The sequence below is a fragment of the Carya illinoinensis genome, chromosome 11 (assembly GCF_018687715.1).
Source record: "Carya illinoinensis cultivar Pawnee chromosome 11, C.illinoinensisPawnee_v1, whole genome shotgun sequence".
Taxonomy (NCBI): Eukaryota; Viridiplantae; Streptophyta; class Magnoliopsida; order Fagales; family Juglandaceae; genus Carya; species Carya illinoinensis.
In genome coordinates, this window is record NC_056762.1 from 35285813 (window position 1) to 35349263 (window position 63451).

Sequence of the window (63451 nt, forward strand, 5' to 3'; positions counted from 1 at the left end):
GAAGTAAATACTTCTTTTGCCTTTTTGAATTTCCTATGCTGCTAACTATTGAATATTATCCTTTATTAGCTTATTAATCATTCACTGCATGCTTTTTTATTGAGGTCTGCACCCAGATTCTGGCCAAGAAAAGCTCTGGCCAGATTTGAGCTTATACTTAATAAAAAGGACTAGCCCATGTAACATTTGTTACTTATCAGAAGTCCCACTTGGTAAGGAACCAATTTAGGACTTAGCACTTAATGCATCTGTATCATGGCTTATTCACTTCTATCAGTCATTCTTCATCCACTCAACATTGGACATAGCGAGGCATTGTAATTGGCGTTGTAATTATTGTACAGCCCACTAAGTCCCATATTTGGTGGAAGAAGTATGATAGGTGAATGAGCATGATATAGGTGCATTGAGTGTCAAGTCGCACATTGGTTTCTTGACAAGGAATAGGTGCTATAATGATCCCAATGAGCTTCAACTGTTACTATGACTTGTTATTTTGGAGTATAAGCTTGGATGTGACTTGGGATTTCATTTGGTCGTTACATATGAAAGCTGACCTACTAACTCCATAAGAAGTTAGACGCTCAATGTGATATGAGGCCTGAGGACTTCGTTGGAGATTTGATTGAAGCAGGTCATAATGCTCCATTAAGTACCATGTTGAGCAGGAGAAATATGATAGTGGTGAATGAGTATGATTGGGGTGCATCATTACTTAGATAAAAAGGATGCATTAAATGCTATGTCCAACATTGATTCCTTTCCAAGTGTAAGCGGACTTTAAAATGATTCCAAGGAGTTCCAATTATAACTTGACCAATCCTTTCAGAGTGTAATACTAGACATGGGTTGAGCTTTTCTTGAGGCATTACTTAAATTCATGTAACTTTTTTGGATGAGACATGAGCATGGTGTACATATAATACTGGACGTTTACATTCTTTTATATTTGAAGAAGATTTTGACTCCTTTGCATGAGAAACAGCACATTTTTCTAATTAATAAAAGAAATAGGGAAAATAATTACCTAGTGGTCTTTTTGCAGATACCATATGTGGGTCTTAACTTTGCTGTGTATGAATCTTTGAAAGACTGGTTGATTACAAGTAGACCTTTTGGACTGGTTAAGGACTCTGAGCTGAGTGTGACAACAAGACTTGCATGTGGTGCTGCTGCTGGAACTGTTGGCCAGACGGTTGCTTACCCACTTGATGTCATTCGACGAAGAATGCAGATGGTGGGATGGAAAGATGCTGCGTCAGTCGTGACTGGTGATGGGAGGAACAAGGGTGCCCATGAATATACTGGCATGGTTGATGCATTCAGGAAAACAGTTCGGCACGAAGGATTTGGAGCCTTGTACAAGGGTTTGGTCCCCAATTCAGTGAAGGTAGTGTAATTTATCATTCCATGTTCTGCTTCATTTGTCCTATTAACCCATTTGTCACTAGCTACCGCCTTTGTTTTCTGTCGTCTTCTCTTTTTTTTTTTTTTTTTCTTTTTTCTTTTTTTTTTTTTGGAGGAGGTTTATATTATCTATTTTCCATTTTTCTGGATGAAATCCTTTCTGTTTTTAAATTTAATAGATATTGACTTGTTTTAGCTCTATTTTTTTTTCTTTCCATTTTCTGGTAAATGCAGAGTTAGTTTTGTATAGGAGATTATTGTATCAATTTATGTTTAGAATATGAATGGAATTATTCAATGTTGTTAACCTTTTGTATCACTGTTATTTTCTTTAGGTGGTCCCATCCATTGCAATTGCATTCGTTACATATGAGGTGGTTAAGGACATTCTTGGAGTTGAGATGAGGATATCCGACTGAGGCAAGAGGAACTTCTAGCTGTTTGTTCAACTATTGTGCTAATTTTGCAAGCAAGCGGAGATGATTATTAGGAGAAGGTATATTGCCTGGACTTATGTTTTTCCAGTTAGGAGGAATCTTAGAACTAGAAACCCACCTTTAGCATCATATCTATACTTCTTCCCATCTAGACCCATTTCTTTCTATCCAACCCAACCGTAGTTGTTAGCGTTCATATTTTTATGCCATGGCAATAAGTTTGGTGCGCTAGATGCATTCCTATGTCTTCCCAGAGAAGTCAAGTGATTTGCTACACAGTTGTATGGTAACTGTTTTACAAAATAGAATTGCTGCCGTAGGTTGTTTGGTTTTTACTTCCTTCCCTTATATATATATATATATTATATATGGTGTTATACTCACAATTACTGTGTAGTTGTATGTTCTCTCACTTGGTTATGTGAATTAGTGATTCTGTGTAATATAACGGATTTGCTTGTAATTTATGTTGCTCTATTTGTTGGGGGGGGGAGGGGAAGGCGCGCAATTGGTGTGACACATCAAGTAATACTTTCAAACACTGCTGACAATTCCATTGACCTAATTGAACATCACAACGGGGATTTTTCACTTCTTTGTTGCCTGTCAATGTGTTTCCTTTACTCTTATCTACAGTGTTCGATATGCTTGAAATCCGATTCTAGTGGGTTTCTGCCTTCATGCTTCTGTGGTTAACATGAAGCCAGATTCCCCGACCAATTTTGGAAGTCTGAACTGCAATTTGGGGCTTCAGATAAGGAAGGAGGGCTACATATACATTAATGCAATTTTAAACTCAGATATCTGAACAATTATGTAGGAACTAGTTGCAAGGAATCCTCGCCCCAAGAAAATTATATATAGAAAACTCTGATAATTCGGGTGTCTTAGCTATTATTTTGAAAGATCGTCGTTCCTGGGGAAGTCATCTAGGGTCACCTAAGCCCTTTCCCGGCGGTCATCTCCAAGCAGAAGACTCACAGTTTAAACGGCCTTTTATGAGAACAGGGGGTAATTGGTATGTAACTACAACCTTGAATTGATGAATAAGGAAAGCTAAGTTTGGCAACCAAATTTCGTATAAAATGCAGATATTTCAGAATTAAGCATCGCCTAAAATGTTTTAACAACCCAATTGCCTGCCTCCCAGGAATAAATAAAAAGGAAAGAAAATGAATCAATAGAAACAATAATGGGTGCAAAAACAAAAATGGACATACACATACATGTATAGAATAATCGGACAATTAGCTTGCCCTCTGTCCTCTGGCTCTGACAGTCACCTTTGGGAGCATTTCCTTGAGATGATCATACCGACTGCGGTGATAGTCGATACACACGCACAGCTGCCTTATGGCCTCCCTCTTCTCCTCCCCAAGACCCAACATTCCATCGTCCTTTTCTTTCATCAAGTTTTCTAACTCTGCGACCGTCTTCTCAAGCTGTTTTAATGCTTTGCTCATATTCTCTTTCTCTATTTCTTCCCTGCTTGCCTTGACCTCTAACTTCTCAACCCTCTCTCTCAATGACGATTCCTTGTCTTTCTCATCTTGTAGCTGCTCTACTAGATGGTGTAGCTCCTTCTTTAGTTGCTCTTTCTCCTTGTTAGTCTCCATGACCCAGTTCTTCGCAATTTGAAGCTCATTTGATATTTCCAAGATGCAATTTTCATATTTTTTGAAGTCTTCTTCAAATTTTAGGATCACCGTTTCCAGTCCTGTCAAGGTACTGTTCACACGGTCGGAGATGTCTGCTATCATCCTTCGATGAGCTTCATTGTTGCTAGTAATTATTCCAGTCAATATATGTATTCTTTCTTCAAGTGCTCTCTGTTCTTGCTGGAACTTCAATTCTGTAATTCTGAAAGCTTCTTCCTTTTCAGTTAGTAACTGTTCGGTGACCCGGAGCTTCTGGTTTGACAGGCGGAGCTTAACTTCAATTGTACGGACATTATCAACTAAAGAACTGTGTTCATCTTCTTTTAATTCTAGATCTCTTCTTAGTTCTTCAGCCACTTCTTCCAATTCAGCTACCATCTGATCTTTGGATTCAATGATCTTATGGAATTTCTCTGCTGTTTCCTGAATCCTCTTCTCTGCAACTCCAAGATTTAACTTGCATTCCTGAAGCTGACCTTCGAGCTTTTCATATTCCTCATTTAGTTTGTGGTATGCATCCTCCTGTTCTCTCAGCATTCTCTGATGAATGGTGATCTTGCTCGTTAACTCAACTTTTTGATTCTCCATTTGGGCCAGACTTTCTGAAAGTTCCTGTTTCTCTCTTTCAAACTGCAACTCTATCTCATTTTTCTGGGTTTTGAAGGATTCCAACTCCTGTTGTAGATTGCTAATCTTTGCCTCAAAGTTCATTATTTGAGCAGTAGTTTCATTCTCTCCACTTTTAAGTTTTTCGTGCAGAGCAGATAACTCGAACCCTCTATCTGCCACTGTTTTCTCCAGTTCAAAAATCTTGTCACGAAGCCCCCGCTTCTCCTCTGTCCATTGAATGTTGTCGAGTTCTTTAGCGCCAAGCTGCTCTTCAAGTTCACTTTTCTGACTGCGGATAATGTCCACCACAGATTCAAGATTCTTTACTTGCACTGCTAAACTTTCTCTCTCTTGTAAAACACTATGTTGGGCCAGGGTCTTGCTTGCTATCTCCTCCTTCAGATTTTCTACATAAATCAGATATTCTGAATTTTCATTAGTTTTTTTCTCAAGTTGTACTTCTAACTCGATTTTCTCGCTATGTAGTGTCTCCAGTTTCTGCTGCAATTCATTGGCCTCATCCATTAAGCCCTTGACTTGAGATGATGCTTCATCACTTGTAAATACAATCTGTTCTTCCAATTTACCTTTCTGAGAGCGTAAAGAATCCAAGTCCACCAGCAGATTATTCATCTCTGCCGTCAATTCAGTTATTCTAGACAGAGATTCACTCTTGTTCTCCTCAATTTCCCTCTTGAGAGCAGATATCTCATCTTCTCTGTCCTTTGACATGATTTCAAATTCTGTAACTCGGGCTTGTAGTTCTATATGTTGTTCTCCCAGTTCTCTTGCTTCAGCTGCTTTACTCTCTAACTGCATTTCCATCTCTCTTTTCTGGCTTTGCAACAATTCCAGTTCTAGTTCCAGGCCTTTAACATGACCCTCCAATCCCTTAATTCGATCTGATGATTCGTTCTCATGCACCCCATGCCTCTCAATGAGAATTGAAAATTCTCTTTCCCTCTCGCCTAAATTCTCCTTTAACCGACTTGATTCGGCTGTGAGTTCCTGTATTAGGTTCCGTGCCTGCTGAACCTCATTTGAAATATCTGAGACTTTCATAGTCAGAGATTTATTATCTTCCTCAGTGGCTTTCAGAGCATGACTTAAATCGGAAACTGTCTGTTCAGCAGATACCAGCTGCTGCTTTATATTGCCAAAATCAGTTTCTTTAATTTCAATCTGCACTTCCATATCGCTTTTCTGGGATCGCAATGACTCCAGCTCTTGTTCCAGGTCTTTTACTTGTCCCTCTAGCCCATTTACTCGAGTTGATGAGTCCTTCTCATGTGCCTCCAGCATATACTTGAGATTTGAAAGCTCCTTTTCCCTCTCACCCAATTTCTCCTTAAACTGACTTGATTCAGCTGTGAGTTCTTGTATCGTGTTCTGTGCCTGCTGAATCTCATTCGCGATTTTCAAGCTGAGAGATTTGTTCTCTTCCTTGGAAGTTTCCAGGTTGTGGCTTAAATCTGAGATTTTCATAGTCAGAGATTTATTATCTTCCTCGGTGGCTTTCAGAGCATGGCTTAAATCTGAAACTGTCTGTTCAGCAGATACCAGCTGCTGCTTTATATTGCCAAAATCAGTTTCTTTATTTTCAATCTGCACTTCCATGTCACTTTTCTGGGATCGCAATGACTCCAGCTCTTGTTCCAGGTCTTTTACTTGTGCCTCTAGCCCATTTACTTGAGTTGATGAGTCCTTCTCATGTGCCTCCTGCATATACTTGAGATTTGAAAGTTCCTTTTCCCTCTCACCCAATTTCTCCTTAAACTGACTTGATTCAGCTGTGAGTTCTCGTATCGTGTTCTGTGCCTGCTGAATCTCATTCGCGATTTTCAAGCTGAGAGATTTGTTCTCTTCCTTGGAAGTTTCCAGGTTGTGGCTTAAATCTGAGATTTTCATAGTCAGAGATTTATTATCTTCCTCGGTGGCTTTCAGAGCATGGCTTAAATCTGAAACTGTCTGTTCAGCAGATACCAGCTGCTGCTTTATATTGCCAAAATCAGTTTCTTTATTTTCAATCTGCACTTCCATGTCACTTTTCTGGGATCGCAATGACTCCAGCTCTTGTTCCAGGTCTTTTACTTGTGCCTCTAGCCCATTTACTTGAGTTGATGAGTCCTTCTCATGTACCTCCTGCATATACTTGAGATTTGAAAGTTCCTTTTCCCTCTCACCCAATTTCTCCTTAAACTGACTTGATTCAGCTGTGAGTTCTTGTATCGTATTCTGTGCCTGCTGAATCTCATTCGAGATTTCTGAGATTTTCAAGCTGAAAGATTTGTTCTCTTCCTTGAAAGTTCCCAGGTTGTGGCTTAAATCTGAGACTTTCATAGTCAGAGATTTATTATCTTCCTCGGTGGCTTTCAGAGCATGGCTTAAATCTGAAACTGTCTGTTCGGCAGATACTAGCTGCTGCTTTATATTGCCAAAATCAGTTTCTTTAATTTCAATCTGCACTTCCATATCGCTTTTCTGGGATCGCAATGACTCCAGCTCTTGTTCCAGGTCTTTTACTTGTGCCTCTAGCCCATTTACTAGGGTAGATGAGTCCTTCTCATGTGCCTCCTGCATATACTTGAGATTTGAAAGTTCCTTTTCCCTCTCACCCAATTTCTCCTTAAACTGACTTGATTCAGCTGTGAGTTCTTGTATCGTGTTCTGTGCTTGCTGAATCTCATTCGAGATTTCTGAGATTTTTAAGCTGAGAGATTTGTTCTCTTTCTTGGAAGTTTCCAGGTTGTGGCTTAAATCAGACACATGCTGCTCTGCAGATTTCCGCTGCTCTTTCATATTGGAAACTTCCAATCTGACAGCTTCTACCTCTTGCTCCAGGTTTACTTTTTCATCTTTCAGCTGATCAAGCATTGTTTTTAAGCCTTCTGTAATCTTCTCTCCCTCCTCAATCCTTTTTATGGCAGTCTCTTTCTCCATGATCAAGCTATCTCTCTCTCTATTCAATTCTGCTTGTACCTTACCAGCAGCCTCCAGTTCTTTTCTCAATTCACTATTCTCAGTCATAAGTTTTGACTTTTCAAAGTCCAAACTTTCACTGTCAGTCTTCATATCTGCAATGGTTTTGTCAGCTTCTTGTATCTTACTCAAAGCAGTGAGATAATCCAAATTTAGAGCTTCCTTTTCTTCATTCTTAGCTGTTAACTTCCTCTCCATATCAGCAGCTTCTCGATGTGCTGTTTCAAGTTCTTGCTTGATGCTATCACTAGCTTTCTGAATTTCAATTCCCACTTGTCCATTCTTACCGCCCTTGTCCTTTGAAGAATACCCCAAGTCCGAGTCTGAGCTAGATGAAGAACCATTCTCTTTTCCTTGTTTTCCATGAATTTTGTTCCTTAGCTCTCCTGTTAGATGATCATACTGTGCATAGAGTGACTGGTACTGTTTGTGGAAATCATCAATTAGTTGAGCAACTACTTCATTTTTGGAGCTTTCTGGGGTACCATCTCCTTCTTCAGGATCTTGGTCTTTAATAAGCTTCAGGATCTTTTTCACATTGTCCTCAATTTCTGCAAAACTCAGGGAACTTCTCAATGTTCTATTTGATCATCAATCAAAGGTTTATATATAAGGGACAGGCCACAGCTTAAGATACAAAAGCAAAACATGTAAATCCAGCCAGTTGCTGCCATAAATTTGATAGTGTACTCCATAATACCATTTCACAAGCTCAAATCTATGAATTAATGTTTTCTTGATATAGACAATCACCTATTTTAGCCTCTTTCAGTTTTTCATCATTCTCTGAATCAATGTGACTCCCAACTAAGGACTCTATAGAAGCTCTGAAGCGATGCTTTGTCATCTCTTCTTTAGAATTTCAAATCTACTTATCAAGTAGTCCTCAAGATGAGTTGGACTCTGTCTTGATTTACGCAGCTCAAAATCTGAGAAAACAGAAGAAATCTGGCTTGTAAAGCATAACGATTTCAACATACTAAGATATTATAGATGCTGAGCTTGAATAAATAGTCATAAGATGAAGTTCAGGTTCTGAGCAAGATGGACCACAATAGATACGCATAAAAATATCAAACAATAAATTTCCAATGTTGTTATCATACTCTGGCATTGCATTCAATAGGCATGATTGGTCCTATCATTCGGACAACAATGTATCCCATCCACAGTTCGCACAATACTCATTCAGTGCTAAACCACTGAAAAAATATTCTCTTAAGTTCTTGCTTGAACTTAAGGAATTTTTTATATGTCTATTTCTCTTCTATTTGAGGTTTTCCAAGCCTTAAGTTTGCACAAGAACTTGAGGGTACCGTAGTACTAAATTGTTGTTAGAATTTTAAATTTGAGAAACAAAGTATGACGGGTCATTCCTTCACTTATGAGTTGTAAAAAGGGTCGATCTTTATTGTAAGCGCAAATGCTTAATTGATTGCACGATTTGAATCTCCATGCAATTAGGACATAATAACTAATTGAAAAATAGGGTCTTTCCTAAAATTCTCATATAATCTCATTTCATCTCATCCCATCTTATTTTCAAATATAATTCAATTACAAAATTTTCAAACTAATCATTACAACTTTTTCAAACTTTTGAATAAAAAATAAAAAATAAAAAACAATTCCAACTTTTTCAAATCTTCAAACAAAAATAATATTATAAAACTATATTCTTACAATATTTTAATTTTATAATATTTTTTATTTAACTTTCTCTGTCTTTTCTCAAAACTCAATAAATACTCAATTGAAATTATCTCACCACTAATCACAAATTATCTTATTAATATTTACAAAATTCTCCTTTCGTGTCACTCTCCAAACCAGCCTATGTCCTAGAATCCACTCAACGTGTCTATTGATCTACCTTTTAAGCCCATAAATATTAAAAAATTCCAATCCGGTGAAACTGATATCAGCTGCTGAAATTAAATGATCATTAGTACAATGGGTCCTCGAATCTATAGGTGGTACCGGGGAAACCATAGCCGTTAAACTATAAAATTTAATTCTTCTTCATTGATAATTGCGCTAAAGGCTGATGCTTTTTTACACCAACACACCTATCTATATAGAACAAAAGAGAGAGTGAAAATAAGAGAGGATCAATTAATTTATGAAACCTGAAGTAGCATTGCGATTTCCGAATCAAAACTATGCAAAACACCCATATTCAAAATCTTGTTTGTTTTCAACAAAAAAAAAATAGATTAATTAATTAACGAACCATTTTCCAAACTTTTTATCGGCATTAACCGTGTTTAAACATCGCATGTCATTAAAAGGGAGACGATATTAATGATCTGGCGGCAGCTCAGCAAATTCCAGAGGAATCCCCAGGAAAGCCAAATTTGGATTCAGATGAAAAGACAGCCACTCTTTGAGAAAGCGTGCTGTGCTTTTTGTTAGCATTCTTCCCGTTCACATTTTGGATAATAACTAATTATTGCTGATCTAAAACCACTAAACATCCAAACCCAACAAGATTGGTTAGGGCAAAAATATCTGACTTTAGGAAAAATGGTAACGATAGTTACAAGTCCTAAATCGTGCATTCTTTTAAAAAAAGTGGGGTCCTATTAAAAAGAAAAAACCATCCCTACTGAGCAAAGCAAGAAATAATTTTAAATTTATAACAGTAGGTTACTAAATTCCTAAATTTGTTCATTATTGTAGCCCCCCAAATTCTATTTATATTAATATTTTATTAATCCTCAAAAAACCATTTTATTAAATCCTCAATAAATTTTTATGAACACAAATAAACTAAATTGTGATTAAAGGAACAAGTCCACTTATTTATACGCTATTATATGACCATTTGAAAAAGTTCAAGAATTTCAAGATTTTGGCCATTTAAAAAAAAAAAAAGACAAACTGTTTGAGTTAATATAAAAAAAAAAAAAAATCAGATTTTGTTACAATTAAAATTGGACAAAAATATTATGTACAAGTTTATGTATTTTTTCTAAAACCTTGGAAAAATAGGTTTTTTAATAATATTATTATTACAAAATTAAAATTTCGAAAATATTACGTTTTGCAAAAGATAAATGTTTAAAGTTTTTCTATAATTTTCGTTAGACATGAATGGTTAAAAAGCAAATAAATGAGTAGTTAAAAAATGTGAAAATAAATCAATTAAAAAATAATACAAAAATTATTTTAATAGAATAAAAAAAATAGATAAGAAAATGTAGGAAGTTTTGAAAACAAGAGTAGTTAAAAGTAAAAAGAAAAATAATTCTTGAATAAAATTTGACAAAAACCTTTAGAGAGCCCTATGGCCAATATGAGTACTCTTGACGGAAAACGGCAGCAGTTTCCTATTATCGACCACGCCGTAATAAGTTAATAACAGTAACCGATTCATCATGTCTACAAGTAACCACGCAAAGTCAGATATTACTCACCCAACTACAGTTCTTTCACTTTCCCTTTCGCTCTTCCTCTTCCAGCTTCTTATTCCGGCAACTCAAATCTTCATCCGAGCTGAAAAGATCAAGAAACAGGTAGGCAAATAAATCAATTAATCAAAAGCAAACTATGTAAGTTAAGTAGGAAACAATAATTAATACCTCTCAATATTTTGAGTTAATTCAGTAAATTGTTTTGAGTTTCGGAATTAAAAACAATTTATTAAGATTTAAATTCAAATGAACCGAAAGATGAAAGAGATTCGGGACTTTTAGAAAAAATCACGATCTTAAGACAGTTCGTTAATATCGATCAGGATTAAACTCGTATCCGATGCGAGACTATATCACAACAAGGACTCAAAAAAATGCGAGCTCAAAGACGAACCAAACACTCAAGAAAAAACGCCAAGTCATGCATATTCAAGCATTGAATACCGTACGCGAACTTGATCCAAGCAAATTTACAATCCAGAGAAGAAAGAAAGCGAACGGAAAACCAGGGAGGGGACTTAAAACTGAGAATCCGGAAATTTCATCGGAATTCAAGTAGTAAACTTTGAATTAAGAACAGGGAAAAAAGGAAGAAGAGAGAGAGACGCAGATTAAATCAAAGAATGAAAGATTACCAGACAGTCTGAGAGGAAATCCTCAAACCGACGATCGAACTCAGGGGAAACGAGAAACAAGAAGGAAGCTCTCCAGTGAGAGAGAGAGAGAGAGAGAGAGATACGTATAATAATTTTTTATTTTTTAAAAATTGTTTTTGAGTTGTCTGGTTTGGATTTGAGCGCACAAACAGGCCGCTACAGCATTTGTAGCTTCAAATTTCAGAAGCTGGAATCTTTGGAGCTTCCTTTTATATATTTGCCCTTCAGTTCTAATTCTATTACATCAGTGCCATCAGTACTTCAACTAATAACCGACCCATGGTTTATGTTTGGTTTGGACTTTGGTTGGTTGGACATAAGCATGATCAAAATTAAAAATTAAATAAAATATTATTAAAATATAATTTTTATTTTAAAATTTAAAAATATTGAATTAATTATTATATTTTATATAAAAATTTTAAAAAATTATAATAATTAAATAAAAAGAAATAAAATAAGATGAAATAATTTATAACAAAACCTCTTAAGATTTAACGTTATTATTAATTACATTTTTACCTTCTCATAAATTCTGGGATTTTAATTGTTTTTACTAGAAAAATACTTTTCTTTATTTTGAAATAAACAACGTAACAATTACTATGATTAAAAATCTTTAGTCTATAAAAAAATCTTAGGCAATTAAATTTATAAATTAATATAACACATTCAACTATAACAGAAATTTGATGTCCCGTGGTGTACGTCAATTAACACCATTTTTTTATATTAATAACTTAATAAATCGTGGAAGAAAAACATGGGATAGGTTGTTATTTAAAAAAAAATGATAAATACACGTCACTTTTCACAATATATAACATAACTATGTTTTAAAATGAAAGGTATGTTAGTAAGATATTTTATAAAAATAACATCACTTTATAAAAATATTTTTATTTTAAAATATGTATTATGTTATGAAATATGTTGTAAAATATATTATATGGATATCATCTCTCTATTTTAAAGCTTTCACGACCCATTTTATGTGGTGGCATAAAATCTGATTCTACTACCTTCTGTTGTTCGTCGTGTCCAAAATGGGAGTTTTAAATTGCCTGCAAGTAGTGCAAAAATAAGATAAGATAGAAAATTTTATGTCTCATCATAATTACTAAACCTGCCCTAAGAGACCACGGTTGTGCAAGGCCGGCATGACTGGAGGCGATTAAAGAGCAAGATTACGTTAAATGCACTTAATGAATTCAAATGTAAACGTCCACCATCGTATCCATAAAATAAATAGATATCGGGAATCCAAAAGAACGTAATCAACATGAAAACTTAAATAAACTGTATCAAAATTGAGATTTGAATATAAAGACAAATTTGAACTAGATATCCGTGTCGAATAGATGCCATTAACGATTGTGTCGTGTAAGAGAGAGTTACATACTTACGGAAAAGTCTTACCATATCGGAGTTTCTCTTAAGTTAAAGAAACAACACAATCCATTAACTTAGGTATAAGAAGCATCCTCCATTGGATGACCCTGAATCATCTTAGGTTGAGGGTTGCTAGGGTGCACCGCAGGTATACTGAAAATTGCATTAACAACTTAGTGTGTGTAGAGTTAAAAATATATGACTCGCAATTTTCATTTCTCACAGTTGTGATTTATTAAATTTAATTGTAAACTTAGTAGTCTTATATAAAAGTTAAGTCGACGAGAAATAACGAGTTTAAAAATAGTAATTGTAGCTCTGATCCGACAATTACAAAAATCATTTTAACTCTAAAGTCGGATTATAAGTATAGACCAAGAAATCTTTTATTAGTAGATTGCTAAGGAAGTTGAGAGTTAAGCAGTATTGTGGGTATGAAAAACACTCTTTTGTCAACCAAAAAAAAAGAAGAAGACCTCTTTCAATCGATCGATGCAATTATTAATTTGAAACCGTGTGTTCCCGATAATTGCGATATTTTAATGAAATTGTATGATTCTATTGTGTTGAATATTATAAAATGGAAAAAAATGTTATAAAATGGAAAATGACAGTACAACTAGAAGGGATATTTGGCATCTATGCCAATGGTAGTAAAGGCTTAACAGTCAAGTACGAATTCAATTATGAGCCTTACGGATACACATTAAAGGTGATTGGTAACAACTCTTGACTTTTTTTTTTCTTCAAATTAGAATACTTGCATTACTTAACCACATATAGAAAAGAAACAGAATAAACTTGAAAGCATAAAAAGCAACATCTGGTTTAAAAGGGTGGATCCTTGCCACTATAGAACTCCAGAAGACATTGTGAAATCTTGATCTGGATATATTTTCAAACACTTGATTTGTAGATACCCATTACGCAATAGAATGCACGCATCAATTCTACGACCGATGTATTTTAATTGCTTTCTAGCTATCGAATTTGTCAAGCAGTACTCTTGCATCATTTGTCATGGCTTCAATAATCCAGTCTGTATTTTTTGCATAGTTGTTCAAGGCTGAAATTACTACCAGAGAGTCCCCTTCAATGATAATATTCTTCCAATATTTTTTCTGATGCCATTATGATACCTATAAGGGCTGCTAGGGCCTCACCACAGTTCAGATTACAGCTTCTAGTAAATTGGGTTCTGTATCCTACAAGGTTACCTAGATGATCTTGACAGACTACTGAGGCTGTACTTCCAGATTGACGCACAACAACATCAAAAGAAATAGAAATATGGTCTATAGATGGGGGACTCCAATGAAGGTAACAACTCTGACTTACTAAGAAGGAAATCACTCCCATTAATATGTAGAGCTTTCGAGATATAAAAATTGGTTATCCTTGTTACTTTACACCGTTATAAATAGTGCTCAAAGGTAATACATTTTCATTCATTCATATACTTATTTGAGACTATTTCTCTAATTTAAACATCGGAATTCCAATGGGCACCTAGTACTGTCCTCTTATTTTATTATAGGTATCCGTACAGTTGGTGGTGTAAAACACATCCTTAACAGTGACTATCAAATACGTCCATTCATATATATATTTTTTTAATTTTTAAAATTTCTTTTAATAGTTAAGGAAGTGACTATTAGTGAATTTATATATATATTATTATTTTTTAATAGTTAAGGATGTTTAAAAAATGATTAAAAAAAAAACTCATTTGTACTAATGTGTACATTTGGTTATCACATTTAGTTGTCACTCTAATATTGTCAATTATAAAATATATTATAAAAGAGTTAGAAACGTATTATTATATAAATTTATATATCTCAAAAGTTTGATGGAATTAAATGCACATTACGTTTGCACGATTTCTAAGAGCATTCTTAATGGATTATACATATATAAAATTGTTATTTGATGAATGTAAGATGAATTTGGATCTTGACTATTCCATTTATTTAAGTCTTTACATTGAAATAATTATTTTTACATTATATAACAATAAAATAATATAAAATAAATTTAACTTTGGTTATTCACATTAAATCTCTACATGGACCACATTGAATTATCTATTTATTTATTATATAGTAATGAGTAATTAATGATTTAAAAAATATTAAAATTTTTAATTATTAATTTATTTTATTTTATCATATTTTACTATTTAATTTAAAGAAACTCATGTGAATATTGTGGAAGTAGATAGAGAGAAGAGAGAGAGTTATAAAAAAAAATAATAAAATAAATATTTGATGTATGAACAATACTTATCAAATTTAGTTTTAAATTTGGATTTATTGTAGCTAAAAAAGCTACTATAGTTAGGATTTTACTAATCTAATGTGATGATTTTTTTATATCTTATTAGCTATTTGAAGATAATTTTTGATGTTTAGATATTCTAACGAGAATGCTCTAAATTCTCTCATAGTCAAAAAAGTAAATCTCAAAAAGGTCAACGTAAATAAAAAAGGAGAAGTTGGTTGTACCATTTTATTAATTAATTTGATGACTAAATGATATTGGACCAATTCACTTGCTTTGTTGGGGAAAATGTTACCCCAAACACGGAGGCCATGGACGGTGGCCGCCCCCCAAAAGTTTTGGAAACTTCCTCTACTTCTTCGTCCATGGCCTCCGTCCCCAAAATTCTAAATACACACCTCCTTTGTTAACACGACACTTCTAGCCCAAAAATATATTAGAATTATCTCCCCCCCCCCCCCCCCCAAAAAAAAAACCCTTAAAATGCTCACCTGCAATTTTTTTTTTTTTAAATTACCCATAAAATTTATAAAGAAACTCGTGTTTTTTTTTTCCCTCAAAATTAAGTGAAAAAAAAAACCCTTAAAATGCTCACCTCCAATTTTTTTTTTTTAAATTACCCATAAAATTTATTAAGAAACTCGTGTTTTTTTTCCCTCAAAATTAAGTGAAATAAAATTTTTTTTTGAAATTTTGCTAAAAAAAATATTTTAGACATAAAAAAATTATATAAAAGTAAACTTATAAATTAATTTAACTTGATGTAATATGTCAAATTATAAAATTATTTTTATTATAAAATATATTTAATAAATCTCATGACACCTTATTAATTTATAAATTTATTTTTATATATATAACAGTTCTCTTCACTAAAGCCCGGTTTAGATGGGGGCTGAACGGTTTATTTGATCCCGTTGTCTAAAACGGCCTAAATGGTTTTCATCTCATCTCTACGTTTCCAACAATAGTAATTTTTATTTTTCCTTTCCATTTTGTCTCGTCTTTGTTTTTGTCTTCTAGTGTAGGGTCTTTGTTTATAGATTTTTTAATAATAAATAATTATTACTTTTCAATGCACAGTACACTATATTCGGACGTTTTGTTTATAAAATTTTTAGTTAATAATAAATATTACTTTCTATTAATATATTTATAAAATAAGTTTTAATTATTAATAAAATCCACTCATTTATCAAATTTTAAAAATAAAAATTATCTCATCTCATCTTATTATTTAAATACACATTATTTTACAAACTATCTTATTTCATTTTAACTAAAAAATTTTACTACTATTCATCTCATGTCAAATTTTTGAGGAAGTTATTTTTTTCCAAAAAAAAAAAAAAATACCACTTTTTGTGATTCCAAAAAGTTTTATAAAAATCAAATATATATATATATATTGTGAAAATATTTCCTATATCTTTCTTTTATAGTCTTTCAATATTTCTTTTTCACTTTTTTATAAACTTTTTTATAACCATCAATTTGAAAGTGAATTGAATGACAAAGTCATATTGAAGTTGGTAAATCATTATTCCGAATTCATGATGTTTCACTACAATTGACGCACGCTAGCATTAACATGGATGCAATCTTTGTGCTCATTTATAACTTCACTTTTTTATAATTTGTGATAGGAAATGAAAGGTGGTTCAAGTACATGGAGAAGAGATGGAGGTCATGACCCACATTCACTTCTGGTTGGTTTTTCAGGAATCAGGATGGACATGACCCACTTAGGATTTTCCTAATCACTCTCTCCCGATTGATGCCTAATCGTTTTCTATACGATATGGGGACCAAAACATGCACCCTCCCTAGCTCCGATATTGGACTTAATTCGACATTCAATTACAGAAGCTAAAAATATCACAAGTTTGTTTTAGGAAAAAAGCATATATGTCTTGCTTTCAAAATGATCTAAGCATCTGATATTTAATGTCACGAAATAGAAGTTCATTCGTTTAGCTGGATATTTATAATTGAGTTTTGCTACATACAAGCACAGTCGTGCACTAATCTGTATACCAACACTAATTTATTCATATTTAAAATTTAAATTAACACTGTTTTTAATAAAATTTACTTTTTAATTAATCACATCATATTAATGCACAGATTAGTGTACAATTATATTTGTAATTATATTTTTCCTTTATAATTTATAAATAAATAGATAAATAATTTGATTTTGACATCAGGGACCAAGATCGAAATATAAGGGTCCATCAATGTATTTAATTATTTCCTTTGTCTTATGTGAGACGTACACGAGGTTTGAGATGCCAGATTCGTGTTATTTACAATATTTATTTTATTTTTCTTAGATATAAGATTAATAAATGATAAAATATGATGTAATTAATAGACTTAAGAATATTATCTACAGAAAAAAGAGAGTTTATTAGCCCACTATTACCCATTGTTTCATTAGTGTTGCAATATTTAAGCTTTGCTGCTTTATGTTGGAATATTAATTTGTCTTTGGTTTTTCAGTCATTTTGATGATTTTGTGAACTAATTTACTGATTTTTTTCCACATGAGTACTACTACATCCATGCATAAAGGTATTACACAAAAATAATTATATAATTGACATGATTTTATATGATGTATTATATTTACTTTATAATAAAAGTAACTTTATAATCTGATGAATTATATCAGGTCATGTCAGTTTATAAAATTATTTTTATATAATATATTTGTAGTTAGAATATTTTCCTAAATCATTAGTTTTGTTGCCCAACTTTATTTTTTCATGTACTTTAATTTTTTATATTTTTTTAGCAAGTTAGGAATTATTTTAAAAGCATAATGAAAGTTTACAGAGTTTGAGAGTTCTAATTAAGATAATAATATTGTAATAAGAGAAAAGATATTTATAATTGTAAATTATGTAATCGTCGCATAATCACTTTAAAAAATAAATAAAAAATAAAATTTACATGAAAAAATTAATTTTTTAAATAATAAACCTTACTATTTTTTAAAACTATTATACACTTGAAAAGTTGTACGTAGAATTATTAAAAATTTATAAAAATTATATATATTTTTTTGTTTAGATAATCATGAAATATGATAAAAAAAAATTAAAAATTAAAAATTTATTTATATTTAAAAATAAAACTATAAGAAATTTTAAAAATTTGCCATGTCGCGTTTATACCAACGTCCGAACCAGCGTGTCAATTTTTCGTCGAGTTGGGGGAGCAAAAGAGCGTGAGATGTGTGTAAGTAACAATTAGAATGTCCGGATGAAGGCACGTGAGGCAACGCATTTGTCAGATCTCTTGTCTCGAGGGTATATCCGCTTTTGTCGTACTAGTTTTTCACTGTTACAATTGTCGTACCATAGGATATATCCAATAATTAAAAAAATTAAATAAAAATAATATTTTTATTATAAAATAAATTTAATAAACGAGATAAAACTACATTAATTTATAAGATTGTTTCGTATAACTTTTTTTTTTTTTTATAAATATAGCAGTACTTATAATATAATTAAAAAATAATTATCTTAAAATAAAAAGTTCTATATTATATTATCATATATTTTTAATATTCTATTACATTAATGTGATATAATTTATTTACTTTGAACTAAAATGTTATATATTTATCATTTTTAATAAAATTTTTTATTATCCTGTAAATCGTATTGACGCATCTTCCTTTCTAAAGAAATTCAAATTCGGAGAAAATGAATAATTTCTCGTAATTCATATGATAATGAAGATGATCCCTATAAATACGTCGCACATGTGATGAATAATTAGGGTTAGTACTGGTAGCTAGCCACAAGAACTCCATCTTCCTAACATTCAAACGAATATGATATGGGAACCAAAACGTGCACCCTTCATACCTCCAATATTGGACATATATATATATATATATATATAGCAATTACAGAAGCTAAAATATCACAAGTTTTGTTTTAGGGAGGAGCATTAATATATGTCTGGCTTTTAAAATGATCCCAGCTTGTGATCATATATTGTCATGAAATATAAGTTCATGTAGCTGGATATTTATAATTTATAAATAAATAAATAATATGATTTTTTTTTTTTTGTTTTGAAAACAAACATCAAGTAACTTGTATTCATTCATCATCAGTAATTACATTTTTGTCCTTCAGTACATAAGACTGTATACCTTCAGGACCCTCTTCAATCCATATTCTTTCCTCATTTACAGTAAAAGACATTTTTGCAAGAAAATGTGCTACACAGTTACTTTCTCTATATGAATGTATAACCTTCCAACTGTCCCTATTTCTCAACACCCCTTTAATATCTTCAACTAATTGACCATGCCATTCCCAATTAGAATCAGGATCATTAACTGCTCTTATTACGTTTAAAGCATCCCCTTTAAATATCACCTTTGTCATATTCAATTCTGCACATAGTTGCATAGCACGCCACAATGCCTGCACCTCAGCCACTAGAGGATCACTCACATGCCTCTTCTGTGAGCATAGTGACACCAGCACATCCCCTTTCTCATCCCTCATTACTACACCAATCCCCATCCTACCCTCTTTTAGCTTAACTGCAGCATCCTAGTTCACTTTAACTTGATCTTCTATAGGAGCTTTCCATCTACACAAACCCCTCCTTGTACTAACTTCATTACTCTTGCTTCCCTGCTGTTGGGCTTGTTGAAACTGAAGCAGGTTTTCTGTAGCTTGTTTGAAGATCAACTTAGGCTTTTCAAATTTGTTTTCAAAAACAAAACTGTTTCGCCTTAACCAAACTCTTCTTAAAACCACTGCCATCAACTCCAGATCCTCTCTACTTAGTTTTGTACACCAGTCTGTCCATAGCTCTTGCATCTCCCTTTCATTTGAGCTCCACTTCTGTACAGGACTTGAATTTTCTGCCCAAACATCCATAGCTCCACCACAGCTCCATAAAGCATGTGAAATAGTTTCCTTATGAAATTTACAAACTGGACAGTAATAGTCTTTAACTATCTTTCTGCAAAACAGGTTCAGCTTTGTAGGCAAACAGTTGTTTAAAGCTTTCCATATAAACATTTTAACTACACCAGGCACATTCATCTTCCACAATAACTTCCACATTTCTGTATTTTTGTTACATACCTCCCCTTTTTCCTTGTTTTTTCTACAGACTTCAAGATGATATGCACTTTTAACATTGAATTTTCCATTCTTTGTGTAAGCCCAAATTTGTTTATCTGGTAGCCCCGAAGTGCTTATGGGTAAACTGCAAACTAATTCAGCCTCTTCTTCATTCAGTATACCTTTTACCACTTCTTCCTTCCATGTCTTTGTGCTCTCATCAATTAAATTTGCAACCTTTGCATCTGCATCGGTTAGTGTTCTAGGTGATTGTACCTGTAGAGTGGACAGTTTTGGTAACCATTTATCCCCCCATATGTTGATATGCCTTCCATTCCCAACTCTCCACACCAAACCTTCTCTTAATAGTCCCAAAGATCCCCATATGCTCCTCCACATGACAGAAGGTCTATTCCCCAAAATTGAGTCCATTAGCTTTGAATGCCTGAAGTACTTATCTTTTAAAACCATAGCAGCCATAGATTAAGGTTTTGTCAAGATTCTCCAACACTGCTTAGCTAGTAAGGCAGTATTAAAACTTTCGATTTCTCTAAATCCCAATCCCCCACCCATCTTTGCTATCCCCATATTTGCCCAACTCTTCCAATGGATTTTATTCTCCTCATTTTTGAAACCCCACCAGAATTTTGCCATCTAAGCTGCAATCTCTTTACACAACTTCTTTGGGAGCTTAAAAACTGACATGTAGTAGGTTGGTATAGCCTGTATGACAGCCTTCAATAACACCTCCTTACCCGAAGGTGATAAGAACTGATTTTTCCAATTGCTGATCTTCTTCCACACTCTATCCTTTATCACTCTAAAGGAGTTGTATTTAGATCTACCAACCATAATTGGCAAACCTAAATATTTTTCACAACTATTCAGCTGCCTAGCTCCAATGTCCCTCATAATTCCTTCCTTAACATTTTCTTGTGCTCTTTGACTGAAGAAGATTGTAGTTTTGTGCTTGTTCAGACTCTGCCCCGAGGCCTCTTCATACAACTCTAGAATGCTCCTTATCTTCTTCCATTCCTTCCAGTTGGCCTTCCCAAAGATGATGCAATCATCGGCAAAAAGCAAGTGAGTGACCCTTATTCCTCCTCGTGCCACAGCCACACCTCTTAATTCTGATCTCCTCTCTGCCTTATTTAACATTGCACTTAGACCTTCTGAACACAAAAGAAAAAGATAAGGAGATAATGGGTCTCCTTGTCTTAAACCTCTGGTAGGCAGAATAGTCTCACCTGGTTTTCCATTTACTAATGCAGCATATGATACTGAGGATATACACTGCATAATTAAACCAATCCACCTGCTACCAAAACCAAGCTTTTTCATGACTGCCTCAAGATAGGACCATTCTACCCTGTCATAAGCCTTAGAAATGTCCAGTTTTAGAGCCATACTACCCCCCTTACTCCTCTGCCTTGTTTGCATTGAATGAAGTACTTCATAAGCTGCTATAGTATTATCTGATATTAGCCTCCCTGAAATGAATGCACTCTGGCTTCTTGAAATGATAGCATTTATTACTCTTTTCAGTCTATTAGTAAGAGTTTTTGCTATAAATTTATACACAACATTGCATAAACTTATTGTATTGGCATAAAATAATATGATTTTGATAGCACGGACCACAACATATATGTAAGGGTCCATCGATATATCTAATTATTTCCTTTATCTTACGTGAGATGTGGATGAGATTTGAGATATGAGATATACACCGAAAGGTGTATGATAAGAGGAACTACACCCACGCCACTACAAAAAGTGAAAAAAATCCAAATGCAGTATACATACAATCCATAACGTGGGAATAAAAAGAGGAAAGTAACATATTAGACAAAAGTACCCTTGGACTTGAGGATTATTACGCAAAAGCCATTAAATCAGTATGTCAATTTCTCGTTGAGTTGGGGGGCAAAAGAGCTTGAGATGTTTGCGAGTAAAACTTATAGAAAATGTTCATCTCCAAAAACAATATATATATAGAGTAATGCTATATACAGTCATTTTTGCACACTCCCTGCACACTCCACTGATATGATTGGTTGGATTAATTTTTTTTTAATATACAACCAATCATATCACTGGAGTGCACAAAGGAGTCCGCAAAAATGACTGCACATAAAATTTTCCATATATATATATATAGAATATGTCAGTGTGAAGACACATGAGGCACCTCCCGCGCTTGTCCGATCTTTTGTCTTGATTGGTTGGAAAATTAGATCACGTAGTAAGTGTGGAGGGTATATTAGTAATGCTAGTAATAAGTTTTAAATAGAAAAATTTTATATAGGTCTTTTTATAAAAAGAATACTCCAATATCTACAAAGAAATTATATAAAAATAATCTCACAAATTGATGTGGTTTCATCTAATTCTTTAGGTCTACTTTATAATAAAAGTAATTTTACAATCTGACGAACTACAATAAACCACGTCAGTTTGTAAAATTATTTTTGTGTAATCCTTTTATTGTTAGAGTATTTCTCTTATAAAAAAAGTGAATCCTATTAATAAAGATTTTTTTTTAATTTTATTTTTTTACATTTTTGCTATAGTGTCTAATTTTTTTATAAAGAGACCGTGACAACAAGTCTTTCACTGTTCAATTTTTTAAAGATATAAAGCAATGCAATACAATCCTCCCATAACATAAGTCTGAAAATTAATTACATTAACATAAAATGCTATATATTATATATTTTTATTTTTATCATTCTACTTCATTAATATGATCTTTAATTTATTATTTAAAAAAATTAATCTAATGATCACCTAACAAGAACAATATTGCTACGTCAAACCAATTAATATGATGTACAACTATAACTATGATATATGGTATAACTCTTTTAAAATAGGCATAGTTCATAATTACAATTGGAAATTATTAAAAAAAAAATTAAAAATTTTATTTTTAAAGTCTTGCAATTTGAATTGATAGTTCATGCAACGCGTCGAGTCGTATAATGAGATGAATTAAAATGATTTTTGTCCTCCTAAGGACCATCTAAGCATCACTCTTTTCTTTTTGCAGATTTCACTTTCTTGCAAATGTCATTGAAACAAGACATCGAGCAAAAGAGGCCAAGCCCCCACTTATTTTTAGCGGCCACTACAATTAAAGTCACTTTCTGACCAAAAGGATATACGATTTAGAAGTAATCTACGCATCTAGCTCTTCAATGACCCTGTGGTCCACATATGAAAATTTGACAACTCTTAACTGAAAATACGAGGGAAAAGAATATTTTTCAATGTTTAAATTACCATTGTCTCCTTTAAAAAAAAAATTGCTATTGTCCTTCTTGCTATGGTAGTTTAGGGTGACTTCATAATAATATTGAAAATAGAAGATTTAAAGTATTGTTGATGGATTATTTATATCTAAAATAAAGTTTACTTTTTAACTATTATACAGAAAATTCACTTGCAACGAATTAGCCAATACTAAATTTTGTAGCTTTTAGCTACAATATTTATAAAGAGAATATCAAATTTGATATTTACTATATAAAGAGTAAATTTTTATTTTATTAGTTTTTTCTAACTCATTTCTGTCTCCAGATCATGCTAAATATAATTGGATGAGAAATATAGAAATTTGATTTGTAATTAAGACATTTATATAAAATAGATGAGTTTAATTAAACATTTGTGCTTATTAGCATTAAATGACAATTGAAAAAAATATAATTTTTTTACTCATAATTTAATTAGAATATGATTAATAATTAACATATAAATAGGTAGAATAGTAAAATATAATAAAATAAAATAAATTAAGAAATTAACAATTACTCATTATTATATAATGAGTAAATGGATAATCAAATGTGAAGATTTGACGTAAATAGTCAAAATCAAAATTTATCTAATATTATTTTATTGTTATATGACGAAAAAATAGCTATTTCAATGTGGAGACTAATATAAATGGAATATTCAAAATCTAAATTCTTCTTACATTAATCAAAGGAAAATTCTAGTTGCAAGTATATTTGTACACTAATATGTGCATCAATTTATTGTGATTGGTCAAAAAATAGATTTTATTGAAAAAAGTGCTAATTTAAATTTTAAGTATGAAAGAATTAGTATTGGTACGCAGATTAGTACGCGACTTTGCTTGTATGTAGCAAAACTCTTAATAAAAAATGTCCTTTACATATGCATAATCTATTAACAATGCTCTAAGGAGATGTTTGGAAAATAAGATGAAATAAAGAATTTGTGAATATTAGTGAAATGATTTATAAATACTAGTGGAAATATTTGAGTTACGATATTTTATGAAATTTTGAAAAAAGAGAGAAAAAAATAAAAATATTATAAAATTAAATATTATTAAAATATAATTTTTTAATATAATTTTTGTTTTGAAATTTAAAAAGGTTGAATTATTTTTTATATTTTATTTAAAAGTTTGAGAAAGTTGTAATAATTAGATGAAAAAATTAAAAATTAAAAATTAAAAAATATTTATATTTGAATAATATTTAGAAAATAAATAGAATAAGATGAAATCATCCCATCTTCCAAACAAGCCCGTAGACAGTCTATTACAAAACGGGTGGCTCTACAAGTGTAATTTTCACATTTTCATATATTTTTAAAATATTATTAAAAATATTTTCTTAATTATTGAATAAAAAAATTTAAAAATAGTGTCGAGATAATGTCTCGGGACCACCTATCGGTGCCAAATTTCCCTTACAAAATGTTTTTTTCCCTAAAGTCAAAAAGAATTTTAATAGCCTCGAGCCTTTTGTGGCAGAACATGGTTCAAATTAATTATTATTATTTTTTTAAAAGAAGGGCCATATTCGCCTGGTGGCACTACCAGAATTAGCCATTACAATTAGCTACCATGATATATAGCCACGTCCATTCTTCCCAGTTTCTACCATTTCCAGATTGGCTATTGTTTTCCCTGCTTCAAGTTGCTGAGAATAAAGTGAAAAATAATTTTTGGAACAAAAGTTTCACGTATAGATATTTTTGTGTACTATTTTATACATTTTATTAATCTGATTAGTTGAGTATTAAAAAAATTCGATATAATCATACGCATCAATAAAATAAATAGAGAATATGTAAAAGTGATTGTATATAATATTATTCAACTTCAAATATCTATTCAGGACAATTGTGGGCTTGTCACACCCTACTAAAAAGTCTGATTCTGCACTTCCGCTTTAGCCCATGAGTCCAAAATTTAGTAATTAAACCATGACCTAAAATGTTGCCAAGCAGGAAAAAATGATATGATTTAGAGTTATTAGTTTTCACGGTGCCAATCAATTCAATTATATGACACCATAACATCAGAATCTAATGAAAGAAAGACTGGTAAATTAGTTATGCATACCCAGCATGACCGTCCTCAGTTGCAATTGGCCTCCTCTTTTTGAGCTTCTCTGGCAGCTTAGCTTGGACTAAACCAACATCACCCAGCTCGCCAAAACTGCTCTCCGTTTTAAGCAACTCCTCCAACAACATCGTTCTCTCTTCTTTCAGTTCAGATGTAGATGTTTCTAAAGTAGTTGATAGCCTTCCCAAAAACCCCTGATTCACAGGAAAAAAATGGAGAAAGAAAATAAAAATGTAATGCTGTTTTATTTGGAGACGGGTTTTTAGATGATAATTAAGAAAAGTAACCCATGGGACTTTTCGAGGAATCACTTGCTTCTAGCATGCCGAATGCATTGCTGCTTCAGTTCCTGGAGATTTTCTTGGCTACTATGTTTTGCCAAATCTGAACCCCACCATCCCCCACAGCGGATCATGCCTCAAATTTTGCATAGCTGGTCTATCTCAATATACTTCTTGAGTATATATATATATGTATTTAAAAAAAAAGAAAACACAGTTACAATTGTGAGAGTATGGTGAATTAAAGATATAGGATAACAAAAACACAGTATCAACTTGAGAATTACCTTAGCTGTAGGAGCTTTCCTAATTGCATTTTCTAGGACTTGTCGGGCACCCTTTAGATTCAGTTGGCGGATCTCAAACTGGGCGACTAGAAGCCATATTTTTGCGGAAGGGAATTTATCTAGAGGAATAAGCTTAAGACATTCCCTGGAAGAATTAATAGTGAAAGAACAATCTCTTCAAAGTCAGTCTGATTTATCCAATCATGTGAATCATAAATCGGAAAACGAAGATACAAGCTGTGTGCTTGTGAATGTGTACACATGTGTGCCACTTAAGTTGCAAAAAAAGTGCTCAGACAAAGTTTACAACAAGAACATGAAAATTTAATTTCTCGTAATCATTAACAACTAAATGATTGTATATGATAACAATTCCCTAGAATGGAATTGATACTCCACAAGAATGACATTAATTTCTACAACACCAAAAAAGTAACTATAAATTTTGGTATGGATGATAAGATTTGAGAAAAATTTGAAGTAACTGTTATTTTTTTTTTTTTTTTTAAGATTTGAAGTAACTGTTAGATTCTATATATATAGTAGATTTATTTGCTAGCCAGTTGGCTATGCCTTCTGCATTTTTAGTAGAATTTTCAGTTACTTGCCAAAAAAATATTATTTGCTGGTTAGTTTGATTGAGAGAAAATGGGGGCTCATTATTTTTTTCAGTATCCCTCTGTTGTTCATTTGGATGTGATCTTCAAGATGATATATTTCCCAATACTAAAGGAAACGTGAATTTCATAGGAGAGCACGCATGAAACTGTTCTAACTCAATTTTTAATATATATGTAATTACAAGTGAAGAGAAGCATGAGAGCTTACAAAGAAAGCGACATAAAAACAGCATCAAGATAACAAAACCTTACCTGTAGGCCAAATCAAAACTATCACCCTTTAAATTGTTTACGTGATGTCATGCGCAGTCCCACATAGAAGGAAAGGACCAACAAGACTACGCAAAAAGAATCGAATTAGAACAACAAATCTATATGAACTATTTGTACCAGGCTTTGAAGTCCAAACATAACATTTTTGTTAAAATGTTTCTTCTATTTTCAATATAAACTCACCTATACACTTCTCTCGTACGTTCCATGTCTCCGGCATCAAGCTCTTCGTATAACGGGTAATTAATCCTAAGAAACCACATTCAACAAACAATCAGCCTTATATATATGCAACTCAAAAGGAAACAGATAAACAAATAAAGCTAAATTTCAAAAATCAAATTCTCAACCATGAAAAAGAACTTACTACAAATAAATGTACCGTTGCCGGTAACGCTTCTCAAGTTTGCAATGGCCCTTTCATAAACCTCCCTAAATCCTTTCCTTATTTCCCACGTACACTCTCTTCCAAATTTGGCATGCTGACCTTAGGGTGACATAGAACAAACCGTTCGAAAATCTACCTAGCACGCTCGACCTTGTTGTAGCTTAGTTTGAACTTGATGTACGAGAGCCATATAGCCCGCTGGTCTGGAATCCAATTCATCCACCTCTCGCTATCAAAGACTCAGCTCACACTGGCGACATTGCTGAACATCTCCTTCATGTGAATGTTCTTGTAACACAGCCGGTCTAGATCTACCCTCGACAACAGTGCCACCGCCAGGTTCCAAATGTTGCGGGCGTGGTTGATGAACTTATTCTTCACGATCTCCACCTCTGCATATTTAAGCCAAAGCGTATGGTTCCGATAATCCACCTCGAGAGCTCGTTCCCACACGGAGCGTGCGCGATTCAAGTCCTTCTGAGACGTCTCCCACTGCACATCTTGGTCTATGCTGTTGTTCCATCGGACCCGACGTATAAGGTCCTCAAAACTCTTTGCACTTCCGGAGGCGATAATCTGTGAACTCAATGGCATCAGTGATTTTCTGCTTTGGTGGTTGGATGTCGACTTCTTAGTGCTCCCAAGCCTCCTTGAAGATATGTTCAGTGTTGATTTGGATGGAAGCAGGTGTTTTGTTCTTGATCCTAGTCGGCCACAAAAGCTTGATCACCTCCATATCCTTCTGCATTAGGTAGCCAAGACTTGGATTGGCGAAAGGGTTGAACGGGAAAAATGGGATGTGGAGCTAAGCCGACGAATTTATTTATTTATTTATTATTTCACTCAAATAGGAAAAAATAATTAAAAAAAATGCCAGCGGTTGTTGGGAGCAGTGGCCTATCATTATTCAACAGAATAAACCCGCTTCGACGTTTCGTTCAATTGTTTAGGAGTAATCCTCCTCAACCTCTTCAATTTCCACTTACTTCTAAAATTAACTGAATTTTTCTATTTATTATCTATATATTAAATATTAAATAAAAAAAATTAAAAAAATATAATGTGTAGAGATTATATGAATAATAAGAGATTGAGTAGTTTTTTTCATTTTTTAGTACTGTTGCCCAGTCGATACTCAAAGTTTGCCACGCATTAGGATAGAAGAAATTTTCCTCAAGATTTCAAATCTGTATTCTGTCTACAACTAGAAGAAATTAGTAGAGATGAAAGTAGATTGACCAAATTACTATAATACCTTTTATATTTTGTGAAAAATCCCATACTACCTCTTTCTATCATTTTCCCCAATAGACTTTTTTTGTTTTTTGTTTTTTTTTTTCTCTCTTAAATTTTATGAGAGATGATAGCCTTACAATTTATCTACAACTTATTAATAAAATAATATATTTTTTTAAAATTTCAAACACATCAAATCAAAATCAAAATTAAAATAAATAATTAAAAAATTATTTTTTTAAAAGATTGTAGAGAAATTGTAAATGGGTAGTTATTTTATCATTTTCTAAATTTTATTATCGTAAAGTAGTATATAATTATCATTCCATACCTTTTATCGTACGTCTAAGCAAAAATATTAGCTTAAATTTGAGTGTTGGAAGATTATTAATTTTTAAGTTTTCTACTCAGCAATTTTACATTATACACTCGTTCAAGAAAAAAAAGAAGAAGTAGGTATGAGATGTAGTACTATTGAGTAGAATTTTTCTTAATTTTTATATTGTGTATGGAAATTTTGGTGTTGAAGGCTTGAAGCTTGTTTTCAAATTGTTAAAATCAGTGCCGAGTTAAGTGTTTTAACTTTTAAGTTTGTGATGAAGTTAGCACAAAGACAAGTTCTACGTGTAAGCCTTGCGCTGTACATTTTCACTTAATCAATATGTGATTTGTCATTCTATCTTAATCTTTAAATATGTGTGTATTTAAATAAAATAAAATAAAAATCACAAATCATATATTAGTTAAGTGGATATGTGTAGTGTAAAACTTTCTTATAAAATTTCTCCCATAACAAAACAAGAAAAGATAAAAATTATGAACGAAGTTTAAGAACTACCCTTTTTAATTAAAATGATAATATTTTTTTATATATAAATTGGATAGAGACAAGGTGAAGTTGGAAACTTAATTCAAAATTCAACAAATTTTTATTTCTTTTAAATTTTAAAATCTCTATAATCCTTTTTAAATTTTTTTAAAATTCTATTTGGATAGTAAAAATGTTTCATTTCATCTCATATTATTATTATAATTTTTGAAAGTTTTACATAAAATATAATAAATAATTTAAAATTTTTAAATCTCAAAATAATAATATTAAAAAAAATAATATTCTAATAATATTTTATCAAATTAACTTTTATCTTGATTTCATTTCAATTAATATCCAAGTGAGACATAAATCTCATAAATCTTCAACGAAATCTTATCTTACATACAAAAGCTCCTATGGAAATGATTTAATTTCATACACTTTCTTAATCAATTACGATACCGCTTTTGTAAAACTGACTGCTGAATACGTCGCCGTTCTAGTATATGAATCGATGGTGGCGTCCCATCAAGCATCAACTCCATAGAGTCATAGACCCCAACTCCATAAGAATAGTGCTACTTCTCCGAGTGAGTCCGAGAACCTGCCGAATAAGGTGAAAAAAAATTTATTTTTTATTTTTATTTTTAAAATTTTATTTTTAAAGTAAAAAAATTTATAACATTTTAAAAAATATTTATTTAAAAAAAAAAAAAAAAGTCATTCGGGTTCAAAGCATTTCTGACTCAACGTTTCAGCTTCCATCAGCCTCTTTTTGAGTTCTTCGAGGCTGATGTTCTTCAGAAAGAGGCTAACCCAGGGAAACCAAAAGGCCGCATTTTTCTGAGACTCTTCAGAAACAAGATAAGTTGAAAATCTCTGGATTGTTTCTGTGTGGTTCACGTTTCTGGGTGAAAGAAATGAGTTCGGGGTCTGCAGCTGTGTGTGTTTTTGACAGCGACGACGGAGATGGCGCTAAGAATCGCAACATCTCAGAATTGATTTCTACGCTGAGAACCGCTTACCGGACGAAGGATTTCGACCGAGTAGAAGAGATTCTGGTATCCAGAGAAGCAAAATTGAAGAGGGAGATGCAGGATATGAAGAAAGAAAATGGATTTTTGTACGAACAAGGCGAGGAGTTGAAGAGGCTCGTAGTCCTCGAAAAGGCGGCTCAGGATGCGGCGCAAGTAGGGGAGAGGAAGGCTGTGGAGAGGTATGAGAAACTGTTGGAGGAGGTGAAGAGGGGGGGAGGACGAGATGACGATAAGAGGGTAATTTTGGAGCTTAAGAAGAAGTGTTGTGTGCTGGAGTGTGCCAAAATGAAGGCTGAAAGCGAGGTTGAGCTTTGGAAGAGGAGGTTTAAAGAGTTAGGGATTAGAGTGTCTAAATTGGAGGAAGATACCGCAATGCTGATGGATTTGCAGAGTGCAGGTATTACCGTATTAGAGAGTTAATGGATCTTCACAGGTGCACATATCCCTTGCTAGGGATCCTCTCCTCTCCGAATTTTCATGTTTTGCTTTTTTGTTTGGGATTAAACTTATAATTGAGGAAAAAAATTGATGCTATGCTCAAATGTTTCATAGACTGTACCAACACGGAGATAAGGCAGTTTCTGACGTGCTTATAACATGGCATATATTCCGTGAGAAATCATACATGAAAAAATATATTTATAAATGTAAACAGTAACCATGAGGGTAGCTCAGATGGTCAGGCCTTGGGTTTGCTCCTCAATGATCACCGGTTTGAAATTTGAATCCCTTCAGAGCCACTAAAGGTTTGCTTGGCGTTAACTTTAGGTCCCGTGGGATTAGTTAAGGTGTGCGCAAGCTAACCTGGACACCCGTGGATATAAAAAGAAAAAAAAAAAATGTAAAACAGTCGTGTTAAATAATTTCTAATTATCATCATACAGTGAATTTTCTTGGTTGAGAATCTCTTGATGGCTGTTTACACCTCTACCTGTACAAGTATTGGTCCTACCCTTTTAGCCTAAACAAATGTAGTAACGAAAAGAATGACCATATGATTAGCATCATATTCAGAATTCCCGAAATGCCTTGTATTATAGATTGATAATTGGAATGTTCCCCAGAAAAAGGACAATACATGGATAATGTGGTAAGATTTACTTTGAAGCTATGCTTTTTGCAGCTTAGTGAGGAAAAGAGTAGCAATGGGATTTAGAAAGCTGGTTAATAGAAATGAGCCGTGGGAATTATAGCCATTAACTGAGCCAAATTAGTAGAAATTAGCTTTTCAGTGGGTGAAGGTTTTTGGTAAATTGATGTAGGACTTTATGGAAGTATGAATTAGGGTGATGTGGGATCTCTAGCTCCATCTCACGTTTGTTTTCATGTGCAGAAGCACTATAGATGATTTCAGTTGTCATTGGCTGGCATTGTTAGTAGGTAATGGGTCGTCAATTTGTGATAGATTTTAATACCTTTCTCCATTGGTCTTTTGTAATTGATTTTAATGGATTGAACATCCATGATTTTTTGTGCATCATTGGACACCCATACTTAGGTGTCACTCTTGTATATGTCCCATGTACTTGGGCTATGTATACACCATCATCAATCCTTGTTCACTTTTACAAAACTTTTCATCTTATCTCATCTCATCATTATAGCTTTTCAAAATTTCCATACAGAATAAAACAAACAATTCAACCTTTTCAAATTCTAAAATAAAAATAATATTAAAAAATATATTCTAATAATATTTTATTCAACTTTCAACTTTTATCTCAACTAATCTCATCTTATCTCATATGCGGAAACAAACGAGGCAAAACACTTGTTTACCAATAAAAAAAAAAAAGTCATTGATGTCAATTGGTTTGCTTCCCTTTTCCAGTTGCTCCCCTAGCATTGTCCATATGGTCTGATGGTGTAAAAAATGTCCTGTTCATTATGAGGGTTCTCTACCTGAGTAAGGATGGGTGTTGCTGTGATGGAGTTATTATTTTTTTTCCTTTTTCTTTGTTTTTCCTAGAAAGTGGAGTTATCAATTACTTTTACAAAAAAATCAGTGGAGTTATCAATTTGTAAAGGGCAGAGTACTTTTTTTCAAAATGGTTCATCGAGATCTAAATTGTGATAATTCGATTGTTGTAGTTTTCAAGCTTATCAAATTGTTTCCCATCCACAATTGACCTTAGTTGTTACATTCACTATTGTTTAACCTTGTATTTTCTGTGCCATAGCATGTCTCACCAGTTACCATGATTGCCCTAAATTAAGGCCTTGTTTGGATGTTGATATAAGATGAAATTTTGTGAATAGTAGTGAAATGGTTTGTGAATTAGTAGTGAAATGATTTGAGTTAAGATGCTTTATGGGGTTATGGGAAAGGAGAGAGAAAAAATTGAAGAAAAATATTATAAAGTTAAAATATTGTTAGAATATAATTTTTTGATATAATTTTTATTTTGGGATTTGAAAAAGTTGAATTATTTTTTGTGTTTTGTTTGGAAGTTTTGGAAAGTTGTAATAATTAGGTAATAATTATATGAAAAAGTTGAAGATTTAAAATTGAAAAGTATTTGTATTTGAGTGGTGTTTGGACTTTGAGATGAGATGAGATTTCTCATCTCATTTTAACATCCAAACCAGCCCTAAGATTTTCTAGCTTTAGGTTGTGCGTTAGAATGCTAACAGAACCTAAAATTAATAAATCTATGGCATGTGTTTGTCGTCCATGTAGAAGTTGTTCTGGTGCTTGCCAACCAGAATTTCTAGGTATATCAAGTTAATGGACAAATAAACTTATCTAATAAGTTTCCTAATCTTTAATATTTCCACAAGTCAGAGATGTAGCGTCTGTGTCATTTCCATTTTGTTTTAACAAAATTCATGAGATTGAGTAGTTTTATTTTTCTCTAAAATCAATTAACCCCAAGGGGTGGTGTAATGGTCCTGGGGCGAGCCATATAAAGCGGAGGTTCTAGTTTGGAACTCCACATTCACACTCTTGGGGTAACTAGACTGGGGGAATTTCTCCTTGAATTACCCGGCATTTGCAAAAACTTCCTTGTTGAGAGCCTGTTCACCCCCAGGATTAATTAAAACTTTTTTCTCAACACCCGATTAAAAAAAAGATCCATGGTTTTATTATACACCTAAATACGACTACATAAAGCATTGATTTGTAATTTTTTTTTTGTTTTAATTTTAAGCCATAGCTTGTGAGTATTGAATTAGGTTTTCCTGATGCATGAACTGTTCTCATGTATTTTAAAAACCTAGATTTAAGAAAATTGTTAGCTTCCAAACTTGGGCTGTAAAATTTAATTGAAATTGACTCATATCTCAGTAATACTGTACTTATTTCTCACATGACAGCTTGTCCTACATCTGCATCAGGAGCCATTGTTGACATCATTGATAGCGATGATGATCATGCTCCAGGAGGAATTTTGTGCAGAGAAGGAAACAAAGACCTCATAGACAAGGTGAGCTCCGGAATGCTTAAAAGAAAGCAAACTACAAGCATAAATGTAAGTGAGAACCCAAATGGTGGTGATCATAAAGGAGATGATGATATATGTCCAACTAGTAAACGAAAACGGAAGCGGCAAGAAGAATTGATTCGTGATACTGATGGTTCTCGTGCCGATCATTGCTCAGGTTCAACAGCTTTTTCTGGTAGTCAAAATGTTAATAAACTTGTTAGCTCATCAAGGTAGAATGAAATTGAGAACATGAATGTTGGTATTCATGAAGTTGAAGGTAATATATTTCCAACCAGTTACTTATAAAAAAAAAAAAAAAAAAAATTTCCAACCTGTACACGAGATATGAAGGAAGAAGAATCAATTTGTGATACTGATGTGATTATCCTGTGAATTGTTGCTCAGCTACCGCACTTTCTTCTGGTTGTAAAAATGTTGATGAACTTACTAGTTCATCAAGACAATGCGAGGAGAAAATGAAGACTGTACACGCTTCAAGAAATCTTATGCATGAACTTGTTTTGGCGGGGGATAGTGACAGCAGTTTCAGTTCATCTGATAGTGACGATGAGTTTATTAGTTCGAGAATTACAAAATTACAAAGAAAATTGAGGGTTTAACAAGTTTGATGCACTCAGGTATGACTAAGTTAGCATTCTACTACAATATTATCGCTAAACATTAGTCAGGAGATGGGTGTGTATCCACATTTTAGATGAAGTTGATGAACTAACTTCAGGTCCTGTCATTTGTGATGCACTGCGATATATTCCTCTCTCTATAATGCCATTAATCATAATATCTAACTGTACTCGTTATATATTTCTTTACCTCTTCTTTTCAGTTATATGCCGAGTGAGAATTCCTTACTCATCTAATGTTTGATATGGTTATCTATAATATCTGATCTGTACTGGTTTTATCACAAAAGTTATCTCTGTAGGAAGTGATTTGATTTGCCATTGGTGGTGGATGAGAAACCAAACAAGGAAATGGAATATTTAAGTGCCATGAATATTTTGTCGACTTCTACTGTCATACTTCTGCCTGTTTGAGTCTAGTAATTTTGCTGTTGGGATTACATGTTTTTTTTTTTCGGTGGATTATACGGTTTTAAACAGCTTTTGCAAGATGCATCTTTGAACAAGACTAGATTAAAAAGATTTGATTCAGTCAAAAATTAAAATCATTGATGGATTCCCAGGAACTTATCAAAGGGGACTCGAGCATGATTTTCCTATTCTTATAACTTTTGAACATATTTTGAGCATGATAATAATAATAAAATAAACTATTTTCAAGTCTCTATTTCTAGCATTCAAGAGAAAAGAAGCTTTTTCAACATTAAGTTGAGCAATCTACTGGTGTAATTTAGTTTATGATGAAGTCTGCCATGCATTTGGCTGCAGGGGAACTACTTTTGTGGAGTTTTTTGTAGATGGCGATCCTAAAGGGAACCCAAAGAAAACGGTTGGAGTTGGAGAACAGGACCAGAAAAGTCTTTCTGACTGTAAAGGACTAGCTATTGATCACTCTATAAGCAATTATTTGAGACTTACCAGAAGAGGAACATTTCTTCCTATCATCATTTGAATGTGCAGAAGGAGCTGATACGAGATGGTGATCATATTTTGTATCTTGTGGTTCTGAATCCTTTTGTTGCTGGATTATCAAATTTAAGACATTTGCAACATATCCTGATAACAGCAGATTCAGCGAGTACAGAAGACACGGAGCCCCTTCTTGTTTCGTGATGCATAATTTATGTACATACATAGGATACCAGCAAAATTTAATATTTTTCAACCATACACATACATACATACATACATATATATAAATATTATATATATATATATGAAATATTTGTGCTAGTTTTTGTGTTCTTTGTACTCGCCAACTCAATCTCGGTGAATTGCATAATTGTACATTTTTTTAAAAATATAGTTTTGAGATAAGGTTACAAGTCCCAATTTGTTTTGAGGATATTTGTTGTTGGGGCAAGTGCTGAATTCTTTTGCCAGCGGCAGGATGCCGAACACGTGTCATGCATGCGTTGTACCTATATATTCTATTCTACATATTTTAGCTGCGGGACGGTCTCCGACTCTTCTCCAAGATAAGCTGTTTTGTGGACCTAAATCTGCGTCCGGACGTGGGGCGAGGAAAACCAATGGCTGGGTCTCATAAATCTCTCGCTCCTTGGAGGGCCACATTATCTCAGCTTCGTCTCCTGCCATTTTGCATGCGTCTCACTTTACGTTCCGTCTACGTGGACCGTTCATCACCATTTTTTTCCTTCTTGTTATCTATTAATGCTCGCATTCGAATGAAAGGTGAAACTTTGGTCACATTTTTTAATTTTTTTTACAGCAAAATGTGCAATTTATTTTGAAAAATAATTTATAAAATTGTATAATTTATAATTATTTTTCTCATCCACTTATAATTATTACAGCTGTGAATATACTGCATAAATAAATCAATCTGAGTTAGGTAAGGAAGATATTATATAATTATTGTATAATTTATATTCATATATATATATATGTATGTATGTATGTATTAGTTTTACACAAAATGCATGTAATAAAGGGCTGTAATGGTATTTCCATTTATAAAAAACTTCGTGTTCCGGTCTTGGACTGGCGTTGTTGAATAATTGATTGAGAAATAATATTTACAATTTTAGTGTACAAGTTTTGCTTAATTTTTTTTAAAAAATTATTAATTTCGAGATTTATGTGTAAAAATTATTTTTTTAATATTAAATTACTTTATTTTCTAAAAAAAATTAAAAATTACTTGAGACTTATTCGTCCTATAACCATAGCTAAACATTATAGTTTTATTTAATAAATAGATGAGAGATTAGACAATAACGGGTAGATCTGGTGCAGCTCACTTCATCACGCCAAAACCCCAGAAAAAGGTATTTTAGTAATTTGTGTCCCCCATACAAAACCAAAACCACCCCCCCAAAAAAAAAAAAAAAAAAAAAAAAAATCTGCCTAAGAAATTAACAGACTTATACGATCGAAAAAAAAATTTACACAAACAGAGGAAAATTATTCCTAATTTTGAAGTGAGATATTTATCTGCTAGTTTCTTCTCCAGGATCATTTAGGGCTCTTGTTCTGTCGAATTTTCCACTTTTACTCCCCTACTTGGAAGGACTTGGAACAACTCTCGGCCTCGGCCTGTCGCGGTGGAGCCCTTCCTTTCCCTTCAGGAATTCGGTGAGCACTGCGTTAATGGAACCCTTCCTTTCTTTTTTTACTGATTTTTGCTTCGTCTCTCTTTTGGCTGCTGAGGAAAAAGAATGAAGGAAACTAAATGGAGCTAAATTGGTATGGTAATTGTATTTGAGGTCTTGAACGAGGTTGATTATGAAACTTGGAATACTCATTTGCCTTATTTTCATACAGTTTGTTTGCATCCAATTTCAACGCGTAATTTTTCGGTTGTTTATCTCTTTCTGTTATAGAGAATTATTTAAATTTTGATTGCTATATTCTATTTCCTAAACGTGTGTATTTTTATGGGTTATACTGTATATCATGTACTTGGGATATTTGGAGACTGATGAGCTAATTGATTTGGGACTTTCATCCTGAAGGTTCCATTGTACTATATATTACATTTTAATTACATGCACCATAGTACTGCCTGCCATCTTCAAATTGTTCTTAAAGGGTGGTGTCAAAATATGGCAGCGTTTTATCTCGTAATTTTCCTTGCTATGGCATTGCCTTCATTGCTTAACTTTCCTAACCTGATGATACTAGCAGTTGCTGTCAGAAGGAATCGGAACGAAAGGCTATATTTAATTTGTAGTATCTCTGGTTTGGGCTGAAGTCCCATTTACAGTGGCAAGCCTGTGAATGAATGAGGTCAGTGTGCTTAGCATGGACGAAGTAGTGGGCGGGGCGACCCAGTTAGGTGCTGTAGAGGGTGCACACCTCCAAAGCAAAGAGACTGAGTATTCTCTGAAATCTGAAAGGTACAACATTTTGGAATCTGGGGAAATGTTTATACCTGGAGAGGGAGACTATTCCCAAATTCCACCCCCAGAATTTGCAGTCCAAGAGGGTAAGAATGTGAATAGGAGTATCAACGATGGGAATGGATTGGAACATCCCCATGCTACTCCTTGCTCTATTGATGACACTGGTGTCATGGTTGAAGAGTTGAGAGTGACTAATTACAAGGGCTCGAACTTGGCAATCGTTGGTACGTCAAACAATCGAGAAAGAATGCAGGCTAGGCAAAATCAATGGCAGCATCTTTATCAGCTTGCAGGTGGATCAGTAGGTGGGAATTCACATGCTGCTACTATACACAGGGACAGTCCGTTGATGCCAAGTTTCTGGGAGGATATGGAATGTGCATCTTTTCCAGAATTATTGGCTCAAAAAGCATCTGGTGATGATCGAAATGATAAATTGGAACAGTTTCCAAATGCTGAAAATGAAAGGGCATGGGGCAACAATCATGGAGGTATACGAACAAAGATTTTATCTAAATCAGGGTTTTCTGAGTTTTTTGTTAAACAGACATTGAAGGGAAAAGGGATCATCCATAAAGGTCCTCCTCGTCATGGCTTTCATTTTGAGCCAAGGGATCAGAATAATTTGAAGATAGCAGGTAGTACTATGGTGGCTTCTGATGTATCACAGTCTTTGGCTTTGAAAACTGAAATGCCTTCTCCTGAAGGTGTTGCTAGGTTTGGGCCTGGTGGTTCTGATCATGATGGAGTCAGTTTGAGACAATGGCTAAAAGTTGGACGGCATAAAGCAAGTAAAATTAAGTGTTTGAATATATTTAGACAGATTGTGGATGGGGTCAGCCATTCTCACTCTCAAGGAGTCGCCTTGAAGGACTTACGAGCCTCTTCTTTCAGGTTGTTGCCATCAAATCAGGTTAAGTACATTGGGTCTCCTGTTCTCAGAGAAATGTTAGATAATGATGTGGATCCTAATACTTTGCACTCGAATAATGGTCTTATGAGAAAAAGGCCCCTAGAGCAGGTAATGTTTCCCTCTGCTGCTTTACATGCAAAGAAGCAAAAGCTCAAGGAGAATGTGAACTTCACTAGGCGGTGGAACCATTTCCCTTCTAGACAAGGTTACAAATTTGAAACTGCACATGACAGCAGCATTAGAATCACTTGCCCACAGGATTCTTGTAATGAGTATAATGAAGATAACCCAGGTAGAGAATGTGAGACTCAGAGCAAGTTCAGCAGTCATTGTAAGCCTACTATAGCTCAACAGCACTTGACGTCTTTAAGTGACCAGTTGGAAGAGAAGTGGTATAGAAGTCCCGAGGAGCTTGTTGAGGATGACTGCACTACTTCTTCAAATATATACTCTCTGGGTGTTCTTCTTTTTGAGGTGAGATGCTGCTTCTCCTTATACCGCATTACCGCTTGAAATTTCCATTCAGCTTTTATATTATTCCTTATCCTAGACTGCAGCCAGACACATTTGCTCTATTGGTGTTGGACTCCAGGACAAAAACAAATAGGTTTATAAGTGCAAACATATGTCCATCTAGCACGAGTTGTATGATATTTTTCACCTGCTGTCATTTCTGGAAACCATGAATGGGGAAATGCGTGACTATCTCAACTTGTTACTGTATGAGCAAGAGATTACTCCTATGTTTGTCTGTCTGTTTGTTTTGTCCATATAGAGACAATTTTGTTTGTTGGTCATTTTGTGTTCGAAACTATAAATGGGTTGTTGAATAATGTAATGTTCTTATCTTTTATAGGTAAGAAATAATTTTTTTTTTTTTTTTGCAAATCATGAGTAAAAAAATAAGTAAGAAGTAATAATGTTATGCTCCTTAACTTGTACTGTGGTTTATGTTTTGCGAATGATTATGAATCTGTGACGGATATATGTTAAATATCTCTAATATATTGACTCATGATTCACTTATCAAAAAATAAAATAAAATATTGACTCATGATTTGAGGTACTGGTGAGTTTGAAAAGACTTTTTGTATTTTATTTCTTGAGTATTCAGTTGAAGAATGTAGATATCGTTATGATATGGAGTTTCGATTTGATCAAGTATTTGTTTTGCAAAGAACTTGATCTATGAAATATGAAAGCCATGTACCTTAGGAAAAATAGCTCTAGGAATTTAAAGTTCAACTGCACCTCTCGGTCTGATAGCAAAAAGTTTTGGATAAAGCCCACATGGTTGTCTAAATCAATCATATTCCTGATCCACACTGTATTGAGCTTTCCTCTACTAATCTGGTACCCTCCACCCTGAATTAATCCCTATTGGTGTACTCAGTCATCCTTGTTTTGAATGATTCGTACATTTTCTCCTCCTTTTGTGCTACCAAACTACAAATCTTTTATTGTATTGCACTCATTCATCTCCATAATAGACCTACGTGCAAATCTTTGGCCAGCTGAGTGAATGGATTTCACCTTATCACCAATTCCTGTAAGAAATCCCTTTGAAGCTTCTCAGTTCAATATGCCACATCAGCTGGTATAGCGTATAGGGAACAAAGACAGATAATCAGTGAGCAAGTTAGATAAAGTGCTTTTGATCAAAGTTAATCTGCCTCTTTTTGATATGTTGTCTCACTTCCACCTTACCAACTGTTGTTTTGTCTTCTCAATGATGCCATCCCATATTAATTTTGCATTTAAATGGTACACCTAAACAAAGTCCTGAGTACTTAATGGGTAAAGCTACTACTCTCCACCCCAATAACTCGGTAATTCTCCAAAATGTTCAACAGCCCCCGCAAAAATTAATAATGATTTTGACTAAGTTAATCTTCAGTCCTGAGTAGCTTCAAAGCATGAGAACAAGTAACTTAAGAGACAAAATAAGATGAAAATCTTGGACATTAACGGCCCTTGCCTTCTTAGGATAAACATTGCATTGAGACTCTTTCAAGCTTCCCCCATGTCAAAAACTCCTAAAAGTCATTCAGCAAGTCTATTTAACAACCTCCCAGCAAGTTGAAAAGAAAGGAAGCGAATTCCCATCATTTATCACCATTCAAATCCTTCAACACTTCTAGTACCTTATCCTCTCCAAACTTGGTTTCCATCCATTCAGCTTCCTCAATGCATATAATGCGAGCCCATCCACTTGGGGTCTGCAGAAACTAAATCTTCTGCATAGAATCAATGGTATTTTATTTATTTTGTTCTAGTTGGCCACTCTACAGAAAAAGCTAGTGTTCTTATCCATGTCGCTCTTGCTCCAAGGCCCTTAATTTCTGTTTCCAGCTTCTCTTTTAAAAGGTAAGTCTTTCTAAATCATGGGTGATCTCCTTCTTTCTTAACTTCTTCACTTCATACAGGTGTCTTTTCTTCTACTAAAACTTCAATGCTATGTGATTCCTCCATAAGAATAATTTTCCTTTTCTCGACAAGTCAATTCCTCTTCATTCCGTTTTTTCAAAGCTTTCAGCTTGCTTGCCGAGATAAAACTTGGAGATCCATGAAATCTGTATGACAACCACCATGGTTTCAACTCGTCCCAAAGCCTTCATCTTTTAGCCACTTGTTCTCAAACTTGAAGTACCTTCTACACCGAACTACAACTCCACAATCTAGTAGTAGCAAAGGAAAGTGGTAAAAAAGTATTTGGGTAGCTGGTAGCTTTGTTCTTTGAATCTGAGTTCAGGATATGGATTTGTTACTTTAGTCTATTTCTGGTCAGATGGACCTATGAGTTATGTTGATGATTATCATATACTGCTAGCAGTTGCTTACTCTTACCTCTTACTACAGGTATTGAATAACCAATTTTAATGAATTAGCTTGGGTCTTTTTTTCCAGCTACTTGGTCGTTTTGACACCGAAAGAGCACATGCTACAGCAATGTCAGATTTGCGTCATAGAATCCTTCCCCCTAATTTTTTATCCGAAAATCCCAAGGAAGCTGGATTCTGTCTCTGGCTAATTCATCCAGAGCCATCGTTGCGCCCAACAACCAGGTAATACTTAGCTATTTGTTAAAGTCTGATAAATTTTGTCAGTGTCTGATATGGAGAATTTGAAGCCAGGGCTTACCAAATGTCTTTCCCTATGCTTTAACTGGAACAAGATACTGGACTTCTGTTTGATAGAAAAAGTCTGTTAGGTAATGGGTGACAGTTGGAAGTTACAGCCTTGTAGGATTATCCAATATAATAAAGCTGATGTGAATCCTATGGATTTTGGACTCTGGCTTTGATTTGTATGATGAAACAATTTGCTGAGTTGATAATTGTTTGTCTCTAACAGGGAGATTCTACAATCTGAAGTGATTAATGGAGTGGAGGAGGTGTGTGCAGCAGATTTATCATCATCCATTGAACAAGATGATGCTGAATCAGAACTGCTATCGCATTTCCTTGTTTCATTGAAAGAGCGCAAGCGGGAACATTCTTCCAAGTTAGCAGAAGACATTAGCTGTTTAGAAGCAGATATTGAAGAGGTTGACAGGAGATGCAGTTTAAAGAACTCATTTGTTAATTCTTACTTTCATGATGACTCCCTCTATAGAAGGGAGAACAGGCTCTATCATAAAGAACGACCAAGTTTGGATGTGCTTTCTCAATCACCCCCTATCTCTACTACAAATGAGTTGAGTTTCTCAAGGAATGTTGAGCAGCTTGAAAGTGCTTACTTCTCCATGAGGTCCAAAATCCAGCTCCCTGAAGGTGATGCTGCAATACGCCCAGATAAGGATTTGCTGAGAAATCGTGAGAACTGGCATTTGGCCCAAAAGGATGAAGATAAACAGATTCCTACAGATCGCATCGGAGCTTTCTTTGATAGTTTATGCAAGTATGCTCGTTATAGTAAGTTTGAAGTGCGTGGGATACTAAGAAATGGGGATTTCAATAATTCTGCAAATGTCATTTGCTCTCTTAGCTTTGACCGGGATGAGGACTATTTTGCTGCTGCTGGGATATCAAAGAAAATAAAGATATTTGAATTTAATGCACTCTACAATGATTCTGTTGATTTTCATTATCCAGTAACTGAGATGTCAAATAAATCAAAGCTCAGTTGTGTTTGTTGGAACAACTATGTCAAGAACTATCTGGCTTCAACTGATTATGATGGTGTAGTGAAGGTATATCAATACATGTATCTTTAATTATAGTTCTCATTGTTAATTTTGAATAGAATTTTTCATTTCCCTATTTGGGCATATGGGGGAATGCCAATGTTTTATCTTGTTAGGCTGGCTGAAATTTTTAGGACTGGAACATTGTAAGTGATTTCGGACCTTAAGATTGCACCAAAGTACATGTAATTCATTTGTTTCTCCCTCTGAATGGTATAAACCCTGTGCACCCAACCATTGTCTTTATTCGTCGTAACCTCTGTACATAATTTTGAGACACACTCTGTATGGAAGAATGGACTATAATTGAAATAGCCCTTTTGGCTTCAATTTCTGCTACTCCGCCCATTTAAACCCGGTTTTAACTATAGCTACCCAATATTTAGGGGATCCTTTTCCTTACCCATATGCAATATATAGTTATAGGCTAAGATTATGTTCAAGATAGGTAAGGGAGGATTCATAGTTTTCTTTTAGACATATCTCATATATGTAAAACAATAGGCTGAAATTATTATTATTTTTTGATAGGTACAATAGGCTGAAATTATGGGCAAAATGTTCTTTTAAAAAAGATGATTAATGACCCCATATTTCTGTATTAATAATACAATATGAACTTTTTGAGTAATTGATCCATAGTATCGATAACGAGTTAATTTTGATAGCTGGAGGTTCTTATTTGCTCCCCTGATGCATTAAGTTTAACCTGTGGGCTTACCATGCTTTGACAAATCCTCATTGCTTATGACATGATTTGCTTGGACTCATTTCCAGTTATGGGATGCAAGTACTGGTCAAGTGGTTTCTCAATTTGCCGAGCACGAAAAGAGGGCTTGGTCTGTTGACTTTTCTCGAGTATGTCCGACAAAATTAGCTAGTGGCAGTGATGATTGCTCAGTGAAACTGTGGAACGTTAATGAGGCATGATTACTCTCTCTCTCTCTCTCTCTCACACACACACACGCACGCACGCTTGCGTGCGCACACACACAGAAATGCAGTCGTACAGTCATAGAAGAAAATTGGCTCTAATAGAACCTGTGTTTCACTTGAAATTGATTGTCTTTTTGTTCTTTGGAACCCTATTATCTCAATGATTTTAGTGAAAGCATAAGGAAAAAAGTGATTTTGTTTAATTTATATCTTCTTTTGGTTACTGAAGCTGCAAAGTTTCTTCATCGTAAATGTAAAATTATTGATCTTTCAAGAACATTTTTTTCCGGAGAGATTTACTTTATTCCCTAGAAGTTTATCTTTATACCGCTCATTGAACATGGTGAATGCAAATGCAATCTTGTGATTTGAACTTATATTTAGAAAAACAATTTAAGTAGGATGGGAAGAAATTTCCTTTACTGGGTCAATTGGCAGGATGCTCATGTGGGTTGATGTATGGTGACAATTTTACTTTAAGCCATGTGGAGATGATGTCACATTTTAGAACTATTACTTTCTAGCTCTGGCTTCTGGTTAAAAGTTGAGTCTTATGCAATAAAACTTCTTGTGCAGAGGAACTGTTTAGATACAATCAAGAACATTGCAAATGTATGCTGTGTTCAGTTCTCCTCTCACTCCTCACATTTGCTGGCCTTTGGATCTGCTGATTATCGGACTTATTGCTTCGACCTTCGGTTTGCCAAAATCCCTTGGTGTGTATTGGCTGGCCATGAAAAAGCTGTAAGCTATGTGAAATTTTTGGACTCTGAAACACTTGTTTCTGCATCCACTGACAACACATTAAAGCTTTGGAATCTCAACAAAACCAGTCCTAGTGGTCTGTCCACTAATGCTTGCAGCGTAACCCTTAGTGGGCATACTAACGAGAAGGTAGGTTTTCTATATATATATATATATATATGTATGTATATATGTTTGCTAAGTAATGCTACAACCTATTTATCTCTTGTTATTAAGTCTAACATCTGTTACAGATCTTTCTTTGACTTAAGAATCTAACATTTGCTTCCTTTTCTTGATCGGTTCAACTCTGTTCGTTTGCTTCCTCAGAATTTTGTGGGGTTATCCACTGCTAATGGTTACATAGCATGTGGTTCAGAAACGAATGAGGTATGCCTTCATTGATAGTGTCACACTGAGTTCATTGATTAACAAAGGAAGAAGAGTATTTTTTTGTTCCCATCTTGTAATTGAAGTTAGTTAGGCACCTGGACAAAATTGGCGAAGTTCCAAAGCAGCTTCCTAGTGTTGTTCAAGGTTCACTGGTATCTGCATTTTCTTTTCATAAGATAATGGACTTCATTACTTAAATCGGAATCGTTGTCTTCAGGTTTATGCTTATCATGGATCTCTGCCTATGCCAATTACTTCCCACAAGTTTGGGTCCATTGATCCTATCTCCGGAAAAGAGACCGATGAGGACAATGGGCAGTTTGTTTCAAGTGTGTGTTGGAGAGGGAAATCAGACGTGGTCGTTGCTGCCAATTCCAGTGGGTGTATAAAAGTGTTGCAGATGGTTTGAGGAAAAGTCAACTGCCCGAGACCAAGGATTTGTAGTCTTCAGTGGCTTCTTTAAAGCTCGTCAGTCCCCCCCACCCCATTTGAAGCTGAAACCATAATTTATACGTGGGGGGAAGTTCCGAGAGTCTAAAGATTTCTTCAGATGTAGCCGTTCATCTGAAGGGCTTAACTCACTTAAAATCATGATTCTGCTGCATCTTAGCCCAAGAAAATCTTGGAAGAGAAGCCAGCAAGAAATTGCGACAACCGATTCCAGATCTCCACATCAGAAGATTGAAATACTAAAACCACAGATCTTGTCATTGATAGAAGAGGCCAGAGATATTGCTTTAAGGTGCAAAATGATTGATCCTGATCAACATGAATTCAGAACAAATTCAAGATAAAATATAGGATTTGGGGTGCAGCTGTTTCGGTCATTTAATTGCTTCCCAACAAGTGATCTTTTCTTTTTCTTTTTTCTTTTTGCAGTTGCTCCCCTGAACAAAAGATTTGCTTTGAGAAGTAGTCATTGCATAGGTTTTCGTGAAGGACTAGCATTTGTTAATCCGAGTGGTTTTTCAGAGACGGCTCAGAACACGGACACGAACTGTATTTAAGAAATGAATGTCCATAGTAAGAAACTAATATTGTAAATCTGTTTAAATTTGATTTATATGTATTTTTTTTTAAGATCTGACGACACATTCCCATCCAGTCTTTACGTTATATTTATTACAATTTTATATTTAAACGTGATTCCATTTTTATTTTTAGGAAAAAAAATAATAGGAAGAAAATATAAATCGCAATGTCCCTGAAAGGAGAATAAAATCAAGCTACTCAATAAAACTATTAAGGCCTATAACAAGAGAAACTTCTATAGGTATATATGCATACATGATGTAGCCAAGCATGAAAGTTTCGCTTTCTTATAACCTTTCAAACCGAACCATATTCTTTCTCATGTAGAACAAAAAGTGACATAAATGTGTGAAATTATAATGAGAATCCCAGGCTTCGGGCAAAATTTCTATAGAACACTGACATCCCTATTTCGGTATGGCGAGGTCACTACATTATCTCAGATTCTGAGCCAGTACTCCTTCCTATACTTGGGTGCAAGGGGCTCATAACCAATGGGGACTTACTCCCTCTGTTCATTTTCAAACTGTGAGCACATTTTCTCAATGGCAATTGTGCTGGTGAACGTCTTGGTGTCTGAGATTTTGGTGTTCCTGCGTAAGCAACTCAAACTATTTTAGAAGATTGAAGATTGAACGTCTTGGTGATATTGCACCTGAAGATTGAATGGATAGTTCTTCCCATAAGATATAGGAAAATGTGCTGAGTTAAGAAGCAACATACCTGGGACTTTTCTCGTCTTCGATTCTGGATATTTCTTTCTTGCTATGACTTTCTTAACTGGTGTCTCGGAACAAAATGACAACACATCAAAACAAACTGAGCCTGCATCGCTGGCCGGTACCAATTGATCATCCAACACGGATACTTCATCTTCTCTGTGAGTTGAGGCTACATCATTTGACGGATCACTGCTCTTATCCTTGATGCTCATACAAGTCTTATCCTTCTCCGTAAGTTTATATGCGAACAATTGAAATGGAATTTGAGATACTGGGGCTAACTCACCACCAACTTCTGCAGAAAACTTTTTTTTGAACAAGGCCTCTATGTCACAGTAGTCAACAGAAGGTAACTGCAGTTCAGGTTGACCATTGTCAGGGTTCATGGCCAGGAATTTCTTAATGGAGCGTAAAATCCTACAGATGGATGAGAAACTTGGGCGCTGTGTTGGGTCAGTTTGCCAGCATTTTTTGGTCAAGTTCACTAGGTATTTAGGTGAAGGGAATGGAAAGAGAGGCCTCTCCCCTGACCTTATATTTCGGCTCATCTTCTCTCCTTGAAGATGGCCGTCTTCAAAAGGAACCTTCCCTGTCAAGAGCTCAAAGCAAAGCATCCCAAAGCTGTAGACATCTGCTTTCTCAGTGTACTTGGAAGTGCTTGCACTTCCAGGTTGTTCTTGCTCAGCCAGAACTTCAGGTGCATACCAAATAAAAGGGTTTGCCGTATTCTGTTCGGTGTTTTGTTTTGTTGCATTTCGAGAAGTAGAATTCGTGATTGATGATAGACCAAAACCTGCGACTTTTGCTTGAAAATAACCTTCAGTGTGATTCCTCGCTTTGAGAAGGATGTTAGAAGGGTTCATATCTCCATGATAGATCCTCCGAGAGTGGAGATACTCCATGCCTCTTGCAATCTGAAGCATGATATCAACGACTACCGGGATAGAGAATAGAATCTGTCTCCTTACGCCACGGTTCTCCTTCATGTAGCAGCAAAGTTCCTTGCTCATCAACTCCATAACAAGTAAGCACTCCTTCTTCTCCTCATCATAAAAGCCGCATAGGTATTGCAATATGTTGGGATGGGAAAGAGATAGGAGAGAGGAAATCTCAAAATTCAGAGGCTCAATCTCCCCATAGAAGTGCCTCAAAACAAAACTTTCCCCCAGCCATTGAATTTCCTTGTACTGACTTCCCCCTCCTAACCGGCGCCTCACTTGGTAATCCTTTGCTCCAGATAAAATGGAACTCGGAAAGAGTTTCCCCTTAAATTGCTCTGACCCATTTAGTTTCTCGAGCAGTAAGTTGCAAAGCTGAAGTTCATTTTTTGTCAATGAAGCAGACACCGAACTTCTCTTCTCCTTTAGTACTTCAATTAGCCTCCATCTATCTTCCCTCCAAGCACTATCCAACCGGTTGCAAATTTCTCGAGGGATCAAGTACTGCTTCCCAAATTTCCATTGGAAGAGTTTAGGATCATTCCAAACCTTATCATATTTCCCCATGAGCATGACTCTCCTCTTTTGCATCTCATCCTCATCAAGTCCTGCTATCTCTCCAGCATTCTCAATGGCCTCAATTACAGCCGGGAAGTAGCAGAACAAGTTGTGGATGTGATATTCAACAATATCCTTGTTCTGATGGACACTCATTGCTTTTCCCCACCAATCCTTGGAATCCAAGCAATGCTTGATATAGAGCTCTCCTTCTTTGAAAACTCTGTTGAGCTCTCTCAAAGGCTGCTCAAGAGCTTTCCATTTCCTATTCTTCTCTTCCAACTTCAGGTTCTGCCTTATCTCCCCCGCAATCGTGTCAAATGCCAAACAGAAAATATCAAGCAGCAAACGGCACTGAGATTGTTTGAATTCAATATCGTCATGCAACACCATGAGAGCCTTCAAACTTCCAAGTACCTCTCCAATATGCCGGAATTGTTCCATTCCGGGCTATGGGAGGCAAATCCCTATTCGGGTATCCAAGAAATCAAGCAACTGCAATCAATTCCTCAAGATGCAACACAATATTCAGCTATGGAGCCGCCTACAGATAATGGTTTTAAGAAACGGGAAAAAATTGAAGAAATCAGAGATGAAACACAAGGAATTTGGAAAGTAAAAAAGAAACAAAAAGGACAAAGCTGTTCATGAATCATAACAAATCAAAACAACTTCATGAATCATCAACAACGGGCAACATAGATTTCGTTTGAGAAATTAACAACCAAACAAGTGAAATATGCATATATCCATATATATATATATATACATATATAATAATTGAAAACTAAAAGGGCTTCGGCGTATATACCTGCAGTAAAGGTTCTTCCTTCATAGCATCCAAAAATCTCCGATTGCAATCGATTTCTTAAGAATTCTATGTGATCTGACCATCCCATATGGGTACCCAAAAACACAAAACTACAGAAAATCAAAATAAGATAGTTGCCAACAAAACCAGATGTTGAAACCGACCAAATCCATTACCACCAGAGCACGCCAAAAGAAAAAACACATGCAAAAATACGTTTCTGTTTGGTTATTCGGTCTGAAACTCCGAGGATACAGTTTCGTCGGGTTCTTTATTTTTAAAGGAATTTTCGGTTGGGAAAATGCAGAAAAGAAGAAATATCAGAAAACCAGCAAACACAACATCAAGAAGAAGCAGTTTTTGTCAGTTTGCTTAGAAATTCTAAAGAAATTGGCAGTTGAAAAGGTCAGGTTTCTTCGGGACCTTTATTTATATATATGTATTATGTTCCCGCGAGTTTCGTTTTCGTTTATCAAAGAATAAGCAAAATAATAATAATAATTAAATATAATTTAATTAATTAATTAAAAAGGATTAAAAGTCCACTTTGAACCACCATGTAAAATGAGTTGTGATGGCTGCTTGTCTGTTGGCAGCCTAGACAGTTATCCATGGATTTGTTTGAGTTCTCTAATTATAGATGATTTTTTTTATCTCTAGATTAAAAAAAAAAAGTTATATAAATTTAAAAAATAAATAATTTTTATATAAATAATTTTCATGACATATTGGGACTTTATCATTTCTATTTTGTATAATATCTAATAGTTTCTTATAATATTATTTTTAACTTTTCTTCTATAATTTATTATTATTCGTTTTTTATATGGAATTACCGATTTATATAAGGTTTTAGAGTCGAAGTTCGTCTATTTATTTATTTTAATTATTTAGTCGCATCCCAACTCTGGGCTAAACCGTAATCATCATTTGTAAATGATACGTTATCGTATTCAATTCGATATTTATTCCTTCTTCTGTTTTTTGCTCCTGTCTGTATTTATTTGTGGAAACGAGGAAGGTTACTTACATATAGTTATAAATTTTATTTAAAAAAAAAAAATGAAAAAGTGGGTAACAAGACTACTCTAAGGGAAATGGTTCTACCGTTCTAGAATCTAGACTTTTAAATGGTCAAAAAAAAAAAAAAAGGGAAAGAAAGACAATCCAATAAATCCGTGACCCGACATGAGACATTTTTCTTCGTTCATTTTGATTTGAGTGATTTTACAGTTACCGAGACATTCTCCTTTCAGTGCAATTTTTTTAATAGATATTTTTAGTCACTTTTCTTTTTTTTTTTTTAAATAAAAAATTTATAATATTATTAAAAATTATTTTTTTAATCACTAAATAAAAAAAATAAAAAAATTGTTATCTGAATACAGTAACGGGGGAAGAGGTAGGAGCAGAGTGGGCGACGTGACGGTGTCTGGAATTTCATTGGTGCGTTGCACGTTTCCAGAACGTTGAACAACGGACGGGTGGCTCTCCAACTTCCAACTTCCAAAGTCATGACGTCCATCACGGCACGTCCTCTTTAATTTGCCCCTCTTCTTTTTCCTAGTCGTGTTAATTTGCCCCTAACTTAACGTACAAGCGTCTTTCTTATTCGTCGGCCTTCTTTGAGTTTAGATTATCTAATTAAGATTTTGTTATATTCAATACATTTAGGTATTTGTTATGCATTTTATTAATGTAAATAATTGAAATAATTTTTTTATATTAAAAAAATCAAATTAATTATATTAATAAAATATATAAAAAATACGTAAAAATAATTATACATAAAATTTTTATTTAACAGTTTTATTTTTGTTATAACCATAATAAGGCACACACTATATGATATATTTAACACCGACTTATAATTTATTAGTAGCAAACTCTTTTAAATGCAAGGACAACATTATTTTTGGCATCTAGCCCTCAAAGTATTGACATTTGTTTTTTAAATTAATGGATAAATACTTAGACTACAAAAAATATTATACAGATTGATACAAATTAGTATAGTATATTAAATTGTAAGGTTCTTTATATCTTAATGTAAATTTGAGGTCTCATATGGAGGCATATAAATTTATAGTAAGTTCTGCAATATGCAGTCACTTTTATATACTTTTTACGGATTTCACTAATATGATTGGCTAAAGAATTTATTTTATATTAAAAAAGTGACGCAGCTAATAACATTAATTGAATGCATAAAAAATACGTAAAAGATACTACACATAAAGTTTTTGAATGCAAAAACAAAGTTGATGAGTGAGAATTTTACATCATTAATGTGTCAATATACAAGACTTATAAATATTTTTTTTTTTTAAGCTTTCGTGCTTAGCGCACTGTCATTTATTTTTATTTTATATGAGCAATTTGTTATCAATTCTCAACATTTGCTTATGTTGCAAGCGATTGATTAACAAATTGGAAGCAAAATGTTTGACCCGCATTGGCAATTATTTAAAGTTGTTTTCAAATACCTAGAAATTGACCCAATGTTTTTTCATATGTTATAGCACAGCCAGTGGCTTCTAGTATACTTAATGATGTTTCTTAGGCGAGAATGCCGATTATCGCCTTCTACAAGGATGACAACGGAGTTATGCTCAACCCAAAAGACAAGGAAAAAGGTGAGGATGAGTGGAAATGCTTATCCCGCCGAGAAAGGCTACGGTGGTTTTTTTGAATTTAATGATTAAGAAAGTATATATTTAAATGAATTTGTGATTTTTTTATTAAAATATATTTAAAGTGATTTAAAAAAATATGCAAAATTAAAAAGTGCATTACCACCTCTCGGTGGCCTTAGCAGTTCCCTATTGGGAGTATGAACAATACTCATGCCAAGGCTAAAGCAAAACGTGCAAACTTAGGACTGGTTTGGATAGTGTTTTGATATGAAATGAATTGAGATAATTTGTGAATAATAATGAAATATTTGAATTGAGTTAAAAATTATTTGAGTTGAAGTGATTTATAGAAATTGGAAAAGAAAAACTCTAAACACATGGGTAGGGTAGATGCTACGCACGATAGCCAACTGGATTAATGAAACACAACGTTTAGCACTGACATGGGACAGGAGCAAATGCAAAAGCTATGCGGGCATTTCTTTAATCTCATGAAACGGTGCATTTCATAAGAAAATTTAAAAGCCACTAAGCATATGCTCGACAAGTCCTAATGGCCTCAGGCTTTACTGTGTCATTGGGACACACGTGTGACAAACCCTCTCCCCTCTAGCACCTTACCTACAAGGTGCATTTACGCTTTGATCCCTCCTTTGTAGTAGCATGTTTGGGAACATAAATGTTCTTAAAAGGATTCTCAAATCAAAACCGCTTCTAAGTGGTCGCACCATTTTTCCTTGTTTAATAGCCTTCCACTTATATGCTACCACCTCAGAAATTATATCAAACTCTAAATACATTCATTTACATGGAAAATAAAGGAATAGAATCAGTCATGATAGGAAAATCGATCTATTGCCCAGATGACTAACACAAGAGGGGGGGTGAATTGATTTGTATTAAAAAAAATAACAATTATAAATCAAATATAAAATATAAAATATAAACAAAATATGAAATAAAAATAAATATAAAGAGTAAGGGTAAGAGAGAAGCAAACTCGGTATGTTAACGAGATTCGGCCCCACTGCCTACGTCCTCGCCTCAAGCTACCCCTTGAGGATTCCCAAATTCACTATTCAACCTCCTTCAGGTGGAGATAGAAACCTATTACACCTTTGAACAACACCGCTATAAAGGATCCGTGTAGAACACCCTCTACACTTGCAATCACCTTACACGTGGTGATTCAACTATTCCCCGTGTAGAATACTTTCTACACACACAAGGGTTATACACACCCTTTTTCTGATAAAAGAGCTGATAGTGGGTAGGTTATCAGAAAACACTCCTCAATGAGTGAAATAAGAACAATATAGTGCAAACTATATCTCTCAAAATAAACAAGAATTAAGGCTCAATGCTTAAAGAAGAGAGAATGAAAGCTTTGAATGAATGTTGTATGCTTTTGGTGTTATGAATGTGAAGCTCTCAAATGATCTATTTATAGGCATATGAGACTTCATATTCAAATTTAAAAAGATTCACATGTCAAAGACAACATCATTCATTTTTTTCAAAAAATTCAAATAAAAGGTTCTTCTTTTTCAATTGTCAAAGATACCATCATTCACTTTTTCAAAAAAATCAAACCTAATCTTTTACTTTTGGCATATGACAAAATGAGCACATTTTCCTTTTCAAAAAATTCAAACCTAATCTTTTACTTTTTGCATATGACAAAATGAACACACTTTACTTTTCAAAATTTTCAAACAAAATCATCTACCTTTTGTATAAGTCTAAAAAAGCATCAATCACTTTTGAAAATATTCAAATAAAACATGCACATGTGAAAGATGACAATCAATCATCTTTAATATTTTCAAAGTTCAACCCTTTAATCAAGACATGTACATGCAAAAGATGACAATCAATCATCTTTCAAAATTTTCAAAAATATTCATGCACATGTGGAAAATGTATTTTAATGCTTTATGATAAAATATTAATTTTGAGCATTAATCCTAATTTCGAATTTTGAATAGATTTACAACATTACTTTATAATTTTAATGTGAACTTATTCCCTTCTTGCTCATGCTTGTTTCCTTGATGTGCTTGATTCCATTGTGTAGACAACTTGAGTTTGAGATTTCTTTATTCTTTGAATTTATTTGTTATCATCAAAATCCATGTGTAAATATATAATTACACAAAACTTGAAATCTTGGGTTCAACAAGATCTTTCAATTTCACAACCACACAATAGAAAAGCAGCTTCCACCACCGCCAGTCATTACCAAAATAACTCCACTATAACTCACCAACTCCACTTTTCATTTCCATCTATACTTAGGTTTGGCAAACAAGAAAACAGTTACCATTCAACATGCCAAACCCAGAGCTCATCTTTCCATTCCTTCAAGCTTCAAAGAAGAAGAAAATGTAGTGGTAAAAGAACACCATTTCGTTCATTTGAGCTTCATCTGAAGAAGAAGATAATGCAAGGTCAAATCTCGTGCATCCTTTCTCTCAAATCTCATAAACTGCAAATTATAAGAGGATGGCAACTAACATTCAAGAAGAAAATACAACATATTAAAACAAAAGTGAACAAGAATATTTAAAAAAATAAAAAATCTTCTACACGAACAACCCCAAACAGATCTCCCCTCTCAGATCTCTTCTTCGTTCACCTAGAAAAATTCCAAAGCAACAACCAGTCCCTCGCCACCAGTCCATCGTCACATTTTCTTCCCTCTGCCTCTCATAATTGATGACCAGTAAATATGCTAACAATTTAAAATATATTAATGAAAATGAAAATCATCCATGGGCAAGAGGGTTCCATGCCACTCGAAAGAGAGAGTTAAGGTTGATTTCAAAAATAAAATGACAAAAAATAGAATTAGAGGCCAGATTCAGTAATATCTATGCCAGCCAAGATGAGCACGACTACAAATTTGGTGTGTTCGAGACCAACATGCACCAAGCAAAGCGACACCAGAAGTTGGACCCTAGCGCTGTACACAGCGTCACCAAGTTTACTAATTTCACTCTGGGCGAGTTCTGCATAAGTTTTCTCATCGCCATTGAAGGCCAAAGTCAAATGAACCAAAAAGAAAAGAAAAAACAAAGGGGGTTGCGACACACAAGGGGGAACTGGGGGCTATTTTTGGTCGAATAAGAGATAAAGTTTTGCTATATACAAGCACAGTCACGTAATAGTCTATGTATCAATACCGATTCATTCATACTTAAAATTTAAATTAACATTATTTTCAATAAAATTTATTTTTTGATCAATCACATCACATTGGTGCACAGATTAGTGCACAATTGTATTTGTAACTATATTTTTCCTAAGAGATATGAGAGGATCAGATTTGTGTGTCTCTTTGAATTTTTTCCTAGATGCAGTCTCATTGTACTTTTGATGGAATGCCTATGTGGCATTAAGTTATTGGAGGGCTGCTTTTGGGAGAAGATAACCCGTATCGGTTCTAAGGAATTCTCTTCTTATATATTGTCAAATTATTTTAATATTACTCATTATTATTTACTATTATTTATAAATTATTTTATTATTATTTACAGATATTTTAAGATATTTTTAATATCTAAACGAGCCGTAAGATAATAAAAAAATTGAAAACAAGTTGAAAAAATGTATTTAAGAAAAATAACTATTTCCTCCCTCTCTCTCTCATATATTTTTTCTCCTATCCTGTTCCGAACCTCCTAAATGGATAGTTGGCTGTTGGAAAGGACTCATACCATTGATGAAATACAATTGGTCCAAAATTAACCAAACCAGTAACCAGATCCAGTCCACGCAACTTGGGCTACAAATGAATGAGCCCAGGGAAAAACTATTTTCTTTTTTAATGCAAAGGACCCCCCAAAAAAAAAAAAAAAAAAAACTGTTTATACAATCATATTTTAAATTGAATATATTTTTATAAATAATATTATTTTTATAAGTTATTATATAAAAATATTCATTTATTTAAAATAGAGTTATATGAAAAATGTTATATTTGTATCACTTTTCCTTTATAAATATCTAGTAAATAAAGACCAATTTTTTTTTATTCATTATTTTCCTATTTTTGATTTATTTTCTCTCTATTTCTCTTTCTCCATCTTATTATTATTATTTTTTTCTGAGCATACCTCAGACTCTTCTTTGTTAAAACTATTCTCAAAATGTGTCTTTTACCTAATGAAAGTATGCATGATAATTTGCTAAATTCGTTTAAATAAATCACTTAATTGGAATAATATTACTTTTTATTGGTTAATAATGAATAAATCATTTTTATTATCTTACATTTTATCCAAAGTGGTGACTGAACTCACAAGCTAGGTAGCCACACGCTGCAGGAACTGCTAAAACGACTGCGTTGCATTCGAGCACCACCAACGTGGAAGACGATGCAGTGGTACTTCGTTGCGGCGCTCCTTACCATTCTCACCAGCTCCCAGGTCAGCAAATTGAGCTTCGAAACTATACAATAAATAAATAATCGGTGCTCGATTTGCTACAATTTGTGTAAGACCTACTCGGAATGTTGGGGTTTTCATGTTAAGTTTTACATTTAGTAATTTTCAGATCATTTCGATCAATTTCATTTGAATCTGATGATAATAGGAAACAAAGTGACATTTTGGTTGAGAATTAACTGCTTACACGTTTGCTTGAATTCCAAACTAGAGTTTGAAGGGTTCTTTCTAACTTAAACGTGCTTGGGGACTGATTGATGTTTCGTACGTGACAGGGGATTTTGACAACCCTCTCTCAAACCAATGGACGATACATGTATGACTATGCAACTATTCCATTTCTTGCAGAAGTTTTTAAGGTAATTTTTAAACCAAAATTGTTGGATCGATCGAGCTCATATGTTATCTCTATCTTTAATCTTTGGTATTTCTCTTCTCTTTCCCCCTAACCACAGCTAGTGGTTTCTAGTGTACTTCTTTGGCGAGAATGCCAGGTATCGCCTTCTACAAGGATGACAACGGAGTGGAAAAGCGTGCGCTTATATCCTATTCCTTCGGTCATATATCTAATTCATAACAATGTTCAGTTTGCTACACTAACTTATGTGGATACATCAACTTATCAGATAATGGGTAATCTGAAGATTGTGACAACTGGGATATTGTTCAGGTGCCTTCATTGTACTTTTTGAGGTCACGTATTAACTGCGTTTATTTGAATTTTTGGCTTTATCGCTTGTTGTTACTAATTCAGGTACCTACATTTTGTTTAATGTAGGAGCTTGTTGACAGTTTACTGATTAGTTACTTTATATCATGCTTAGGCTCTTTCTGAGGAGGAAGCTATCTAATCTACAATGGATGGCTATTATTCTATTAGCTATTGGAACAACCACAAGCCAGGTGATTAGTTGGAATTATAGATTAATGTAATTGAAGCTGGTTTCGTGTTGTACTTGAAACCATGTCTTCTTGCATGTTCATGAGCTGTTGGTCTAGTAATATTATACAATGATCTTCATGCTAATTTCGAAAAATACTTGAGTTAATCAGGGTGGCTTCATGCTTGGTTTTCTATGGCATCCATTATAAGGGACTTACAGTTTCGATATAATGTATTATTTACAGCTTGATAATACTAATCCATAAGCATTATCTTTAGTTTTAAGTTTTGCTACTTGTTGGGTTGAGTTGAGTTGATCTCGATTAGCCACTTAAAAGGAGAAACCAAGAAAATCGGTACTAGTGCCAATCATAGATAACATGAATTCAAGTCATAAAGGCCTTGGTCTTGGTGGTATGCTCCCTCCAAGGTCCAAGGTTCGAATCCCATTGAGTGCAAACAATCTCTAGGGGCTATCGGACTAGGGGTTTTTTTTCCATTGAATTACTAGAGGTGTATTTGCGGGAAACTCCTTGCTAAGGGCTTGTGCACCCTCGGATTAGTTGGGATGCCGTTCCCAAACACCCGGTGCCAATCAAAACAAAAAAAGATAACATGAAAAGACGGTCACCTTTACTATGGTTGCTCTAATACAGATGCAGGCTCGGTAAGGCCGCAAGGTTTTGGTGGTTTGCCCGAAATCTTGGAAACAATTACGCAAAACATTTTTTTCTCTTATCAATTGCACAAATCATTTGAAGTGCTCAGGGCATAAATCTTTTCCATTTTTTTACCTATTAAAAAAGATATTTTTTCCATTTTTTGGTTTTAACGTTTGTAACAGCATGCCGAGTCTGTTGCACATCATATTCTGGATCAATCTAAATTGTTGGTGTAAGAACGTTATATTTGAGGAATTTTGTTGTTACAGTATTTTTGTTGCTTGTTATATATGAAGTCGTTCCTATATGCATTTGATGAGATCACTTGATGGTCATTGCCATATTATTTTGTAGTTGACAAAGGCATTCTATTTTTGCCTCGATTGATGGTGCATGGTTAAAAAATTGTCTATATGAAAGACCAATTCTTATAAAAAAAATGTTTTATTCCTGTATTTTATCAAAGGTGATGAAAATATCTAATAAGATAACTTATCAAGTAATAACCTTATCTGAGCTAATTATTGATGTTTCAACTGTTGTAGATTAAAGGTTGTGGAGAAGCTTCATGTGACTCTCTATTCTCAGCACCAATCCAGGGGTATATGCTAGGAATCCTATCTGCTTGTCTCTCAGCATCGGCAGGCGTATACACAGAATTTCTGATGAAGAAGAACAATGATAGCTTGTATTGGCAGAATGTACAATTATATACGTACGTATCTTTTCTTCATACAATGACTTGATTGCTCATTGGAAAAGTCATCTATTTACTATTCTGAATTTCGAGTAGTTGCAATTGCATATCTTTTAATATCCTGAATTTTTAGTAGTTGCAATTGCATATCTTTTAATATCCTAAATTTTTTAGCAGTTGCAATTGCATGTCTCAACAAGAAATCTTTCTTTATTGGAAGTATTCAAGGATGTTTGACGTTAATTGTGCAATCGATATAGAATTGAAGTATATACGTAGTAAGAAAGGAAATTCTATTTCACAGCAAACATTTTCATATAACGTTTCTTTCTCAGGTTTGGTGCAATTTTCAATATGGCACGGCTTGTTGTGGATGATTTCAGAGGGGGATTTGAGAATGGTCCTTGGTGGCACCGAATTTTTGATGGATATAGTATTACAACTTGGATGGTGGTATTAAACCTTGGCTCCACAGGCTTGTTGGTTTCATGGCTGATGAAGTATGCTGACAATATTGTGAAGGTGATTACCCTTTTTACCTTTAGACTAATTTCCACGGTTTTCTTATCACATGTATGTATGTGTGTGTGTGACCTCATTAGCTCTGTAAGTAGACAAATTAATTGTACTTATATAAACTGCACTGTATAATACTTCACATAATATGCACACGCTGACCATTCAGAATAATGCTTTCTATAATTCAATAGAGGGTCACATTATCCCATTGACTTAATGTGACAACTTTTGCTATGAAAATTGCTTGAAGAAGGGTTCTGGGACATCGTTACTCTTAACTCTTGAAACAGCTGTTTTTGAATTTGGCCCCAAGTGCTTATGATAATGCATATTGAAACTGCTTGTTCAAGAAAATCCTCCTGTTACAATCTGTGTATGTAATATTTACTCCTGATCAAGAGATAGATGTCAATCTCACCTTTACTGTGCTCTTTGGTCCCAAACTTGCTACATTACTACAATACTTTAAACTTAGGTTAGTTTATGTCAAAACTTCGGAACAGGACCTATTCCAGTGCAAATGTAGAGTTATTTCCTTTTAACTGGGATATGGGATTCTTGAGGGGAAAGCCACAATGATTTAGGGGCCTTGCTGACCAGGAACAGGAGATCTAGTATTGGTTGTCTGCTAGCATGTCCTTCGACGCTGTAAACCTATAATCAGGGTCCTCTCTTATTCATTAGCTTTTCGGTTTTGGTTGATTGGTTCTTCCAAACAAGCCTAGCGCTAGGGGACTATTTCATATTTTCTTATCTATTCCTTTGTTGTGCTTATGTTGTGTCTAATGCATGCAAATCCAACAACTGTACATTTTTCCAATATTATTTGTTGCACATGCCCGATAAACTGGGAAACTTCTCAGATTACTTATTTTATCCCCCCGGCCGTGGGGGGGGACGGCGGCGGCAGTGGCAGTGTGGACCTAATAATAATTGTACTTTCTTCTATTATCCCTTTTTTGGATTTAGAAAGATTTTTTCCTTACTGCTTACGGTGTGTTGCTAGCTGGACTTCTCAAGTTTAAATTGTGCTCAAGGTGGGTAATTCAATTAGAAAAATTCTATTCGCCTCATACACCACGCTGTCACACACCACTCTTTTTATTATTTTTTTCTCTTACCAAATGTGTGGTATATGGATGATTAGTAGAAGAATTTAATTATTTTAAGAATAAAACTAAATAAAATTAAAAAAAAATAAAATTGTGTGGTATTTGGTGTAGGGACTTATGAATAGCAAAGCTCATTAAATTAATGCGTTTTCTTATTTTTGCTGCTGTTTACATGCGACTTATCAGGTGTATTCCACATCAATGGCCATGCTGCTTACCATGGTTTTATCTGTATACCTATTCAATTTCAAGCCTACGCTGCAGGTGAGTCACCACCATAAACTTTATAGTCGTAGTCTCTCTCTCTCTCTCTCTCTCATGCCGGGAAGCATTTTTACCCAATTAGTGATTTTTTCTTTCATGTTTCACTTTTCTTATCTTGCTGCAGCTTTTCTTGGGTATTTTCATCTGCATGATGTCTCTACACATGTATTTTGCCCCTCCAAACATGCTAGTGGATTTGCCATCAACCACTAAAGCAGCTCCTGAGAGTCTAAAAGAAGTTTGTGTAGGACGAAGAACAGATTCCTGATGTTTCTCTCAATCAAGGAATCTATTGCTTTTGTCAGGTGCCTAGTGGAAGTTGTTCCTAACTTTATGAAATGACGTATCTGGAATATTATAATGAACTGAGGATATACCACACCCTGTCAAAGGAAAAACGTCTGGGTTTTTCAGGGCCAGCTAATGCTACTGTCGAAGAGATTAATTTCTCACTGACAACTCCCAAAGTTGTGACAGAATAGGTTGGCATATTATATTGATCTCAACCGTTCTTAGCTGTTTTTTTGTAATCATACATGGTCATTAAAGTAGAGCCACAAGAAATATGCTCAAGATTTTTCGTCTCCTGCTAAAGCTACTCCCTAGAGTTAAGAGTTCTTATGATATGTTCGAATATTTGTAAAGAATAATGAAATGATTTGAATTAAGATATTTTATTAAATTTTAAAAAATAAAAAAAAATTAAATAAAAAATTATAAAGTTGAAAAAAATTTCATATTATTTTTATTTTGAAACTTGAAAAAGTAATATTTTTTTTGTGTTTTATTTAATAGTTTGAAAATGTTGTAATGATTTTGTAATGATAAGATGAAAAGTTAAAAATTTAGGTTGCGGTTGGGTAGAGATGATCTCAGATATTCTGTGAATAGTTGTGACGCCTCCAAATCTTCACGCACGAACACGGGAAAATCGAGACGTTCGAATGGTGACAACCCGGGTCACTACCCTAATGACGGGTGCCAAGTGTGTGCAAAGGTAATATATGTGCACAAAGAAACACGCAGCGGATATCGAAAGTCATATAACTAAGTACCAGAATTTTTCTTAACGTATTACAAACTGTTCAAAATATACATAAAGTATTACAAAACACTAACATAGCTTTAAACCAAAAATAAAGCATAATATCAGCAACCCGGCGGAGCCGCATCCTCGGGCTCAGCCTCCTCCTCCTCATCCTCAAAACCTGCACCAAAAGCTACAGAACTAAAAATGGTACCGCAGGTAAGTAAAACCCAAACACTACCAGATAAAAAGACATAGAACTCAAACAAAATACATGAAGCATGCCCGATGCACAAAATTCCATAAAACATGATTTTTCCACACACGCCAAAAATCTCATTTAGCCCAAAAACACATATTTCCAAAAACCACGCCAAAAGTCACATTTGGCCTCGATAACCGTCTCAAACCAAAAACCATTTTTATCCGTATGCACCATGATCTCTCCTAGGGGTCATCCGCACACCCTGGCTCCAGTGCCACACCGCAGAGTACCACTACGCATGTGACACATAACGAGTGATGCCCAGTTCCACGCCCCGCGTGTTCGTAGCCAAGCATCCTCTAGCCCTCACCAGCGAAGGGCCACGGAGTCGGTGCGTAGGGTGATGCCCGGTTCCGCGCCCGGCGCGTTCGTAGCCAAGCAACCCCTAGCCCCCGCTCCCGTCGTCGCCCAGCGACGACCCAGGGGACATCACTCAGTTTATTCCGCTCCCGAGTGATCAAAGGAGCTCCATCGAGATAATACCCCATCCCGGCTTGGGGTCGTGATACACACGCATCTGTAAGTCCACTTATGCCAATAAACAGACTTTTCACAAATAAACAAAAACACACGTGCATGCACCATGTAATGCCATATCAATGCACAAAAATAATCAACCAACATAAATCAAATAAATAAGCAACTCCGTCCTCCATCCATCCGACCCCCGAACTCCTCGGACTCAGTCCGGAATCAGCCAACCAACAGATAAAATTATTGAATGAGCAATATATATTTAAATCTGAAAATAGGGTTTGGAAAATACTTACAGCGCTATACGGTAATTTTAGAAAACACCCGGCGTTGCAAACGGCGGAGAAAAAGCAACGTTACAGTGAAAAATCACTGTGGCCGTGGGTTGTGAAATACCCACTTTTGAACGGGGACAAACCACAGCTTGGGATCGATAGGGAATGGTCTAGGGATGATTGTGAAGCTATTGGAAGTGGTGGTTGGCCGTGGGTGGCGGCGAAAACTTCGGAGAGAGGCCGGATTTTCCAAAAAGGAAAGCTAGCTCGTGGGAGCTGTTCCGGTGGTCGTTGGAGGCTGAAAATAGGTGGGTTAGGATGGCAAGTGACCAGTGATGAAGTGGTGAAGAAATGGTGGCCGGAGGTGGAGCGACGGCGGCGGATCGAGGGGTTGAAGCGGCTCCGGCGTGGGTGAGGAGAGAGAGAGTCGAGACGCACGCGGGAAGAAGAAGAGAAAAGAAAGAAGAAAAGAAAAAAAGAAAAAGAAAGAAGAAGAAAAAAAAAAAAGAAAAAAAAAAGGAAAAAGGAAAAAAGAAAAAGGAAAAAGGGGAAAGAAAATGAGGTCTAATCCTAATTCCGGGAAAACAACACTAAACCGCCGCAACGAGATTAAAAACCGTAAACAACTAAAAGAAATAAAACACATCATCAAATAAATTAAAAACTAATTTTAAAACGCAATAAATTAAAATAAATAAACTAATATATAAATTAAAATAAAAACAACCATTTCAGCGAAAATACACGCGAAAGCGGGTCATCACAATAGTAATAAAAAAATAATTATAAAATATTGAATAGTAGTGAATAGTAATAAAAAATAATGAAAGACATAGGGTCCTCTCCTGCTCTCTAACAGGGTGAGGTTTTTCCCCTCGTTAGGGTGAGGTTGGTTCTCTTCTTGAGATCTCATGCTTTGCTTAAGTCAAAGCTAGTGTCTCACTACTGTGAGTGTCAAAGATTACGGAAAGATGGATGAAGACCTCTCCTGCAGATGGGAGTCACTAAAGCTCATTGATATAGAGCAAGAGGAGATAGTCATCACTGAAGAGCTAGCTAACCCAACAAGCTTTAAAGGCGAGCACTGCCTCTTGGCTATGGTCTTCAATGATATAACTGTTAATAGAGAAGCCTTCAAAACCACCTTAGCAAAGGTATGGAATCCCGAGGGGTGGCTCACCTTCAAAGACTTTGGTCTGAATAAATTTCTAATGGAATTCCAACTCATGGCTGATAAAGAAAAGGTGTT

The 63451-nt window shown here is 34.4% G+C and overlaps 7 protein-coding genes and 1 long non-coding RNA gene across 18 annotated transcripts in view; 4 read left to right on the forward strand and 4 right to left on the reverse strand.

The window, feature by feature from the left end:
- Positions 1 to 2307, forward strand: part of LOC122282843 (mitochondrial adenine nucleotide transporter ADNT1-like) — a 5473-nt gene extending 3166 nt beyond the window's left edge. The window contains exons 7-8 of the mRNA XM_043094887.1: positions 1046 to 1390; positions 1743 to 2307. Of these exons, the coding sequence (XP_042950821.1) occupies positions 1046 to 1390; positions 1743 to 1826 (429 nt within the window). The 3' untranslated portion in view covers positions 1827 to 2307. The remainder of the gene's footprint in view (positions 1 to 1045; positions 1391 to 1742) is intronic.
- A 611-nt stretch (positions 2308 to 2918) lies between these two features.
- On the reverse strand, positions 2919 to 11310 carry LOC122282842 (COP1-interactive protein 1). 2 transcript variants are annotated; one of them, XM_043094885.1, is made up of 4 exons: positions 11142 to 11310; positions 10510 to 10588; positions 7844 to 8019; positions 2919 to 7641 (listed from the first exon to the last, which is right to left on the reverse strand). In XM_043094885.1, the coding sequence occupies exons 3-4, from the start codon at positions 7935 to 7937 to the stop codon at positions 3092 to 3094; spliced, it is 4644 nt and encodes a 1547-aa protein (XP_042950819.1). In that variant the 5' UTR covers positions 7938 to 8019; positions 10510 to 10588; positions 11142 to 11310; the 3' UTR covers positions 2919 to 3091. The 2 variants fall into 2 exon arrangements, with proteins under 2 accessions (XP_042950819.1, XP_042950820.1); XM_043094886.1 differs by having other exon boundaries at positions 10675 to 11310.
- A 15808-nt stretch (positions 11311 to 27118) lies between these two features.
- On the reverse strand, positions 27119 to 29778 carry LOC122282430 (crooked neck-like protein 1). The gene is given in 4 exon segments (XM_043094382.1): positions 27119 to 27271; positions 27274 to 27732; positions 27734 to 27988; positions 29710 to 29778. Coding segments are annotated over 4 exon segments (936 nt in total).
- Positions 29779 to 29943: 165 nt separating this feature from the next.
- LOC122281574 lies at positions 29944 to 35572 on the forward strand. Of its 4 annotated transcripts, none has more exons than XM_043093187.1 (4): positions 29944 to 30667; positions 33589 to 33698; positions 33874 to 33975; positions 34104 to 34131. In XM_043093187.1, the coding sequence occupies exons 1-3, from the start codon at positions 30154 to 30156 to the stop codon at positions 33949 to 33951; spliced, it is 702 nt and encodes a 233-aa protein (XP_042949121.1). In that variant the 5' UTR covers positions 29944 to 30153; the 3' UTR covers positions 33952 to 33975; positions 34104 to 34131. The 4 variants fall into 4 exon arrangements, with proteins under 4 accessions (XP_042949121.1, XP_042949117.1, XP_042949118.1 ...); XM_043093183.1 differs by lacking the exon at positions 33874 to 33975 and adding an exon at positions 35108 to 35572 and having other exon boundaries at positions 29950 to 30667; positions 33589 to 33873; positions 34104 to 34336; XM_043093184.1 differs by lacking the exon at positions 33874 to 33975 and adding an exon at positions 35108 to 35572 and having other exon boundaries at positions 29950 to 30667; positions 33610 to 33873; positions 34104 to 34336.
- LOC122281575 lies at positions 33507 to 35398 on the reverse strand. The gene is made up of 3 exons (XR_006230263.1): positions 35258 to 35398; positions 34031 to 34253; positions 33507 to 33888 (listed from the first exon to the last, which is right to left on the reverse strand). It is a non-coding gene; the product is annotated as an uncharacterized LOC122281575 (long non-coding RNA).
- A 1118-nt stretch (positions 35573 to 36690) lies between the features above and the next one.
- Positions 36691 to 45966, forward strand: LOC122282987 (protein SPA1-RELATED 2-like). Of its 3 annotated transcripts, XR_006230513.1 has the most exons (9): positions 36692 to 36937; positions 37490 to 39094; positions 41528 to 41685; positions 41975 to 42812; positions 43584 to 43730; positions 44319 to 44636; positions 44817 to 44876; positions 45097 to 45621; positions 45759 to 45966. XR_006230513.1 is itself a non-coding variant. In XM_043095099.1 (8 exons), exons 2-8 carry the CDS (start codon positions 37583 to 37585, stop codon positions 45286 to 45288), a joined length of 3225 nt encoding a protein of 1074 aa, XP_042951033.1. In that variant the 5' UTR covers positions 36691 to 36937; positions 37487 to 37582; the 3' UTR covers positions 45289 to 45966. The 3 variants fall into 3 exon arrangements, 2 of the variants coding, with proteins under 2 accessions (XP_042951033.1, XP_042951032.1); XM_043095099.1 differs by having other exon boundaries at positions 36691 to 36937; positions 37487 to 39094; positions 45097 to 45966; XM_043095098.1 differs by having other exon boundaries at positions 45097 to 45966.
- Positions 45967 to 46091: 125 nt separating this feature from the next.
- LOC122282988 lies at positions 46092 to 49361 on the reverse strand. Of its 2 annotated transcripts, none has more exons than XM_043095101.1 (3): positions 48941 to 49361; positions 46635 to 48624; positions 46092 to 46504 (listed from the first exon to the last, which is right to left on the reverse strand). In XM_043095101.1, the coding sequence occupies exons 2-3, from the start codon at positions 48571 to 48573 to the stop codon at positions 46341 to 46343; spliced, it is 2103 nt and encodes a 700-aa protein (XP_042951035.1). In that variant the 5' UTR covers positions 48574 to 48624; positions 48941 to 49361; the 3' UTR covers positions 46092 to 46340. The 2 variants fall into 2 exon arrangements, with proteins under 2 accessions (XP_042951035.1, XP_042951034.1); XM_043095100.1 differs by having other exon boundaries at positions 46635 to 48673.
- A 6483-nt stretch (positions 49362 to 55844) lies between these two features.
- On the forward strand, positions 55845 to 60742 carry LOC122282913 (CMP-sialic acid transporter 1). 4 transcript variants are annotated; one of them, XM_043094977.1, is made up of 8 exons: positions 55845 to 56006; positions 56300 to 56383; positions 56480 to 56694; positions 56849 to 56927; positions 58115 to 58284; positions 58602 to 58788; positions 60084 to 60161; positions 60286 to 60742. In XM_043094977.1, the coding sequence occupies exons 1-8, from the start codon at positions 55956 to 55958 to the stop codon at positions 60427 to 60429; spliced, it is 1008 nt and encodes a 335-aa protein (XP_042950911.1). In that variant the 5' UTR covers positions 55845 to 55955; the 3' UTR covers positions 60430 to 60742. The 4 variants fall into 4 exon arrangements, with proteins under 4 accessions (XP_042950911.1, XP_042950913.1, XP_042950914.1 ...); XM_043094979.1 differs by having other exon boundaries at positions 55846 to 56006; positions 56494 to 56694; XM_043094980.1 differs by having other exon boundaries at positions 55928 to 56073; positions 56494 to 56694.
- Positions 60743 to 63451: the final 2709 nt, after the last annotated feature.

What these genes read in the sequence shown, in the direction of transcription:
- LOC122281574 (XM_043093183.1), top strand. Translation starts at nt 30,154, where the DNA reads ATGAGTTCGGGGTCTGCAGCTGTGTGTGTTTTTGACAGCGACGACGGA. An exon ending in GATGGATTTGCAGAGTGCAG is followed by an intron (nt 30,668 to 33,588) that starts GTATTACCGTAT and finishes CTCACATGACAG; the next exon opens with CTTGTCCTACATCTGCATCA. An exon ending in TCGTGCCGATCATTGCTCAG is followed by an intron (nt 33,874 to 34,103) that starts GTTCAACAGCTT and finishes ATTGTTGCTCAG; the next exon opens with CTACCGCACTTTCTTCTGGT.
- LOC122282913 (XM_043094977.1), top strand. Translation starts at nt 55,956, where the DNA reads ATGCAGTGGTACTTCGTTGCGGCGCTCCTTACCATTCTCACCAGCTCC. An exon ending in ATGCTGACAATATTGTGAAG is followed by an intron (nt 58,789 to 60,083) that starts GTGATTACCCTT and finishes GCGACTTATCAG; the next exon opens with GTGTATTCCACATCAATGGC. An exon ending in ATTTCAAGCCTACGCTGCAG is followed by an intron (nt 60,162 to 60,285) that starts GTGAGTCACCAC and finishes ATCTTGCTGCAG; the next exon opens with CTTTTCTTGGGTATTTTCAT.
- LOC122282987 (XM_043095099.1), top strand. Translation starts at nt 37,583, where the DNA reads ATGAATGAGGTCAGTGTGCTTAGCATGGACGAAGTAGTGGGCGGGGCG. An exon ending in TCGTTGCGCCCAACAACCAG is followed by an intron (nt 41,686 to 41,974) that starts GTAATACTTAGC and finishes TGTCTCTAACAG; the next exon opens with GGAGATTCTACAATCTGAAG. An exon ending in GTGGTTCAGAAACGAATGAG is followed by an intron (nt 44,877 to 45,096) that starts GTATGCCTTCAT and finishes CGTTGTCTTCAG; the next exon opens with GTTTATGCTTATCATGGATC.
- LOC122282842 (XM_043094885.1), bottom strand. Translation starts at nt 7,937, where the DNA reads ATGACAAAGCATCGCTTCAGAGCTTCTATAGAGTCCTTAGTTGGGAGT. An exon ending in ACTGAAAGAGGCTAAAATAG is followed by an intron (nt 7,642 to 7,843) that starts GTGATTGTCTAT and finishes TGAGTTTTGCAG; the next exon opens with AAATTGAGGACAATGTGAAA.
- LOC122282988 (XM_043095101.1), bottom strand. Translation starts at nt 48,573, where the DNA reads ATGGAACAATTCCGGCATATTGGAGAGGTACTTGGAAGTTTGAAGGCT. An exon ending in GAAGACGAGAAAAGTCCCAG is followed by an intron (nt 46,505 to 46,634) that starts GTATGTTGCTTC and finishes TTGCTTACGCAG; the next exon opens with GAACACCAAAATCTCAGACA.